The 66986-nt window shown below is 42.1% G+C and overlaps 2 protein-coding genes across 2 annotated transcripts; both read right to left on the reverse strand.

Annotated features, from left to right (window-relative positions):
- Positions 1 to 9432: 9432 nt before the first annotated feature.
- Positions 9433 to 26558, reverse strand: LOC136369355 (myosin-1B). Its single transcript, XM_066332137.1, has 38 exons — positions 26355 to 26558; positions 26124 to 26267; positions 25873 to 26029; positions 25540 to 25567; positions 25327 to 25441; positions 25155 to 25247; positions 24993 to 25056; positions 24811 to 24909; positions 24603 to 24706; positions 24378 to 24516; positions 23099 to 23217; positions 22849 to 22998; positions 22046 to 22216; positions 21323 to 21632; positions 20610 to 20686; positions 20216 to 20303; positions 20012 to 20129; positions 19085 to 19208; positions 18869 to 19005; positions 17872 to 18127; positions 16807 to 17049; positions 16529 to 16705; positions 16295 to 16440; positions 16117 to 16207; positions 15640 to 16029; positions 14813 to 14939; positions 14145 to 14263; positions 13634 to 13830; positions 13066 to 13249; positions 12814 to 12979; positions 12518 to 12642; positions 12018 to 12326; positions 11713 to 11916; positions 10717 to 10842; positions 10452 to 10622; positions 10260 to 10364; positions 9905 to 10000; positions 9433 to 9701 (listed from the first exon to the last, which is right to left on the reverse strand). Exons 1-38 carry the CDS (start codon positions 26556 to 26558, stop codon positions 9549 to 9551), a joined length of 5826 nt encoding a protein of 1941 aa, XP_066188234.1. The 3' UTR covers positions 9433 to 9548.
- Positions 26559 to 35037: 8479 nt separating this feature from the next.
- LOC136369349 (myosin-1B-like) lies at positions 35038 to 49257 on the reverse strand. The gene is made up of 38 exons (XM_066332131.1): positions 49039 to 49257; positions 48808 to 48951; positions 48557 to 48713; positions 48224 to 48251; positions 48011 to 48125; positions 47839 to 47931; positions 47677 to 47740; positions 47495 to 47593; positions 47286 to 47389; positions 47061 to 47199; positions 46591 to 46709; positions 46353 to 46502; positions 45562 to 45732; positions 45019 to 45325; positions 44761 to 44843; positions 44130 to 44217; positions 43918 to 44035; positions 43105 to 43228; positions 42889 to 43025; positions 42532 to 42787; positions 41376 to 41618; positions 41093 to 41269; positions 40862 to 41007; positions 40684 to 40774; positions 40206 to 40595; positions 39963 to 40089; positions 39606 to 39724; positions 39171 to 39367; positions 38610 to 38793; positions 38358 to 38523; positions 38061 to 38185; positions 37603 to 37911; positions 37267 to 37470; positions 36495 to 36620; positions 36230 to 36400; positions 36038 to 36142; positions 35802 to 35897; positions 35038 to 35311 (listed from the first exon to the last, which is right to left on the reverse strand). Exons 1-38 carry the CDS (start codon positions 49240 to 49242, stop codon positions 35159 to 35161), a joined length of 5829 nt encoding a protein of 1942 aa, XP_066188228.1. The 5' UTR covers positions 49243 to 49257; the 3' UTR covers positions 35038 to 35158.
- Between the last annotated feature and the right edge of the window lie 17729 nt (positions 49258 to 66986).

A 66986-nucleotide genomic window follows, 5' to 3' on the forward strand; every position in this document is an offset into this window, starting at 1 on the left:
AATTAACACTTGAATATAACTTTGAGCCTCCTCTCCTCACACAACCTCAGGCTTCCAGCAGCTGTGCAGATGGCAGGGGATGCATTTTAATAATCTATAAATCCCAGAAATCAATGTTACACCACAAAAAGCCCTTACTGTTCTCTGTCTATCATGCCCTCTTGACAAGGTTTGAGCATCTCTAACTTTTCTTTCCTGATACATAAAGTATTCCTGTCAAGAACTGTAACTATTGCTCATGTTGATTAAAATACCATATATCCTTTCCAGTCATCCTGGTTCTACTGTATTTACACCTGCCCTTTCCATTGTCTGGGTGAGCTTTACTTATTGCTCAGGATCAATTAGCAAAGGCATGTGTTATTTTTTAAACCCCTACCTTCAGAGATCCCACGAGGAAATCTGTTTTCAGAACCTGTATGGAATGGTTAAAGAAAGAATAGAGAAAGTTACATCAAAACCAATCTGTTGTCCTGAGCATATGCCGTATCAAACATTCCCACACCCTCTGTAGCCTCTGCAGAGAGCTGAACTGCACACAGTGCCGTAAAACTCCTGACCTAGAGCAGAATTCCACAGTCTTGTGTTCTTTCCCACGTTACTGTGAGCTGCTTGAAACAAATCTAATGTCCAGGAAAAGAATTAGCTACTTTACATATATAATCCCAGTCAATTTCAACTGCATTCAGTTAGTCTTGTTGTGCCTTCCACAGGGCTTGGAGGTACCAAAGTTGGTAGAAGGCCCTTCCAAGGAATGGCATGCCATGACTCTCCAGCTTCTGCTTGTGCACCACATTGGAGTGGTTTTGGTGGTATAACCTTGACTTTGCATGTAAAGCATGACCTGGAATGTTAGAGGTGGGGAATGAGAAGAAAACATCCCTTCATATTCCACCTTTTAGAGGAGCTGTGGAGATGCCATGGTCAGAGCCTGAAGCAAGCAGGTGGCACTTACCGTGAGATGCTGAGGTAACAAATCACAAAGTTGCCTTCAGCTGCAGCTCTTTATACCTTACCTCCTGCCCACACAGCACTCGAGGGCTCTATTTTTGGTCAATAGTAATTTACTCTTTAGTTGTAAACGTGTTGTAGCTCTGATCTCTCTGCTAATTAATCAGAGACAGGATTGGTTTAAGGCTGTATGGAGTCAGCTGCACTGACCTGTCCTTTTCACATTGATCTGTGCCAGGATGGAGGATGGAGGAACCCAAAGACAGCTCTGATAAAGCCAAATAAGGCAACACTTGGCTCTGGACTGCAAGGGTTTGCCTTATTCAGCAGGATTGGGATTTTCCTAATTGTGCACAATCACTTCTTGAAGGATATGATATTAATGGATGCCCTCCTATCTTCCCTGTTTGTCTACACATGCTGCTAGATAAGAATATTTATTGGGGCAAAATCTTTTATACCATTGTGTGGGGTGGTGGCAAGCCTGAAGCCAGCCTCAGTCTTGGGACAGAGTGAGACAACTGCCAGCTAATGGACCACAAGAGAGACTTGCATTCCTTCCAGTGGGTTTGCAAGGCATGCTCAAGGTCTCAGCCTGCAGAAAAGTGACTTTTGTGCCACTCCACTATCATGCAGGGGTTGTCATGGAGAAGGCTGGATGTCAAACCAGAATCACTGTAAGTTGCTCTGTAAAGGAAGGTGGGAGGAGAGTGTCTGGTCCTTTAAGATTAGCTACTGAAGGGCTGGTTTTGGCACTGCAAGGGACAGTAAGAAAGAGAGGAATAATTGAGAACATACTGGGACACAAACCTGCCTGAAAAATGGTAAGGAAGGAGGTGGTGTGAAGCAAACGTGGTCAGCCACATTGCTTGGTGACCTGTGCGAAAAGAAGCAAAGGCATCTGTATTGGATTCTGCAAAAGAAAACTGATTCCCTCACTGTTGAGAGGAATCCTACTTAGACCTTTTCTCTTGTTTTTTGAGTCCTTTCTAGAATATTTTTCAATGCTTTTATTACTCTTTTTTTTATATCAGAGTCATTGACTGTTTTTTCCAGTCTGACTTGAAGTGTGAGCACAGACTCTCTCTGAAATGACAATGACACCACTCAGATGTGGAGATAATATTATTATTGTTGTGTTTTTCATCTGCAAATTGCTGTGTATTCAACATTTAAATTAGCTTTTAAATTTGGTTGCAACAGCAGATTTGCACTTTTTTACATTTTAACAGCCTCAAGACGTGGTTTGGGACCCCCACATCTGTATTACAGACTATGTTCTTCATTATTTGCTGTGTGTGCTTCTATTTGTGTTTTAATTATGTGCACCTTTAGCTTAAGCATAACTATACTGGAACCATGATTACTTTTTGAGACTATGTGGTTTTTTTATATTTGACTCACCTAATTCCTTTGCAGTTAAAGTGATTTGACATTTTCTCCTAGGTAAAAAAAAAAAACAAAAACAAAACAAAAAAAACCAACAAACAAACAAACAAAAAACAACAGTAAAACAATATGTAGTGAAGAACTAATCCTTTACAAGGGCATACCCAGCCACTGGTGACCCTACATATTCAGAATCATTTTTACATGTATCAGTTCAGAAAATTGTCGTTGTGAGGGACTATGTGGCTGGTTTGCAGAGCATAGGCAGGGTTTCCCAGCATCTCTTGTGGCCCAGGGTCACAGTCATTCAGGTCCTTCAGAAACTAATCTGGTGATACTGAGAGGATGTGGGAAGTTGTTCTTTGAGGTACCCTCCTTACACAGAATATTATGGAGTAATGGACAAATTCAGGAGCAATCTGAGGAGGAACATTTTCTAGATAAGACAGATCCCTGTTTTCTTCTTCTCTTTGGTTTCTAGAGCATATAGTTGTCTTTTAAGATGGTTTCCAAGTTCCAGGATAAGTGGACATCAGTTGTTGCTCCCAAAGGAGAGTGTCCCCTCTTGGTAATCATCCAATTGGCCCTTATCTTGTAGGAACAAGTCCAAAGACAGGGAAAATATATTGGTGTGGCCTTGAGATATCTCTTTTGGGCGCATCCCAGTAAGGCACTGAGGAGCTAAAAACTCAGGGGTCTCAATATCTGCCTTATTTCACATTGTATGAATGGGGGAAGAACGTCTCCTTTGGGCAAATAAAAATATAAAAGACTTCTCTTGCAGCCAAGTAAAAACTTTCTCTTCTAGTTAGACAAACTGAACCTGTGAAGTTTATTTAAGTTGAAAAAACAATTAACCAAACGTTGCATGTAAAGACTCAGAAAACATCATGTAATTGGGAGATTTGTGGAAAGTACATTTTAAATCAATTCAGATAAACACACCAGGTAGGTGCCAGGTAAGTTTTAGAGGTAGTGGATATGCAGATATAGATAAAATATTGATGTGATTGGCCTATTGTCTATCTTGATTATTGTTTTGTTGCTCACAATACTTAATGCATATATATATGTATATGTGTGTGTGTATGTAGATGTGAATTTATCAAAAGCATAAGCATGGAGGTTTTACAGCAATTTATCTGCCAAGGAAAGGACCATACATTTATTATATCAGTCTCTAAACATGTGTTGTATCAGCAGATTCATCTGCATGGTTTCTGTAAATTGTTATTCCTGCAATTCTATGAATTCTCCTATTTGCTAGTGTTGGTCAATCACAAATGTCTAGGAGTTCTCATAATTCTGGCTTTATCAAATTATATAATACATAAAATCAGCCTGTCTTGGGAGCTGAAAGGTTAGGTAGCATGCCAAGCACAACCTGACAGATTGGTTCTTTTGGTTATCTAATTAATTCTTAGCTCTTTATGGATGGCAGGGCATTGGTTTCTCTATTCTGTGCTTCTGGCAAGACTCAGGGTGCACACCACACCTGTTCTAGCACTAAATAGCTTTGATCCTATGACAGTTACCCAGTAGCTTTTCCAGTGGATGCTGGAAAAGATAATTTGACGAGATAATTTTCCCACTATGAGTCGTCAGGGAAGTAAGATTTCCATATGAGATGCCCAAACCATGGACAGATAAGCTGCTGTATCTGTAGTATCTGACACTTTGGGGACAGATGGACATTTTGGTCTAAACTAGTATAGCTATTCTCATATTTTATACCCAGCCCCCTTTCCCTGGGCCTTCAGGCACATATTTGTTCCTGGTACCATCACCTTTCAGACTTTTCATCATTCCATTAGAAAGCTATTGTGCTGCCCTTCTTACAGGACAACAGGAAGACTGAAAGGAGAAAAGGGGCAACTATCTTCTTGTTGTCCCCTATCAATTCAAAAACATTCTGAAAATGTAATATTTTTTGTGGATTTAGCCTCCATGTAGGAGCCTTCCATTACATCTGATGCAAAGTTGCCTGGCCTTTAAGGTCATTATTCTGCATTAACAACTCTGTAAGTTTTTATCCTTCACTGTTCATGCAGCTTGCTGAAAACCACAAAGATACTCCATGAGAAACATTATTAGTGCTCATTCACAGGATAAAGCCTGTTCTCTCTGATTTAAATTATGTTCTAGGGGGCTGGTTCTAGAAGAAAGCTCTAGGGGGCTGGATTTGGAGAAAAGGAGAAGAGATACTGTTCTCAAGGTGCCTAACTGTCACATGAGTCACTGAGATTTATTGTCATGGTAACACCACAGTTTAATTTGATGGTGTCCTGTTTTATTGAAAGCTTTTTGGTGTTCAATCTCCTCTTCCATGAACAAAGAGCAAGAGTTCCTCCACAGCTCTTCTCAAGCTAGACATGATGACTTTTAGGCTCAAATGATCAGTGTTGCCAGAAAAACTGCATATACATAGAGAGATGTAAACCTTCAAACAAACTTTTGTTCTCAGCAAATGTTCCTGAATTTAATAGAAACAGTTGTATTGACATTTGAAAATATGTACTTTGATCTTTTGAGCCTGTCTTTAAATGATACTTTTTTCTAATGAAAGTACAAAATTAATTTATGTAAAGGGAACAGAAAAATAGCCTAAACTTGTCAAAAGTGAATGATATTTCATGCTGATTTCTGCATCGCTGAACATGAATTGGACACTACACTGAGGCCAAATAGAATTAAGGACAATCTTTGAGGGATTCCTTTCTAAAAATATATTTGCAAGCTTTTTTTTTTTTTCACAGCTGTCACTTAACCCCAGCTTAGAAAACTCCTGCTATAATACTGGGACACGGGCACTGAAGATATCTTTCAGCTAACTACTGAACACTGCAAAATAGTCAATTATATTCACTGTATATTTTAGGGGGAAGGGGATGTCTGTCCTAAATTTATTCTTTTTTCTTCCCCTGGCATAAACCAGTGGCATGATCACATCTTCAGGTTGTTTCAGCAGTTGCAAAGTTGGCAGCAATCCATATTCTGTACAAATTACTGACAAGAACTATTTATTACTCTGTGAACTCTGCAACTATTTCACCTTAAATGACAGATCTTCTTCTTTATGCTCTTTTGGAGGCAACCAAACTGAAAACAATTCATTGCCAGGCTATTATTTGTAACTTGACATTGCGAAGCCAACAAAACACTTTTCCTTTTTAATTAAAACCATTCTGGTAGCAAAAACAGAAGTAGAGGCAGAAGCAATTGAAATAATACATATTTCTTGCTCTCACTTACAGCTGATCTTATATCTGTACTGTCTCCTTGCACAAGAGCAAATTATACTGCATATTTGGGATTTTATCTAGTAGCAGATAAAAATGCCTTGACTTCCAAGCCAGAAATTTTCAGCTTATTAAATGATGAGGATTGTATATCCTGCCAGTTGCCAAAGAGACAGCACAAATAGTCAGTTACAAGTGACCAAGATCACAGAGGGTACTTACCCAAGATTTCCCTAAAAGTATGGAGATGTAACATCTGGACTATTGGCTGTAGTGTGTGAGCACTTACTAAAGCTGCCTTGCTTTTGGAGATCTGGAAGTTGTCTAGTAAAATGCTAATTTCTGAGAAGTGTTTCAGGGAATGGTGGCCCAGTAGACCTAGTGCCAGTACTAGGAGAAAGTAAAAGCTAATAATGATTAGAATTTTAGGACACAGTGATGAATAAACATATTGAGCAAAACAGCATTTGTAAAGGGAAGTAGTATTCCACAAACCTAGTGGAGAATCAAAGATATGTGGATAGGTGGGAGAACCAGATGATACTGTCTTAATATCTATAAGCCATGTGAGAAGATATATCACCTTTCTTAAAGAAGCTAAGTCTGTGATGTTATTTAAGATAGTTTGAGAAGTGATCCTGGACAAGGACAGGCTGATAATCCTGCTGCAGATGCAAAAGTGTCCCTGGGGATGATGTCTGAGTGTCCAAAATGGCTTGATCTGAAGCAAATGATAGGAGCAGCTTGGGAGAAAGCTCAGTCCAGCAGCTCTATTTATGTGTATGTTACATTAGGGCCCTCCTGGGATCGTCTTTGTCCTTGATGAACCTCCCAGCCCTACTCAGTAACGTCCCCCATACCCTTGCAGTCCTTCTGCATAGAGCCTGCCAGCAGGTTATGAAACAGCCCTCGTTGTGTACTCAGTAGGGATTACCAGGGCATCAGGAGGACCCTGCCTGCTGCTAAGGACTCCTCTGTTTTTGTAAAATATATTCTGTATCTGGGACATCAGCACTGTGCTTTGCTGAGCTGTTTCAAAGCAGGCAGAAAATGCAGTGTGGAGGAGTAAGCTTCTGTCACAGCAAGACTGCTTCTCCCTGTTGCCTTCTGACTGCCCACATCAACCTCACCCTTCACCTGCAGTCCTGCCAGCAGCCAGGTGCAGAGCTGGGTCACTGGGCTTGTGTCAGGGCTCTGCTCTTGGCATGGCCACTTACCACTGCTTCAAGAGTCATCCAGCCCAGAGCTGGTCTCCAGGGCAGCTTTGTGGAGCCAAGCTAAAGCCAGCTGCTGCAAGGATTGCTACTTTCCTTGCTATGAAAATATCTGGCAGGACGGGTACAGGAAAGAGTGACGTTTGTGAAATGTGCTATACTTCTCTAGTTTCCAAAACAAGGAGAAAACTCCACACTATCGTTTTCTTCCACATTTAACAGGAAAGACTCTGCACTTACTCTTTTTAGCTACCTTCCCTGCCTTCCCAACTAAGGTACTCTGAAGGAACTCCTGGATAATTTTGTGACAGCAATTCAGCAAGTTCAGGATTTTGGGGGACAATATAACATGCCAGATCAGTTAACCTGACAGTGACATGACTGCTGCAGCTCCACACCGTCGGGTCCAGCCAAGAGTGCAGATGTGTTCCCAGACAGATATTTACACAGAACCTGTGTACATCCTGTGGGGGAATTGCACAGCTGTGCTCTGGTTAGAAGTCCACACACTTCCAGAAAGAGAAAGATTATCTGCTTGACTCAGAGGCAGGAAAAAATCATCATAAAAAGTAGGAAGTGGGATCCCAAAAACCTGAACAGTTCCTTGGTAGATAAGAGGGTGTCTGAGCAAGTAGACATACATTAAAACAGGACTATCTGTGTGGTAAAAATGTTGCATGCTGATTTGTCAACTTTTTCTTTTTCTGAAAGGAACTCAGTAGCAATCCCTTTCACAGGTGGCAATCAATCCCACAGACATCTTTCCTCAGGTGTCTGATGTGTGACTCTGGGAACATTTTTGGAGATGTCATGACACTCCAGCTAGGAATCCAATCAGGGCAAGCTGTCCTGTAAAGCTGCAAAGTATTTATCACAGCCTCAAAATTGAATGCTAAAGAGTCACCACTTTTGACCTTGATTATGTATCAGTGATGAAAGAATAACACAAATTTTCATGTAACTAGATCTCTGCTTGAAAAAAATAGCTTTGGAAATTATATGAGTGAGAGTACGTATGCATATAAATATAGATATAGATATAGATATACATATAGAGAGATATAGATACATGCATGTGTGCTTGTGTATATCCATATAAATATGTATATATGTTTGTATATATACACACATATATCTGTATGTATGCATAAACAGCCTTCCCAGGCACATCTACAGGCTGGATGAGGAATGAATCAGCCACAGCCCTGAGGAGAAGGATTTGGGTGTATTGGTTGACAAGAAGCCAAACATTCCTTGGCTGTGTGTACTGAACCCAGAAACCCCCTGTGCCCTGGGCTGAACACCCAGCAAGGGCAGCTGGTTAAGGGGTGGATTCTGCCCCTCTGCCCCTGTGCTCAGGTGAGAGCCCACCTGCAGAGCTGCCCCAGCCCTGGGGCCCAGCATAGGAAGGAGCTGGAGCTGCTGGAGAGAGCCCAGAGGAGGCCGTGGAGGCGCTCCAAGGGCTGGAGCCCTTCTGGAGCCAGGCTGGGGGAGCTGAGGGTGCTCACCTGGAGATGAGAAGGCTTCAGAAAGAGCTCAAAGCCCTTTCCAGGGCCTAAAGGGGCTCCAGGAGAGCTGGAGAGAGACTGGGATAAGAGATGGAGGGACAGAACACAGGGAATGGCTTCCCACTCAAAGAGAGTAGGTTTGGATCAGTTATTAGGAAGCACCTGTGAGGGTGATGAGGCCCTGGCACAGGGTGCCCAGAGCAGCTGTGGCTGTCCCATCCCTGGCTGTGTTCAAACCCAGGATGGATGAGTCTTAGAGCAACCCGGGATAGTGGAAGGTGCCCCTGATGGTACAACCCATCCCAGGGGATGACAGTAACCCAGGATCTTGTTAATAGATGCTTGGGGTACATTAGCTTGGAACAACACTGAATGATCAATGTGAGTTTTAAAAGGTGACCACAGATTTCTCTCATGTTTGCTGATAATCACAAAGAAAGAAAACCCACATTTTGAGTGAGGCCACGTTGGGCAAAGTTATCAGGATTATGCTGGAGACTTCATAGGAGGTAAGTGTCTGCCTGACCAGCTCAGAAAATTCAGGGTAGTTTTGGAAACAGAATATAGACAATGACCAACTGACTAAATGGAGTTGCTGGTTATGCTGCACATCACTTTTAAGAAGAAAAGTTGAAAATAGATCTCATTTTAGGTTTAAATATCCTCCAAATTATGTTCCAAAGTGGCTTGAAGGATTGAAGAAATTTAACTTGAAGTAAGATCTTGCAAAGAAAACAGAAGAATTAAAAGAATAATCAAAAATTAAGTGGGAGTAGGAAGGAAGGTGTAATAAGTTCTTATTGTTTGGACAGAACATTTGAGATAATATCTATTATATTCCTAAAGCAACAGTTATAAGGGGTAATTACATACTGTTTCAGAGAGAAAAATATTTTCTCAGCTAAGGAAGTATTAGATGACATTTCCTGGTAAGAACAAAGCAGAATGTCCGATTAGACCACTTTGAAAGTGGCTGAAACACTTTGAAAATACCTGAAGCAAGATTTTTAATTTAATAAATAGTTTTAAAATAAGCAAGGAAAAATGTACACCTTAGAAGATTTCAGGGTGATGATTAAAATACAACACTCAACTTCTCATTATTTACATGGCATAAGCTCTAGAATTTTTATTATGTAGGCATTACTCATCTACAGATTAATGAAGGACAAAGCAGTGACTACAAAGTAAAAGCGACAGAATGTCACATTTTGTGCAATTCTCTCACTTTACAGCACTGGAAGCATTTACTCTTCACCTTCTGCCTTCTTGCCAATTTCCCTGCTCTTGGCTCGGAGCTTGTTGACCTGTGACTCTGCAATGTCAGCCCGCTCCTCGGCTTCCTCCAGCTCGTGCTGGATCTTGCGGAACTTAGACAGGTTGACATTGGACAGCTCCTCCTGGAGATAGGAAGAAATATAAAGCAGGTTTTAAAATGATTCCACTGTAACAATGCTAGGTGGAAATATGAAATAAGGAAAGGCAAATGAAAAAGAGAGCTACTACCACAGTGTTGACTTGGGTTCAAACAGAGCTACACAGGGGAAGACATCAACATAGAATTCCACCTGGATAAAGACTGACTGAACACAGTGATACTCACAGCCTCCTCAGCTTGCCTCTTGTAAGCTTTCACCTTAGTTTGCAGTTTGTCCACTAGATCCTGCAGCCTGAGGACGTTTTTCCTGTCTTCCTCAGACTAAAGAGAATGACAGAAGAGAAGCATCTCTTTTACCCTCCTCTACATGAAATAGAGAGTAACATTTCTATTTGACATTGCTGCCCAGTAGGAGAAGTGATAAGCTGGATATTGCTAACACGACTAGAAAGACAGTAATCTTCTGGTGCTTTCATTGTTCTTTTTGTATGTGTGACTCAGGACAGAGAGAAATCCTCAAGGCTGCACTTTGGGTTCCGGGAATAAGAGTGTATCAACATGAATAAGATTCCTGCCTTACCTGGTAGGTCAGTTCCTTCACCCTCCGCTCGTACTTGCGCACACCCTTCACGGCTTCAGCGCTGCGCTTCTGCTCAGCATCAACCTCCCCTTCCAGCTCCCGCACCTGCAAGGACAAGCCCAGCCCTGCAGCTTCCCTGACAATGTCTCTGCAAGGACACGCTCACTCACACCCAACCCCAGCCCTACACACCCTGGCCTCCAGCTTCTGGATCTGCTTCTTCCCTCCCTTCAGTGCCAGCTGCTCAGCCTCATCCAGCCGATGCTGCAGGTCCTTCACTGTCTGGTCCAGGTTCTTCTTCATCCTCTCCAGGTGGGCACTGGTGTCCTGCTCCTTCTTCAGCTCTTCTGCCATCATGGCCGCCTGATCAGAGCAAAAGGTCAAAGCCATTTTGGGGCTGGACATATTTTGAGAAGAGTACATTCACCATCAGCAATGCCAGGAGTGTCCAACTCACATCTGTGATGGCCTTCTTGGCCTTCTCCTCAGCATTGCGGGCTTCCTGGATGGTATCCTCCATTTCACCCTGGATCTGGGCAATGTCTGTTTCCAGCTTCTTCTTGGTGTTGATCAGGCTGGTGTTCTGTTGAGCAGCATCACAGGTTTGTTTTTGTAAATTGATTATTTGAAATCAAGAACATTACAGCATTTTCAAAAATTTAAGACATAATTATGGGAATAATCAATACCAGAGGTTTTTCTAATTACTTTTTTTCTCACTGGGGAAAAAATACTTTGTTTTGTTTTCCCCAACAATTAATTTTAATCATTTGAGAAAGTGCTCAGAAATATAATCTCTGCCACATCTCATCTACCAAAGGTTGGCACAGGAAAATAACAAAAATAGAGTTAGGGAAAAGGCAGTGAGGTGTTTCCTCTTCAGCATTAGGAAAGAGTAATCTACTCTCAACAACTGAAAACAGGAAAAAAATTTAATGTAGATAGTATGAATCCCCTCCAGAATAGTTTCCTCACTTGAAATTGGTCACTTTCCATAGATTTCAGCACTTTACTGCTTGATGGCTGTTATGACACATAGCTCATGTCAAACTCTCCTTGATAAATACTAAAGCAGGCAGGAGTTCACCCCCAATTTCTTGCAAGTAAAAAAGTACATGAGGATTCCTCAGTGCTACGTTTCAGTTTACAAGGAATGAAAGTAGCTGTGGTCTCAGAGTTCCATTCCCTGACTACTCAGAGAACTTGGCATGTCCCTGTGAATAAAGTGTCTGAGAATGCAAATGAGGTGGAAGCATGGGTGTCATTGTATGCAGCCTGGGAAAACCACCAGTGCATACATTTTTTTCAGCAAAGATCTCTTTTAGTAACATGATGAATACTCCAGGAAGGAGAACTGTCTTCCTCCAAGCTGTGCATCCAGCGGTGACTGGAATAAAGCATGAAAGTGTCCTCCCAGTTACCGAGAATACTGTTCCTCACGAAATGACCTCACCTGGCTGTGAAGGAGCTGCACACGCTCACTGGCATCCATTAACTCCTGCTCAGCCACTTTCCTTGACCGTTCTGTCTGCTCCAGGGCTGCCCGAAGCTCCTCAACTTCAGCCTGCAGCAGGTTTGCCCTGCGCTCCACCATGGCCACCTGCTCCTTCAGGTCCTCCTGTGACCTGAGAGCGTCATCCAAATGGATCTGGGTGTCCTGTAGAGACATTGAAGGAAATCATAAGCAGGTTAAGAGCTCCTGTGGACAGAAAGTATTAGCTAAGATATTTCTCTGTAGGCAATTTCTGTTCAACAGACCTTGAGCACTCCCTGCGTATTTCTCAGGTTCTTCTGTGCCTCTGCAGCCTGGCGGTTGGCATGGCTCAGCTGGATTTCTATTTCATTGAGGTCTCCTTCCATCTTCTTCTTCAGCCTCAGGGCTTCATTCCTGCTCCTGATCTCAGCATCCAGAGTGCTCTGCATGGAGTCCACAACTCGCTGGTGGTTTCTCTTCATCTGTTCGATTTCCTCATCTTTCTCTGCTATCTTCCTGTCAATCTCGGACTTCACTTGGTTGAGCTCAAGCTGCAGGCGCAGGATCTTCCCCTCCTCATGTTCCAGGGAGGCCTGAACAAGAAAAAATAAGAATACTTTTCATGTGATAAATGTTGAATCTGAAGCTCCGAGTTTAAAAAAAAAAAAGGCTATATTTAAATAATATCTCTACTTTTATAAGACCTCTTCTCTTTTCTCTGGGAACAAGATAAACAAGATAGAGATCCAAAACATGTAAGAGAGAAAGAAATTATGCTGTGTACCTCAGCTTCCTCCAGAGCAGCCTGGATTTCAGATTTCTCCTGCTCAATCTGCTTCTTGACTTTCTCCAGCTCATGAATTGCCTTCCCTCCCTCTGCAATCTGCTCCGTCAGGTCAGAAATCTCCTCTGTGGGAACAATGATCAGTAACATGGTCAGGCACAGAGCAGAATGGGAAGGGTCCTGTCCCACCAAGGTGACAGGCATCTCTGCAGACCTGCAGGCACAGACCCATGAAGAATGGGGATAATGGCTGATAGTGAGCAAGGCCAGCGAGGAGCAGAGGGCCAGGGACTTACGCTGCAAGTTCTTGTTCTCCCGCTTCATTGTTTCCAGGTGGTCCAGGGACTCCTCATAGGCATTCTTCATCTTGAACAGCTCCGTGCTGAGAGAGCGCGACTCCTTCTGCGAGGCCTCCAGCTCAGCCTGTGTTTCCTCATACTTCTGCTTCCATTCTGCCAGGATCTGGAGAGAAACGGGGTGTGAGTCAGGCTGTGGCCATCACGGGGCCATGCTCTGGCCAGGAGTGCTGGTGCTGGAGGCCCAAAGACCTTGTCAAAGTTCTTCTGCTTCTTATCCAGAGCAGCACAGGCAGCATTGGATCTCTCCACATCAATCATCAGGTCCTCCACTTCATTCTGAAGCCTCTGCTTTGTCTTTTCCAGGGAGGCACATTTGGCATTGACAGCCTCAACATGTTCCTCTGCATCCTGCAGGCGCTGGGCCAGCTTCTTTCTGGAAGGAGAGAAGCACAGTGCCTCATTTGAATGTGCAAGGGCATTGGTTCTTTACTGTCATGAGTTCATCACTTCAGAGGATTTGATCCAAATGCTTTCCACAACGTTTTTTATTATCCATGAGTGCATGCAGCTAACAAGATCTATAACTTCTGTGATCACTTATAGAAGATTAGGCCTGTCTTAGCCCTTCTAGCCCTGAAGTCTATGTTTTTCCTTCCAATCTCTCTTTTTCTCTCCATCCCTCTCTTCCTTTTTTATTCATTGACAGTATATCCTTGCCTTCATCCCATTCTTGCCTTAACCCTCTCTCATAGACTCCAGCTTCCCTCAACCACCCTCTGTCTTCTCCCATCACTTTCCATCCTGCCTCCCCACATACTTGGCCTCCTCGAGCTCCTCGGTGCGCTGAATCGCGTCCGTCTCATATTTGGTTCTCCACTGGGCCACTTCACTGTTGGCCTTGGACAGGGCTCGCTGCAGCTCCCCCTTGGCCTCCTGCTCCTCCTCATATTGTTCCCGGAGCAAGTCACAGTCATGGCGAGCAGACTGCAGGGCGTGGGCCAGAGCATTCTTGGCCTGGTGGAAGAACAGCACTGTGACAATGAATGGAAATATCCTGGGAAATCTCCTGTCTAAAATGCTGATGGGCACTGATTCTGCTATGAGTAATGGCAAGCTGCTGAATTAAAGTGGAAGGTCTGGGAAGCTGCTAAACAATTAGTATATAGACTGCAAGGAAGGAGGAACAAAACTATTATGGGAAGGCTTGCATTACCTAAGTGTTTTTTCCTCCCTTATGTCTTGTTGATACTGAATTTCATACATACCTACAGCTCCTCCTAGACAGAAGGAATCCAAAGGACAACTCAGAATTTGGAGAGCCTTCTTACCTTTATCTCCTCCTCTAGATGCCTTTTGAGTTCCTCAATCTGTTGGGTGAAAGCCTGTTTGCCTCTTGACAGCTGAGAAATCAGAGCATCCTTCTCATCTACCTGGCGTGAATATTCACCTGGGAGTGTTCAGATGAGTAAAAAGAACTTGTTATGACTACATGAAAGTATTAATCTTGATAATAAATTCCCATATAAAAATATTTTGAGTTAAACAACATTTTACTTCTTTCATGGATTCCTAATCACTGATACCTACCCCTATTTCTTTGAGGCTAGAAATGACCTGTTGTGTAAAATCCAACCAGATAAATTCTGTTTGCATTAAGCCTGGAGTTTACAGAATGAGTACTACAGTACCATCCAGAGGGATTATGGTCCATGAGAATCTCAGGAGGTTTAACAAGGCCAAGCAATCCAGAAAAGGCCTCATGTGTGCTGAGTAGGGGGAATGGAATGATCACTCTCTACTAACCTGTTGGCAATGCTCCTCCTAATGTAACTCAGGATTCCCTCAGGGTTCTGTTCATCTTCACCACAAAAACACAATTATGGCTGAGGTTCAACTTAATTCATGTTCAATCCTCCAAGACTCCAGGTGATTTTTACTTGTTTTTTAAAGGACCCGGGTAATATACAGTATTCTCTTAAAACCACAAATGTCTTACCGGATTCTGTTTGTAGCCGAGCTCTTTGGGCACTAATGTCATTAATTATGCGCTGCTGTTCCTCCTCCTTTGTTTTAATCTCACTGAGTTGATCTTCTAGGGAACGACACATCTTCTCCAGATTTGCCTGTTTGCATGAGGAACGGAGGGAAAGATGCTTAGTGGTTTAACTCATGATTTGTGAGACTCTGAAGTCTTATGAAAGAAGAAAGAATGATTCAGAAGCCAGAATTTCTCAGCTAACTTATATATATTTCTATGAAGTTTGTGTCACCAGTTCCAACAGCTGTATATTCCCTGCCCATTGCAGGGTGTATGAAAGGAGATGATCTCTATACTTCCTTCAAGTGCATACCATTCTTTGATTCTATAGTGTATTAATTTCCACTGATCTATTTTCAGCAGATAAAAAGAATGTTGGAACTCTGTAAGATGAATAATTAATTTAAAATTCTGTTTGTCTCTCAGAGATTATTTTATTGAAAGAAAAGAAAAAGAGGAAAAAAAGGAAAGGGCAATTTCTGTTCTAGGAAGAAACAAAGGGCATTTCTGTTTCAGAAGAAACTAAAAAGCAATATGGTCAGTGCATTTCCTTTTGTAATTTTGTGAACCAATCAATGAGACTTTAGTGTTCCTTAGGTTAGGAGACAATTTTAACTCTCACCCAAAAGACACAAAAATCATTTACATAATACTGCAGTGTTTAAACAAACATTAAAATTGCAAAGTACAATAATTTATTCTAAAATATGACTAACTAAAATTTCTATGTTACAATGTAAATAACCTGATTATGTTTGAATTAATGAGAAGAAATATTTATGTACCTTGGCTTTGGAGACAGACTCCATGTTGCTGGCCAAGTCATCAATCTCCATCTTCAGCTCGCTCTTCTCCTTCTCCAGCTTCTGCTTCACGCGTTGCAGGTTGTCGATCTGCTCCCCCAGCTCAGCTGTGCTGTCCGCGTGCTTCTTGCGCAGGGCGGCAGCTGTGGCTTCGTGCTGCAGCGTGGCCTCTTCCAGGTCACGCCGCATCTTCTGGAATTCTGCCTCACGCTTCTTGTTCATCTCAACCTGAGCTGCTGTGGCCCCTCCTGCCTCTTCCAGGCGCTCGCTGATCTCCTCCAGCTCCCTGGACAGGTCAGCCCGATGCTTCTCTGCTTTAGCGCGAGAGGTTCGCTCGGCCTCAATTTCCTCCTCCAGCTCCTCAATGCGGGCCTGCACAACACCAGGGACCCTTCACACCCGTGCCCTCCTCCTGCCTGAGCTGAGCCTGAGCATGGGAGGGACAGGACAGAGACTTGCCTGCAGCTCCTTGATTTTCTTCTGAAGTTGCATGCCCAGGGCTTGTTCATCCTCAGTTTTGCTCTGGATCTGGCTGATTTCAAAGTCTTTCCTTTGGACCAAGTGAACCGTGTTAGAGATCAAAGAGAAAAGACAAGTGCTGCAACCCAGCACTCAGGTAGCCCAGAGTCACACTTACTTCTTCAGTTTCTCATCCAGCTGCTGCTTGTCATTCTCCAAATCCATGATGCTGTCCTGGGCCAGCTTCAGGTCTCCTTCCAGTTTCCTCTTAGCTCTCTCCAGGTCCATGCGCAGTTTCTTCTCTTGCTCCAGGGACCCTTCCAGCTAAACACAACAAGACCCTCAGGGCTCTGCCAGCCAGGTCAGGCTCCATCATACCTGTCCTGTTCCTGCTCTATGTATGTGTGCTTACATCATCCACTTGCTGTTCCAGCTTGGTCTTGGCTTTGGTCAGAGTATTGACTTTGTCCTCCTCTGCCTGCAGGTCATCCAGGGTCTGCTGATGGGCCTCTTGGAGGGCTTTCTTCTCTTTTGTCAGCTTGGCAATGGTTTCGTCCAGAGCTGCCATCTCCTCAGTCAGGTTTTTCACCTTTGAGAAGAAAGGAGCATGCACAGGCAGAAAATGATGCTTAAAAACTTTGTAACAAGACAAGTCTTTCCAGAGGGCAAGTGACAGGTTCTGCCTCCTACCTTGTTTTCAGTGGCATGTTTTTCCTTCTCCACCTTGGCTAGTGTCAGCTCAAGGTCATCAATATCTTTCTTCAGCTCTGAACATTCATCCTCCAGCTTCCTCTTCTTGGCGGTCAGTTCAGCATTCATCTCTTCTTCTTCTTCTGCTCTCTCTGTCAGCTCCTTAATTTTGGCTTCCAGTTGTATTTTCGTTTTGATGAGCTGGTCACATCTTTCCTCAGCATCAGCCAAACCATCAGCTTCCTACATGATTCATTTAAATAAAACAGTTTCTAACCTGAGGTTACTTGCTCTGATGTACTTTTAGGCTACAGACATCTAAATGCCATCAGATTAATCCAAATACTTGCTTGTAAATACAGTTTTAAGGAGCTTATTGTTGCTGCATTCTTATTTCCAGGGAAAAAGGGAAGCAGTGAATTTCATCATCATCATTTTTCTTGAAGAGGCAGGGACCATAAATGCCAGAGAAACACGCAACACTCTCAGCTGTTCCTACTCCACCTGAATTCACTTGTGATTCTCCAAACAAAATGTGTTAATGGGACCTCTTGACAACCTTAATTGGTCAGGTGGTAAGATATCAAAATTGTAAACTATATAAAGTTCTATAAAGATGTGATAGGGACTCTGAGATCACCTCCATTGGTCAGAGCATGGTGCTAATAACACCAAGGTTTTGTGTTCAATCCTGATATGGGCCATTCTTTTAAGAGCTGGACATTATGATCCTTCTGAGACCCTTCCAACTCAGGCTATTCTGTAATTCGAATTGTTTCTGTGAGTTACTGTGTAGGATTAAAATTACATGCTGTAATCTGCACTATTTGCTCACTGGAAATCAATCATTTCTCTCCTGATTTAAAAGTATAAGGAACCATCTGCAATAATTACTTGTATATGTATCAATGTTTCTTACCTATGCTATGTGATTTTTCTTCCTATTTTATAAAATATGTTCATGTTTTTAAAATAATTGCTATTTTGGGATAATATATCTTCACAAAGACATTTGGGATGACTTTATACAGGATGTTACAAGTCAAAAATTTTAGCAATACTCACAGCCTGCACTTGGAGCTGCAGGTCATTTTTCTCCTGCACCAGGGCCACCATTTTCTCCTCCAGCTCCTTCCGCTTTGCCTCAGACTTCGCAAGCTCTTCCTTGGTTTTCTCAAACTCTTCCTTCATGTTGGCCATTTCCTTCTCAGACTCTGCACTCTTCAGCAAGGGCTTGATCTTGAAGAACAGCTTCATCCATGGCCAGTGTTTGACATTCATGAATGAACGAACATTGTACTGAATACAGAAGATGGATTCCCTGAAAGGTAGTAATAAAATAACACATATTTTTGTACATATTTTAAAATCTATAAAACATATTTACCAGAATATATTAATATGTATAATATGAAGCTTGACACACAATACTTTTTAGTTGTATATTTATACAATCTATATAGAGTTTATATGTATACATGTATAGTTCTGTATATCTCTATGTGTAAAATATTTATCATGTATAATTCCATATACATTTCCTAATATTTAGATCACATTTTATATATTATATATATACTTCCACAGAAACCTTCTAGTGTTATGTAGAGTATCAACCTTTATGGACAGTTTTGGAGTCTAGGTGTTTGGCTTGCTTTCATGGCCAGTGAAAAGGAACACTTCTGTAAGTTGACTCGGTCACTTTTATGAAAGTTATCAAAGAGAAAAGGATGTTTCTCTTGTGACAGAAATATGTAATTCTCTCTTTTTATTTAGCAGTGACCTAAATTAATTAGCTTAGACTAGATATCAAATTTCTGGACATATATATAATATAGCCATTTAATGAATTCAGCAATTATTAGTACAAAAGTATTGAAAAAATTATTTGTTTCCTTAAGTTGGGTATTTCATACTACTTCATCTATTTCTGAGATATATTTCCACATTTATGAACAGAATTAATGAGAAATAAATGAGATTTTTTGTGAAGCAGCTTATTTTCAGTTTTGTTCATTAGTGTCTGACAAAGATTGGCCCAGAAAGCCAAGTAAATATCTACCTCCTCTCCATCATTTTCTTGAACTCCACCCTCATAAGGTAACCTCTACACATGGCCTGGGTGCGGGTGATGAGCTGTGCCAGCTTCTCATCCCTCATCTCCTCCAGGAGTCCCAGCAGCCCAGCCTTGAAGAACACCTGGAGAGAAGGAATGTTGCAATACATCACTGTCAGGTAGGGCAAAGCCCAGGCAGACAGTGAATGGAGGGGTTTGTACCTTGGTGTGTCCAAATTTGTACTGGGTGTGGTCCACATCGATTGAGCCAAGGAGCTTCTCAGAAGCCTTCTTGCTATCGATGAACTGTCCCTCGGGGATGGCACTGGCATTAAGCACCTTGTATCTGTGGCAGGAAACAGAATACGGAAAAGGTCAGATTCTTGAAAGCTCAACCAAACCTGTATCAATTGATGCCATTGTTAAGATTTTCTGAAGGGGAATCAAGAGTGGAAGGCAGGTGAATAAATATGAACTCTTCCATTGCATAGAAATTGTACTCTCATGGCTAAATATGTTTTTAGGAAAAACTATGTATTTCCCTGAGTCCAAAGATTTTTGACACAGAATGGGTACTGATTTCTGTGGGAAACTGCTGACATATTTCACGTACCATGTTATCCAAATGCCATATTTCTAAATGAGAACTTTATGTGCAAGAACAAAATATGTGGCAGGGAGAAGCAAATCTCAGTGCTAAATAGCGGAAGTACGTACTTTCTCAGTATTTTCCAGCTGATGTAGAACAAGCAAGATACTTTCATTGTATTTGGTTTTTGTAAGTTAGTCTAGAATGTCTTGTAGTGTCCTTATTCACATATCTGTCCTGACAGGTGAAAGTCATCTTGCTTGGTTCTCCAGGTAGTAGGTAGTCAGCTTCCCTTTTGGATACTTAGTTAAAAAATACTTTATCTTATACCAGAATATCAATACAGAACAAGAATAACAGTAGCCTTTTGAAAATGTCTTTTTTTTCCGCAATAGCTATAGAAAGAACCTGGATGACTCACATAGACAACTGACTTTTGTACACCTGAAGGCAGATGCAGTGAACCTCTCCCATAACTTCCGCAGTACTTAAAACAATTAGGAAATGCAAATTATTCATCATTTGTGGATGTGGTGGAGGATGATGACATGTGATCTGACCTCTGTTTGAAGTCAGCATAGAGGATTCTGCTGGGGAACCCCTTCCTGCAAATCCTGATCCCTTCCAGCACGCCGTTACAGCGCAGCTGGTGCAGCACCAGCTCGTGCTCCATGGCACCTAATAAATCACAGAACGAAATTGTGTATCATTTTACTGCACAGAGAAGATCAGATATATTACACCTCTGAACTTTAACAACTTACCAGGTGTTTTTGTTTCATTAGGAATAAGGCACCGCACAAAATGGGGATGTGTGCTTCTCAAATTGCTCATCAGCTTGTTTAGATTTTCCTTAGGAGCAAGAACAAAGCCTTAGGTTTAAAAGTGTCACTTACACAATCTCAATACTAGGTGGAGATAAAAACATTGCAATAAAACCATGATCAGTAATTGTCTTTCCAGAACTTTTGGGCTGAAAGTTCTGAAAGAATACTTCCCAAGATTCAGTAAGAATTTCTGTTTACTAAAAGCAAATTATTTTGGTTTTTTTCTGGACACAAAGATATGTTACATAAATCTAAGGCTTTTCTGAACTGAATTTTTCTTTTGTTTTTCTTTTAATAATGTGATAAGTTTAGATTGATTATTCTACAGTACCCGGAAGAGAGCCGAGACGGTCTGGAAAGAAGAACCCTTCTTCTTGGCGCCCTTCTTGCCACCGCCACCACTGCTCTCTAAAATGAAATAAATTTTATATAAAGAAGTGAACAACAAAAGCACACAGAATCTGAAAAACCTTATGTTCATCTTTTAAAAATCTATCAAAAAATAATAGTATGATCAAAAATTGCAAATGCAGACAGTGGTTAAAGTTGCAAAAAGAGATCTGAATTTTTCAGATCACAGTAGAAGGAAATCTAATGGCTTCAAGCTGAAATTTAGAAAATGCAGTAGGGAAATAAAGCATGGTATTTTGCATAGAAGATATTTGAGGAACTAAACTAATATCTAGTAAATACACCAAATGGAGTGTTTATATATCCTTACATCTAAGGGTGTGCATAAATTTAACAGCATGTTGATACATTTGATTGTATTTCCCAAAGTATTTGAGAATGGCATATATTGCAGAAATCTGGTTTCTCAGCTAGACTGGGCTAATGCTCTAGTACAGCTGTCCTGTCCTAAAACCTACAGCTCTATTAAGGTCTCTAGGGAGTTGTAGTATCCTTTATTAGACTGAGATCCAAAAAGTAGATGAGGTTTTGGGTTTTCAATTTTAGAAATGTAAATATCATTGCAAAATATTATTAAAAGATTTTAATTTCTTTTCCTTTAAATCATAGTGGAACTGATTTCAAAGAAATCACCTGCTTCTGCCCCACCAGCAGATGCAAAGAGCAAGGCCAAAGTCTTCAGGGATGATTTCTGATACAGCCCCACAACAGTTTCATTCAGAGGGTCCTTGTTCTTCTCCAGCCAGCCAGTGATGTTGTAGTCCACTGTGCCAGCATAGTGCACCAGGGAGAAGTGGGCCTCAGCTTTGCCTTTGCCAGGCTTGGGCTTCTGGAAGTTGTTGGACTTGCCCAGGTGCTGGTCATAGAGCTTGTTCTTGAAAGAGGTGTCAGTTGCCTTGGGGAACATGCACTCCTCTTCCAGGATGGAGAAGATGCCCATGGGCTGGGAGAAATACCAACATATGAAGAAAGTGTGGAAGGAAGAAACAGTGGCAATGTACGTAAGAAAGACGAATGGAAGATAAAGTTATACCAAAAAGTCCTCCTAAGTATGTGAAATCTTATGTTTCTCCAGAAAAGCATTTTGTTAGTGAATATTCCATCAGTTATACAAGAACAATCTCCCCCATTACATTCAGGGCTTTGATGTAATAAAGATCTACCATGTAGAAATTAATTTTGTACATGATTGGTGAAAGTGGAAAGCAAAATGAAAGTAGTAGCATTCAGATACAAGGAAGAGTTTAAAATTCCTATATGTTTTTTCCTTAAAACAAGACAGAAAATTTCTTAAGAAAAATATTAAAATAGAGATTTTATAAATGAAAAACTTTTAAGTATAAGGGGGACAATAACCTTCTCAATGAGCTCAATGCAGGCAGCCAGGTCCATGCCAAAGTCAATGAACTCCCATTCAATGCCCTCCTTCTTGTACTCCTCCTGCTCCAGCACGAACATGTGGTGGTTGAAGAACTGTTGCAGTTTCTCATTGGTGAAGTTGATGCACAGCTGCTCCAGGCTGTTGAACTGCAGAAGGCAAAGATTTACTTACTTGCGAATTTCAGTTCCAAGAGCACCTTCCAACTTCCAATAGGCTTTATTCTTATCGCACTAAGCTCTCCATGACTAGAATCTTGAATTTCTAGTGCTGAAACTGGACAGGTGACTGGCATATTCCATCCTCTAATATATCCAACCTTTTTAGGCTCTGGCACTGTCTTAACATGTTTCTGAGTTCTGAACAGACCTTCAGAGCATAGTCCAAGTCCAGCTTTTCGTTTGTTTGAACTTTGTACACTACCTGTCAATTCCCAAGCATTCATAGGAAATCTGGCTTCAGCTAGATTAACAAAATATTCTTTTAAAAAGGCATATTTTAACTTCCTCAAAGTCACTCTCTGCTATTATTTATCAGTTGTGCCACAGTTTTCAATGCAATTTTCACTTCTGCATGCAACAACAAACATCCACAAATAAATACAGTGCTGCGGGATACTATATGCAATGAGAATCAGAAGGGTACCATTCCTAGAGGAAAGGCAGGATTATCCAATAAATAGAAATAACCAATATTTGAAATAAAGCAAACCCCCACCCCCACATTATTCCAATTTCCTAATGACTCTTGCAGGAAAGCTTTATGGAGATCCTCCTCTTACATCAAAGATCTCGAAGCCAGCAATGTCCAGGACACCAATGAAGTACTGCCTTGGCTGCTTCGTGTCCAGCTGTTGGTTGATGCGAACAACCATCCACAGGAACATCTTCTCAAACACTGACTTAGCCAGGGCACCCACGGAATTGTATACCTAAGAAAAGGTTAAAGGAAAGCTACCATCTGCAGCAGGAGAGGAAGTTCAAAATTTTTAATTCAAGTCATTTTGTTTTCTATTATCACTTGTCCCTTACCTGCTGCACAGTTTGGCCCTTGGTCACATATTCATTCCCCACTTTGACTCGGGGGTAGCAGAGGGCCTTGAGCAGGTCTGCTGAATTCAGACCCATCAGGTAGGCAGCCTTGTCAGCAACTAAGGAAACAAGCACAGAGCAAGATTAGATATCAGGTCTCCAGTGAAAGGATCTTGCAGTATTTCAGATTTCTACAGAAGCCACATATAAGTTACCATGTCCTTTAAAATAGTGTAGTTTTTCTTGACTTTCTTATTTTTTCTGATTTAGTCTATATGATTATTAAAGGTAAATATTATTCCAATATTTTTACAGTGAACATGCAAGAGACTAGACAGAAAAAAGGACCAAGGGCTATGAAAATGGCAGATCAAACAGTAACAATTTATGAATAAACAGAATAGGTAGATGGCTGGTATTCAACTGCACTGAAAATTGTAGTCTGCGAAACTCTCCTGTCACTGGAGAGGGAGAGGTAGATTAGTGAGGTATAATGCCAAAAAGTATGAATAGGATATCTTGTACAACTTTCACGGATGGACTATATTGTCCCCAAGGATAAACATCAAACACATTCTTTCCCAGCCCTCATTTTATCTGCAGCTAGGTTAACAAATACAAGCACTACAGCACTGCATATGCTCTGTCATCACTTGTCATCACTTTCCAGTTTGCTGCCTGTCTTGTCTCACAATGAAGCAGAGAGCAAGCACCAATACTATTTACTGAGTTCTTCAATGTGACAAGGCCAAACCTCATTATATAGGATTTATACAAAGATGCTAATTTTGAGCTGCTTTAATTTTATGGGTTAATTCCAACAAGACATTTAAGGCACATTTATAACCAGAAAGATAAAATAAGAAGAAAATTTCAGGTTTGTGTGTATATATATATATATATGGACACTGTGGTTGCATATAGGCTACTCTACTATAATTATATAATTATTCCTTAGTACTTGAGAGTCGTTCCTGGTTCTGTGTCAAGTCTGGGAAGCTTCCATTCAGACAGTAGCAAAGCCTGCTTTACTTTTGCCTGACTCTCACTCTGAAAGAAAACAGAAGCATGCTTACAGAGTCACTGGATTTAGGGTTTTGTATTGTTCAAAATAATCTACAGAGTTATGTTCCTCCTCTGGCTAGGACCCATTGATATTCTACAATACTGACATGGGGGAAATGCACAGTCTGGGTCAATCATTCCAACCCTGACATGCTGCCTTTAACTGAGAGAGTGTTCACTGTCTCCCGTGCTCTGGGATGGATTGTGCTGGTACCTTCTGTGCCATCAGGCTCTGCCTGCTCCTCTCGTTGTTTCTGCTTGAACTTCAGGTTCCCATAGTGCATGACAGCCCCTGTCAGCTTGTAGATGGCTGTTTTCTCATCAGCACTGAAGCCCAGGATGTCAATGGCACTCTAACAAAAGAGTTGTAAAGGTGAATGCTCCAGCTCTTAAAAGTCAGACAAAGGAAACTTCACCTAAGAGAAATTCTGCTACTTACATCAGTGGCCATCAGCTCTTCCTGGTCGTTAATGCTGGGAACTGTGATCTCACCTTGACTCACGTACAGATAGTCATAGGGGTTGGTGGTGATCAGTAACATCTCTGAAAAGAAGACAAAACCCACCCAGGTCAAATGGGATCAGCACTGGAAGGAATTCAATGTTGTTCCATGACCTTTGCCTGAAGGAGTCCGTGATTTTCCCTACCAATGAGCTCTGGCTTCCTGTTGGACATGATCTGATAAAAGATGTGGTAGCTCCTTTCCGCCTTCAGCTGGAAAGTGACTCTGGACTTCTCCAGTAGATCTGGCAAGGATGGTAGGAGAGAGTCAAGCACAAGGAGTGGGGAAGGCTGGAGAGAAGGGGATCAGGCCAGAAGGGTGTCTTACATGTTTCAATGTCAGCAGAAGCCAGTTTGCCTGTGGCACCAAAGTGGATTCTGATGAATTTACCCTGAAAGCAGCAGGAAAGTCAATTGAGACTTATTTAACCAATCTGGACAGCAGGAATAATCAAACTGGTGTTGACAGTTGTCCCAAGTAACAACTCACAAAGCGTGAGGAGTTGTCGTTCCTCACAGTCTTGGCATTTCCAAAGGCCTCCAGCAGTGGGTTGGCACTGATGATTTGATCCTCAAGTGTCCCCTAAAACAGAAGTCTTCTTGTCATGATTGAGCTCATCAAGAAATTGAATAGTTGCAGGTTCCTGGCCCTGAGACCTCACCTGCATTTTGCCTGAGGTCTGCTCCTCCTTCTTCTTGTCTCCACTGGCTGCAATTGTTGCAAAGTACTGGATGACACGCTTTGTGTTGACAGTCTTCCCGGCCCCGGATTCTCCGCTGCCAAAGCCAAGGGAGAAGCAGAGGGTGTGTGGTCAGGCAGGAGGTCCCCTGGCCCCGGGCAGCCCCGCAGGGACCCGCGCAGGGGGTGTACGTACGTGATCAGGATGGACTGGTTCTCCCGATCTGTGAACAAGGCAGAAATACAGAAATCAAAACTCAATGGGCAAGAGAGGAAGAATGAAACATAGTCATGTAAGTTTGTTTGGCCTGATGTCAGCTTGACTTAAACAAGAAAACCTCCAAAGCACCTGAGTGCAGAGGTGTCTTTCATTTAAAACAATAGAAACAATAGTATGAAGATAGTAAACCCCACAACAGATGTGTGTGTCAGAAGCAAGAAAGCTTTGAAGAAGTCACTTTGCTGAGACAGAGTAGCTCTTCAGAGAAATGAATGATTCAATGCCTGTGAGACAGACAAAGCCACTCACCAGTCAGCATGAACTGATAGGCATTGTCAGAGATGGAGAAGATGTGTGGAGGGGCCTCCTGGCGCTTCTTGCCTCGGTAGGCCAACACCACCTCGGGGTTGTACACCGGCAGCCACTTGTAGGGGTTGACAGTGACGCAGAAGAGACCCGAGTAGGTCTGTGAGGAAGGGACACAGCATGTTGGCTTCCCCTGAGCCTGGCCCAGCAGCTCCTCAGGCTGCCCAAAGGAAGCTGCTGCTGCTGCCACTTACGTAGATCATCCAGGCTGCGTAACGCTCTTTGAGGTTGTACAGCACAGCGGGTTCGTGCAGGTGGGTCATCATGGCCATGTCCTCGATTTTGTCATACTTGGGAGGGTTCATGGAGAAGATTTGATCTTCCTTCACTGTCAGGGTCTGTCAGAAGGCAGGAAGATACATGCATTTCAGCTAAGAGCCAGAGTGGGAATGAACTGCTGTATGTAAATCTTGCACTTTACCCACCTCTCCCCCTTCAGTCTTGACAGTGATTTTTCCTGATTCCCTGCTCTGGATTGTGCTCTTCACATAGGACTCCTTTGCATGTACCACAAAGACAGATGACTTGGCATCAAAAGGCTTGTTCTGGGCCTCAATTCTCTCCTTCTCTGACTTTCGGAGGTAAGGAGCAGCCTCCCCAAATATGGCCATCTCAGCGTCCGTAGACATGGCTGCTGCTGCTTACCACACGTAATGCAGCAAGTATCTGTGACGGTAGAGAATATATTCAAGTAATGTGTGATGGAAGAAACACTCCTACACCACAATCGATTGCTCTTCTTTAGGTATCAACTAAATTGCCTTTTCTTTTTCTGCTGCTTCAGAGTGCTGTTCTGTAATTTTTTCTATTACTATTATTATTATTATTATTATTATTATTATTATTATTATTATTATTATTATTATTTTGTGTGGTCTGATATTTAGTCCTACTGGACAACTGCATTTACAGAAGAATACTTTTTCTGTTTTTGTATTTGGGGTCCCAGCAGAGGAAGAACATGGAGCTGTTTTTTGTGAGTCCAGAGGACGCCATGGAGATACTCCCAGAGATATAGCCCCTCTGCTCTGGAAACAGGCTGGGGGAGCTCAGGTAGTTCAGTCTGGAGAAGAGAAGACTGCAAGGAGCCCTTCTAGCAAACTTTCATTACTTAAAGGAGTTCCAAGAGACTTGAAGGGGAACTTTAGACAAGGACCTGGAGCAACAGAACAAAGGGGAATAGCTCACAACTGAAATAGGATGAGTTTAGATTAGTTATTAGGAGGAATACTCTTTACAACAACAACAACAAACCTTTGCCTTCTTAGACAAAGACAAACTTCACGACACAAATTGGTGTTATCAATTCAAACAAATGGGGTCAATTTCCTCACTGGTTTTGTCTCTAAAACATATTTTTCCACTTGATTAATATGTTATAACTCAGATGAGACAATTCCAGAAAAGAATAAGATTGAAAAATGGCTCCAGTTTTTCACCAGCAATTTTAACACTGCTTGTATTATCTCACATTTTTTTACAAGATTTCTAATAGGAATCGTACTAACTACGCTATGTCAGTATATATATTATGTTGTTATATACTATAGTATATCAGTTTATATTTGTACATTATATCTATATTGTACATTGTGTGTTTTTATAGATACTGGAAGCTTTTCTCACAATATATCCTCATGATAATGTCAAAACCTATAATATATATATAGGTTATTATACATTAATATATGTAAGTAATGTGTCAGTAGATTGACTTTTTAAAATATTAAACTATTTTCTTTTGATTGTTTTGTTTGACATTTCTTGAAATCAATGCTATGCTAACTGTCCTTCAATCATTCAAAGCATGCTGGTTATATTCCTTACAGAAATCCTTGTTGACATGTTATAATTTTAAGGGGTATATTCTAGTGACAATATTTGATAAAATTAATATAAGTTACTGTAGAAAGTAAATGCGAAGAGTGTATTTTCCTCAGTGCAAATATTTAACATTGAATTTAGTTGCAATTCCATCTCTCTTCTTCCAGTTATTCAAGTAGGTATCATCCTTTATTCAGTTCCTTATGATTACAAATATTTGCTTATATGATTTTCTCACACTTATGCAATATTTTCAAAGACAGAAACAAGCCTATAAGGAAGCTCAGACTAAAATGTTTGCTTTTAGCACTTTGATGTTTTGATACACCAAATTCTAACCACATTCCTCAATCTGTTTTTTTATGAAAAAAGAACATATTAACATTATTTAAATATATATTTCCTTTCCTGTTGCTTCACGGTCAATGCCAGTGACCCTTGATTTTCAAGACAAATGCAAAAAACCCACCTCAAAACACTGAAATGTACTTTCTGGTGGTTTTTTCCCCCTCAGGACAGTTTCTCCAGCAACTGGTGTCTACTGGAGATTCCTGGGGATAGTGTAGGCAATGCTGCAGTGATCAGTACTTAAAAGATCACACTCTTTAAGAATCTTGTGACAAAAAATATCAACAATCCAGACCAATTCTCATACTGCATTTATACAAATATAATTACTGCCAAGATATCCAGCATACCTGCATAGAAGCCCTGCCTTACAGCAACTCTACCTGTCCCTAAAAAGTGAATAAATCAAGATCTTACCTTTTGTGAGACAAAGGGTTGCAGATTAGAAGATGGACAGTATTAAAAACCAGAATTAGTAACTTAACTTCTTACTGCTGCATCCCAGGCAACATTTATAGACTGAAAACATATGGATGATTGAAAAGCAGACTGAAAATCCCAGCTGACACTGGCAGACCCCCATTGAATGAGTGTGAGCATCTGCAGGAATGCACTGGAACTTGTGGAATGCAGGGCCAGTTTCCCTTCATTCCCGAACTCCCTAGTCCCAAGCCCTGAAACTCTTACCTTACAGATTTCTGAGAAAGGACAAGACACACAGATCCCAGGGTACTTTTATAGGATCTGATCTGCATATGAAGCCACCACCTCCTCTTTCTTAGGTCAAAACATTTTTGGCAATCTTAACTCCTAACAGAATTGCGATTCACATTAGAAGTGAATGGATATAATTAGACATAACAGGTCTGTGAATCAATGTCCTATAAATAATTTGACAAGAAAGCATGAGAAGGGGGGGAAGTGGGAGGGTGTGCTAAAGGAGATGAAAGGGGCAACATTGGTTCTGTAATCCATCGGATGCTGACTCACACAGAAAAAGTGAAGAGTAAGAGTCAGTGTGTCTCGTAGGAAACATGTAGGGATGGAGAGAAGGCACAAGCTCCTGCCTGCTGCAAGCACTCTGAGTCCTTAGCGTGGAAAAGCAGGAGGGGGCCTACTGAGAGGCAGAGTTATTGCTAGAGGAAAAAAATCACAGTGCAAGAGGAAGCATCTGAAAAGGAACAGAAGTTGCAGAAGTGAGAATCTGGAAATTATAAGAATGACCAAGGACTAGAATGGACCAAAGCCAAAGCAAGTAAAGGGGGGGAAGAATGAGTCTGAATGTAGTGATAAGGAAGGATATGTCAATAAAGAAGAGGAAGTCCCTGGAAGTGTTTAAGAAAAGACTGGATGTGGCACTCAGTGCCATGGTAAAGTTGATAAGGTGGTGTTAGGTCAGGTTGGACTTGACGATCTCAAAGGTCTTTCCCAGCCTAGTTGATTCTGTAATTCTGTGCAATAAATAGGGATGTGATTCCAGTGGGATAACAGCAAGTCACCATGGACAAAAGAAGCAATAAAAGAGCAGAACAAGTTCAGGCTAAAGATAAAAACTTCAAAGCTTGAGGTCATCAAGTTAAGTCCAGACAAAAGGCAAAGGAATCAAATTCTTGTTTTTGGAGCTGAAGGCTTTCAAAGATCATATGAACAGCACTATGGAAGTGTTATAGTGAACTTAAGAAATATATCCCATTGGAATCAGGAGAGACAGCTGCTGTCTCAACATAGGGTAGTCATTCAGCATTACTTTTGCAAAACAAGCGTGCTAGGAAAGATTTAATAAATTTACATCCTCTAAAATAGAGTCAGTTATAACCTATGCTGTTCTGGAAAATAGGCAACTATTTTTAGAGGGATCTGAATCTCATGATATTTTGTATAAAAAGCCAATCTACTGTTGCGATCTCTGGGATATTCCTCTCCCACATTAAGGAGGTGACAAGTTCTACATTGACAAGGATCAGAGTGGTGAAGAGAGCAGTGGAACCATTCACTTTACTGAGAAGCAATTTCCTCCCCATGCAATAGAACTGGATTTGTTCAGGGTTTGGAGGTGCTTGGTTTTGGGTAGTTCTTTTTCTTTTTTTAGTGTGGTGCTTTTGGTTTTTTGGTTTTCTGGGATTTTTTGTTTGTGTTTCTGTTTTTTGTTTCATTGTTTGTTTGGGGTTTTTTTCATGTGTTTGTCATCATTTTCCATCCTACAGTTCCTACCATAAACAAGGAAATCTGAAGTGAGTCAAATCTCAGCAGCTTCACTTGGTCCCACAGTATATTGCCTCCCCAACAGTACCAGTTGTGCTCCTGTCTCTCTTAGCATCTCCTACTCAGAGGTCTGGATAAGAAAGTGAGGTAATTCCTTCCTCCTCTTCTTTCAGCTGTCTGCATCTCTGTGATGGCAGTATAATCCTGGGTGTGGGAAGGAGATTGACAGCCATCAGTTTCATGTTTGGAGTAAATTCACACAGAAGATAAGACTGAGGCCTTTGCTTTAGCCCTAACAGCTAAACCCTCACCAGAAAATAAGGCAGCATTTCTTTCATGTCTTTGATGCAATTATATTGTGTGAGAATTGGAACTCAGGGTTTGTTTCAGGTATTTCAAGGACTCTGTACGTTGTCTTATTTTGCTGGTGCATGCAGTTTTTGACCTGGATTAAAACCGGCTACAAAGAAAAAAACTCATGGTTTTCCCACAGTCATCTGTAATACTGGCATAAAGCTAATAGCTGCCTAAAAGCCTTGATTTGCAAGATTTTTTTCAAATAGGTAAATAATCCATAAAGCTTTGAAGACTCAAAAGGAAGTAGTTTTTGAAAGGATTTTTCAAAATCACATGAAATTGAAAACATCCACAACCTGTAATGTATTGCTTGATCTATTTTCACTTCTATTTTCCCTTTCCTTTATTTGCCTTTCTTTTCCAAATCAATGTCCTACCAGTGTGAGAGCTTGAGCTCATAGGGACTGGAAAATGAATCAGTTGTACCGATGTAGTTGTCTACCCTAGACTGAGCTGAGATATATTCTTGACTCTAATAGAATTATCTACAATGGCAGCTCAGACATTCAGCTCACTCACCTACAGATTCACTTGGGCATGAAGATGACTAAAAGTAGGTATTTGAGTTTGGAATTGAATCTCATTTACATATGTAACAAACCTAGTATCGAACCTCTACTCTTCACTGAAATTTCTCTCTCCTTGAGTGCAGTTTGTGCTGATTTTTCCTCTTCATTCATTCTGACTGTGTTCACACTGGCAACAGTTACTGAAGCCAGAATTGCTTGTATTGCTACTTAAGAAAGGGGAGACAGCAGTTGTCTGAGCAGAGGAATCTCTAAATCCTTCTAGTGAGGCTGCAGTGAAGTGGGAGCCCTGAGCAGCCTTTTCTGCCAGCTCACAGACCTGTTAAAAGGCTTCTTCAAAAAGAAAATGTTTAAGGCACTTAAAAGGGGCAAATTTGCTTATTGAGCATAATGGCAAAAACTACCCCAATAAAATTTTCTCCTTTTTAATATATCCTGTTCATACTTCACCTTTACAGTGTGTTCAGTTTGGGCTAAGGACACAGCTTTCCAAGCAGCCAACAATGATAAAATGTGATCCCTCATAAACACTGCTGGGAAGCAACTGCAACTGATTGCTGTGGATGATCACTAAACAAATTACTGCAACCTGAAGGGGCATAAAGACTAACTTAGGATACATTCCTGAAAAAAAAAGCATATAGAGAACAAAATAATTTATTTCCCATTTTAGCTATATTGTAGAAGTTGTTGGGGTCTCTGTGAATTCCCTAATACTTTCTTATCTGCCATCATCGGTGATAGAAGAAAGGACTAAATAAGCTTCATGCCACAGTATTTTTCTTCATTGCCTATCTCTGACAGGCTCACCCCCTGCTCCCCTCCCTCATCCTTGTGCCTGGACAAAAATGTTGCAGCCAATCTGGGAAGGTGCTGGCTGGGAGATGTTGGGGCAAAGCACAGGGTGACTGAGGCAGAAAAAATAGTGAAAAGAGAAAGGGAACTATTGAAATTGCTAGAAAAGATGGATAAACCATTGGAAGAGCTTTAAAACCAGCTCATGGCTGGCATTTATGGGTGTGTCTTTCTGTACTGCCTCTGGCAGAGCCCAACACAGCACAGGAGAGGGTGGTTCAACGTTGAGGATAAACAAAACTTTACAAAATGAAGGTCTCGTTGTCCTTGTAAACTCATGGGTCTGCTGCTATTTTGGCTAAGTAGAAAAGGACTCTGGGAATGACTCAGCTGAATTAGAGGTAGAAAACCAAGTTATATAACCACTGTGTGTTCACATTGTGGTGGATGGTGGTCGGTTGAGTTATGTTTGTTGTGCTTAAATTGAGTGTAACTGATAAAAGCCTAATTGCTTGAAAAAGAGTGGGGTTTGCAATGATCAGATCCCATTTTGTACCTGCCTGGAGGGTCCAACTGCATCGTAACAGTTCGAGGCCCTGGCGGAGGCTTCCCATCTCTCCTGTTGTGCCCAACCAGTGTCTTGCTCCCACTGCTCCCCTCCCTGCCTCCCACAGCTCCCTTCCCACACCCTTTTCCAGAAGAAGGAGCTGGATGCAGGTAAGCAGCTGCATGGGGAAATAAAAATGTGTTAGTGTTAGCAGAACGAAGTTCTCCTGCAGAGAGTGGTTTCCCCAGGGAGGAGGGAAGCCCCTGCTCCGTGCCCTGGGAAACCCCTTTCTATGTGCCCTCAGCTCAAATACACAAATCGTGCTCAGTGTCCCCTCAGCTCAAATAGGCAAATTGTTGCTAGAGAATTGTTGCAAAAAGTTCCTAGTTCTTTGTGTTACTGTAGGTTGATTTTTGCTGCAGGAATTTTAACATTCCTAATCGTTCTCCTCTGTTGGAGGCTTCCCTCAGACCCCACATTAACTCCTCCCCACACGGGGATGTTTAAGTCCCCCTCTCTGACCCTGGCCCCTGCCTTTGGCCTCTTGTTTCTGCCTTGTTCCAGTTTGCTCCGATATAGTGTACGACTTGTTGGTTGTTATTTTTGCATTATTAAATTTCCTTCTCAGACAACTGGATCAAAGCTGCCTCTCTTTATTGAGTCGCCATTGGGGCAGAGTCCTGAGGAAACTCAAAGAGTTTGGGCCCTTTGATCATTGGGGCTCGGACCCCTCGAAATTTCATTCTCCCTCTTCTGCCTCCTTGGCAGAGCCCCGCTTTGGTTACTGTAGCTCCTGAAGCTAGCTCCAGGAGCATTTCCACCTGTATTGTGGCCTTTGTGGTGGGCAGAGTGTTGTGGGGCCTCATCTCCAGCCAGAATCTGTCCACACAAGGGTTCAGGCACAACACAAAACCTATGGATGGAGGAGAAACGCAACGTGCTAGAAGAGCAAAAAAAGAGCTTTTTGCTGCTCATCTCAAGTGCAGTTCCCTTGTTCACCCTGCCAACCTTTCTAAAATGCAGCTTGTACAAAACCAGTGATGTGTTAGTGGAGGTCTCTGATGAGCCCTTAGAAGAGCAGGACGTTTAGAAGCATGCTGACACATCCTGTGATGGGCCATGCAGCTGGGCTCTGTTTGACATCACAAGGAGTCATAGGGAAGACAGGTACTGCTCACACAAAGTGTGCTGCAAGGGCCCAAAGAGTTCAAGGGAGCACCAAAAAATCCCAGAGATGCTCAGCTGTGATGGATCCTAAACTATCATTTCTACAATGGATGGTGTCCCTTCCCAGCTCCAGCTGTCATCTGCTGCTCAAATGTTATTTTTATATTTAACAAGAAATGTCTATAATTTTAAAGCAGGGGTTGTACAGCACTAGTAAACTGGCTGAAGGATTAGACAGAGGAGACATATGAAGGTCAGTTAGGGACTGACAGTTCTGGTGGGATGGCCTAGATGTTTAGGACTTGCAACCAGCAAGTTTGAGGGAGCTGGTAAAGCTTGGCAAAAATTTCCAACGGAGTCAGTATCCCACTCTGTGTCTTGGCAAAAACAAGTTTATCAGCAGCAAGAGAACCTATCTAGCTTTGCTTCTAATTTACCAGGCTATTAGGCACATTGAATGTATTCCCAAACCATCTAATTTACTTACCCATCTGTAAAGTGTGATCAATATTTAGATACCTTATCCAACCAATGTTGTACTTTACCTTACATTTCAAATCAACATATAAATGTTGGCTGTCTAGTTCAGCTTAATGCAAAATACAACTGATTTCCTAAGAACTGATTGTTCTTAGGAAAATGAACAGGCACAATATGTTGAGAATGACAATAAACAGACAGGCCAGTCAGGTTGTGGACAGAACAGAAAGGTTGAACCTAGAAAGGCAGTGGAAGGTTTGACTGAAATTAAAAATAGAGTCCTTAGTCTTAGCTATTCTTTCTTCCATAGTCTTTTAAATGGAGATTCTACTCAGTCATCCTACATGTGAATGGACATAATTTTGTGCCATGCATGAAATAAAATTACTTCAGAGAAAGAGAGTGAGGATATCTCTTCATGCCACTTCTTCACAGTATTGGATTGAATGCTTGTCACTGCTTGGAATGAAATTTGAGTTTCCTATACTTTTAATCTTAACCAAAAGAGCAAAATTTTTCAATTATTAAAAATAATATTTTATAGTTATATACGTATTTTTATATGTGTATGTGTATGCTAAATGCTTCAAGAATCTTTTCTCCTATTATTTTTTTTCCTAAGAAGATGAAAATCACTTGAAAGACTGTAGTTTTACTCCATCAAAGAAATGTATACTTCTCACTGAAAGAGGAATAATAAATCCATATAAATATTACTGTTCTTCATGCATTTTTAAAAATGAAAATGGAAAAATGTTTTGCTGTCAGCTATACTTTTAAATGTGAAGATAAACTGTGAACATGTACTTCAAAAATAATGAAGGCTAGAATAAATAAATAAATAAAACATGATAGTCGCTGTTCATATGCAAGGGTCTCTACTGTCTTTATTACCTAAACATAAATGATAATTACTGAAGAAAGCAACACAGAGGTTTACATTTTATGCATGCCTCAGGTCACTTTTTTAGTCTTGGGAACCTCATTCCTCTTCTTCTATCTTCTTATGAATCTCCCTGCTCTTGGCTCGGAGCTTGTTGACCTGTGACTCTGCAATGTCAGCCCGCTCCTCGGCTTCCTCCAGCTCGTGCTGGATCTTGCGGAACTTGGACAGGTTGACATTGGACAGCTCCTCCTGTGAGGGATGAGGGAGTTGTGAAAACAACAGGCAGCATGTGGACATTTATTATCAAAAAACAGGGCAAACAAAAATTCAAATGCCACAGATGGTCTAGCGGAGGAGATTCAAAACCAAGCTGTTGAAAGGGTTTATGTGTGTCAGAAGAGAAAAGAATACTGGAATGTGAAAAAAGACATTATACAAAACATGGTCTAGGCTTCATGTCATAGTCCTGAATATACAGACAGGTGCTTCTGACATCTAGGCCAGAGTATAAGCAAAGAAACAGTGTGGGAAATGAGGCTTATAGCAAAACAAATACGTTTGGGGAAATATATTTCGTCCCAAACCCAGCAAGTCTTACTGTCACATTCCCCATTGTATCAAAATATCATCATATTGCATCAAAACAGTCAAGGTTTCAAAAAGGTGTATGGAGGAAAACATGAATACAGAATTTCACCTCCACAAGAAAAAAGTCTGGTTTGGACAAACTGGTACTTACAGCCTCCTCAGCTTGTCTCTTGTAGGATTTCACTTTCATTTGCAGCTTGTCCACCAGATCCTGCAGCCTGAGGACATTCTTCCTGTCTTCCTCAGACTAAAGTAGTAGGCAAACAGGAAAGAGAGTCAATTCTTGCTTCTATATCACTCAGGGTGAACAATTCCCCTTGGAGATGTGTGTGCAAAATGTGCCTGGCTGTGAGCAGACGGTGTCAGGCCGGTCTCCTCCTGCCTTACCTGGTAGGTCAGTTCCTTCACCCTCCGCTCGTACTTGCGCACACCCTTCACGGCTTCAGCGCTGCGCTTCTGCTCAGCATCAACCTCCCCTTCCAGCTCCCGCACCTGCAAGGACAAGCCCAGCCCTGCAGCTTCCCTGACAATGTCTCTGCAAGGACACGCTCACTCACACCCAACCCCAGCCCTACACACCCTGGCCTCCAGCTTCTGGATCTGCTTCTTCCCTCCCTTCAGTGCCAGCTGTTCAGCCTCTTCCAGCCGATGCTGCAAGTCCTTCACTGTCTGGTCCAGGTTCTTCTTCATCCTCTCCAGGTGGGCACTGGTGTCCTGCTCCTTCTTCAGCTCTTCTGCCATCATGGCCGCCTGATCAGAGCAAAAGGTCAAAGCCATTTTGAGACTGGACATATTTTGGAGAGAGTATATTCCCCATCAGCAATGCTAGGAGTGTCCAACTCACATCTGTGATGGCCTTCTTGGCCTTCTCCTCAGCATTGCGGGCTTCCTGGATGGTATCCTCCATTTCACTCTGGATCTGGGAAATGTCCGTTTCCAGCTTCTTCTTGGTGTTGATCAAGCTAGTGTTCTGTTGAAAAGAATGAACAAGGTTTTGGTTTTGTTAGCTTAGAATATCGTATTGAATACAGCAAGTTGTGCCATCAGGTCCCATTGGATTCTAAAGAGAACTACTGTTGTAGCTATTATTTTCTCAGATATGATGTGCTTTGGTATTTTGTGAGCATCCTCCATGATGAGTTTTCTCACAGTTTCTCAGACAACAAAGGAATTTAGACCGAAAAATGAAAAAAATACTTTCCTGAACTTTTTCAGTCTAGTGACCATAAAAATTTGGAAGAGGTCTATAGAATACTTATAAAGACATTGTTAAATTGCATTAATGACAGAGTTAGCATGGTCCTGTTTTGTTCATGGTCAGCCTGCATTTGCCTTTCAAGTCTCAAATAGAAATGTGAAAAGTGTTGAACTCAAGTAAAAGTGTAAGAACCTCACACACTTCTCTGAATTTCTTAATATTAAGGTATCTATACTGTTGTCTACTGGAATTCAAATTGTATCTACATCTGAAAGGGAAGTCATAATATTATCTATTACTTCTTATTAACTGTGAAAGCCACTGCATTTAACAAAATACTGTTACAGCTCAGCCAGTCTTAAATTCATTTACACGTTTGGAGCAATACTATAAATAGTAACTACATTTATAGACCGACCTGGCTATGGAGGAGCTGCACACGCTCACTGGCATCCATTAATTCCTGCTCAGCCAGTTTTCTGGATCTCTCTGTCTGCTCCAGGGCTGCCCGGAGCTCCTCAACTTCAGCCTGCAGCAGGTTTGCCCTGCGCTCCACCATGGCCACCTGCTCCTTCAAGTCATCCTGTGCTCTGACAGCATCATCCAAGTGCAGCTGAGTGTCCTGGAAAGAGAGATATGACAGATTGGGAGGTGTGTGTTTTCTATTTTCCCATCAATTTAGAACTGAAAGAATTGTAATGTGGAAAAAAATATAGCAGTGTCAGAAATCAGCACATCTTTAATTGTGCCATACCTTGAGCACTGCCTGAGTGTTTCTCAGGTTCTTCTGTGCCTCTGCAGCCTGGCGGTTGGCGTGGCTCAGCTGGATCTCCATTTCATTCAGGTCTCCCTCCATCTTCTTCTTCAGCCTCAGGGCTTCATTCCTGCTCCTGATCTCAGCATCCAGAGTGCTCTGCATGGAGTCCACAATTCTGAGGTGGTTTCTCTTCATCTGGTCAATCTCCTCATCTTTCTCTGCTATCTTCCTGTCAATCTCAGACTTCACTTGGTTGAGCTCAAGCTGCAGGCGCAGGATCTTCCCCTCCTCATGTTCCAGGGAAGCCTGGATAAGGGGACACAAACATTGATAAAATCAAAAATATTTTCAGAAATCTCAGCTGCACTCTGCAGCCAGAACAGAGAGGACCCAGGCCTTTTCAGACCAGTTTCCTCATTTATTTAGTGCAGACACCAGTGATTATGGTTATGTACCTCAGCTTCCTCCAGGGAGGCTTGCAGTTCAGATTTCTCCTGCTCAATCTGCTTCTTGACTTTCTCCAGCTCATGAATTGCCTTCCCTCCCTCTGCAATCTGCTCCGTCAGGTCAGAAATCTCCTCTGCAAGGAAGGGTGAAAAGCAGCATGGTCAGGCACAGAGCAGAATGGGAAGGCCTCTGGTGCATCAAGGGGCCAGGCATGTTCTTATCCCTGCAGGCCCAGAGCTGCTAAGTGTGGCAGAAAGAAAAGCTTCTGAGCATGGCCAGCGAGAAGCAGAGGGCCAGGGACTTACGCTGCAAGTTCTTGTTCTCCCGCTTCATTGTTTCCAGGTGGTCCAGGGACTCCTCATAGGCATTCTTCATCTTGAACAGCTCCGTGCTGAGAGAGCGCGACTCCTTCTGCGAGGCCTCCAGCTCAGCCTGCGTTTCCTCATACTTCTGCTTCCATTCTGCCAGGATCTGGAGAGAAACGGGGTGTGAGTCAGGCTGTGGCCATCACGGGGCCATGCTGTGGCCAGGAGTGCTGGTGCTGGAGGCCCAAAGACCTTGTCAAAGTTCTTCTGCTTCTTATCCAGAGCAGCACAGGCAGCATTGGATCTCTCCACATCAATCATCAGGTCCTCCACTTCATTCTGCAGCCTCTGCTTTGTCTTTTCCAGGGAGGCACATTTGGCATTGACAGCCTCAACATGTTCCTCTGCATCCTGCAGGCGCTGGGCCAGCTTCTTCCTTTAAAGTGATAAGCATAAGTAAGCAAATGGGTTGCCTGTGGTATGAAGCACCATGTTTTTCACAACAACAAACTTGGCCTCTTGGTACTGTGTGACCCGCATTCATAGATACGCATAAGACTTCTCGCAGACAGCCTCTCTATTTCCCTTATTCTTAATTCTAGAAAAATACTGGAGCTGTTTCCGCTGTCCTGGTCTCTCTCTGCTACTCTGGACCTTTCTGCTTTTCCCTAATGCGTAACTGCTTTCTGTCATATTTTGTCTCTTTGTGACCCCACCTAAAGGAGGACATTGACTTCTTCCTGACAGTGTTACAGTTGGTTCCTCAATTTCCATTCTTAATCTCAGCCGATGTTCTCCACATTCCCCACGTACTTGGCCTCCTCGAGCTCCTCAGTGCGCTGAATCGCGTCCGTCTCGTATTTGGTTCTCCATTGGGCCACTTCACTGTTGGCCTTGGACATGGCTCTCTGAAGCTCTGCCTTGGCCTCCTGCTCCTCCTCATATTGTTCCCGGAGCAAGTCACAGTCGTGGCGAGCAGACTGCAGGGCGTGGGCCAGGGCATTCTTGGCCTTGGGAAAAGAAAAAAGCAGTGCGATAATGAATGGAAATATCCTGGGAAATTTCCTTAATGAGACCACCTTGGAAAGACTGGTGATAAAAAAGATGAGAATTTACTAAAGAATTGACTGCAGGATAAGAGAAGCAATGCCTCTATGGGATAATTTGCACTCCATTATCTAACTGGTTCTTGTTATCACTTTCATCTTGATTAACTGATTTCATATGTTTTGGAAAAAGCCTTCTCACTTTTATCTCTTCATCTAAATGCCTCTTGAGTTCCTCAATCTGTTGGGTGAAAGCCTGTTTGCCTCTTGACAGCTGAGAAACCAAAGCATCCTTCTCCTCCACCTGGCGTGAATATTCACCTGAGAAAATATGCAGATATACAACAGTGTTAATGCCATTGATGGTGACACTGCTAACATTTGAAGATGTAAAATCAGATAGTTTGCATACCATGCTGAAATTTATGATCCCATTACAAGCCTTTCACAGTAGATGTGACACAAAGTGTGTTGGAAAGACCATAGGCCAAAAGAAGAGTAATTTTTGCAATAACTCTAAGACATTATTGATCTGCACATGTAGATATGGGTGTGTCACCTGACTCTGTCTGCAGACGAGCTCTTTGAGCATTGAGGTCATTGATCATGCGCTGATGTTCTTCTTCCTTGGTCTTAAGCTCACTCAGCTGATCTTCCAGAGTGCGGCACATCTTCTCCAGGTTGGCCTGTGTTTCAGAATATGGAAAGTGATGAGTTAACCATCCACACTCTAAACAAGGCCAGGTGCAAGAATGGTGTTGTATTCTATTGGGTCATTGAAACCTATAAAATATTTGTGTACCTTGGCTTTGGAGACAGACTCCATGTTGCTGGCCAAGTCATCAATCTCCATCTTCATCTCACTTTTCTCCTTCTCCAGCTTCTGCTTCACGCGTTGCAGGTTGTCGATCTGCTCCCCCAGCTCAGCTGTGCTGTCCGCGTGCTTCTTGCGCAGGGCGGCAGCCGTGGCTTCGTGCTGCAGCGTGGCCTCTTCCAGGTCACGCCGCATCTTCTGGAATTCTGCCTCACGCTTCTTGTTCATATCAATCTGGGCTGCTGTGGCCCCTCCTGCCTCTTCCAGGCGCTCGCTGATCTCCTCCAGCTCCCTGGACAGGTCAGCCCGATGCTTCTCTGCTTTAGCGCGAGAGGTTCGCTCGGCCTCAATTTCCTCCTCCAGCTCCTCAATGCGGGCCTGCACAACACCAGGGACCCTTCACACCCGTGCCCTCCTCCTGCCTGAGCTGAGCCTGAGCATGGGAGGGGAAGGAACAGAGACTTGCCTGCAGCTCCTTGATTTTCTTCTGAAGTTGCATGCCCAGGGCTTGTTCATCCTCAGTTTTGCTCTGGATCTGGCTGATTTCAAAGTCTTTCCTTTGGACCAAGTGAACCGTGTTAGAGATCAAAGAGAAAAGACAAGTGCTGCAACCCAGCACTCAGGTAGCCCAGAGTCACACTTACTTCTTCAGTTTCTCATCCAGCTGCTGCTTGTCATTCTCCAAATCCATGATGCTGTCCTGGGCCAGCTTCAGGTCTCCTTCCAGTTTCCTCTTAGCTCTCTCCAGGTCCATGCGCAGTTTCTTCTCTTGCTCTAGGGACCCTTCCAGCTAAACACAACAAGACCATCAGGGCTCTGCCAGCCAGGTCAGGCTCCATACCTGTCCTGTTCCTGCTCTATGTCTGTGTGCTTACATCATCCACTTGCTGTTCCAGCTTGGTCTTGGCTTTGGTCAGAGTATTGACTTTGTCCTCCTCTGCCTGCAGGTCATCCAGGGTCTGCTGATGGGCCTCTTGGAGGGCTTTCTTCTCTTTTGTCAGCTTGGCAATGGTCTCGTCCAGAGCTGCCATCTCCTCAGTCAAGTTTTTCACCTTCATGAAGAAAGGAGCAAATGTAAATAAAGGAAGTAGATACAGAAGTTCTGTGATAGCACACAGCCCATTTTCTGGAGTGGAAGTGACAGGTTCTGCCTCCTACCTTGTTTTCAGTGGCATGTTTTTCTTTCTCCACCTTGGCTAGTGTTAGCTCAAGGTCATCAATATCTTTCTTCAGCTCTGAACATTCATCTTCCAGCTTCCTCTTCTTGGCTGTCAACTCTGCATTAATTTCTTCTTCATCCTCAGCCCTTTCAGTCACCTCCTTAATTTTGGCTTCCAGCTGTATTTTTGTTTTGATGAGCTGGTCACACCTTTCCTCAGCATCGGCCAAAGCATCAGCTTCCTATTGGCGAAAAATGGATTTGTTTGCTAATCACAACTATTTTCAAAAGCTGAAGAGAGAGATGGTACTTCTGACTGAGGAAAAAAACTATTTAATTTTTTTTTTTCTTTTAAGAAGTCTTTTATTGCCCAGTCTCTTTTAAATCAGAGTAGGTTTTTATTCTATTTCATTTTTTTACTCTCATCAATTTATTTTTTTTGGATAATAATATCCAGTTATACTTCTATTCTCAAGAATTTTGAATACTTGATCTGAAAATTAATACTTCATTTAAATATATTGAGATTTCCTTCTTTATCTGTTTAGGAGCTTTTCTTGCCAAGACTTACATTGAATTAATTTTCTTTGAATGAGAAAAATTGAATATTGTCTAGGTGCAATCAGAAGTTTCAATTTGAATCTGAATTTTGAATCTGTGGAGCAAATATCTAAAGACACAAGGTAAGATTTCCATATTGACCATTCCCTTGATCTCCCAATGGACTTAGGAGGTACATATAGGGCTGTGACAGAATGTAGAGGGTTTTTGTGTGTCCTTGGAAAAGTGCTTGCAGAAAGACAGGTGGCATAACATGTATCATATAAAATGGTATAGAGGTATTTCATCTGGGCAGCTGATTGAAACCAGAGTAAGTTGTCTAATAAATTGCTCCACAGACTTTGCTAGCTGTACATACTAAATCTCCAGTGACTACAATGGATGTTACATTGTGAGCCTGGAGAAACAGACTTACATGCATACCTGCTTCAAAAGTCATTCCCAAGCTAGAACCTCATATTATAATGGTTCACTGAGTGGTCTGAATTTTACCTTCTATTGCTCATATTAAATATTTTCTCAGGCAATTTATTGTGTAACATGAGAGTTATGTGCTCTGAGGGTACATGGAAGAAATACACTAATGATACTTACAGATTGCACTTGGAGCTGCAGGTCATTTTTCTCCTGCATTAGAGATGCCATTTTCTCCTCCAGCTCCTTCCGCTTTGCTTCAGACTTCGCAAGCTCTTCCTTGGTTTTCTCAAACTCCCCCTTCATGTTGGCCATTTCCTTCTCAGACTCTGCACTCTTCAGCAAAGGCTTGATCTTGAAGAACAGCTTCATCCATGGCCAGTGTTTGACATTCATGAATGCACGAACGTTGTACTGGATGCAGAAGATGGATTCCCTGAGGCATAATTAAAATGTATAATGAATGTTCACAGTCTGACGAGTGTCAACACTTTCCCATGAGCAAAGTGACTTTGACTGAAGAAGAGGAAGCTGTACCTCCGTTCTACCATTCTCCGGTACTCCACTCTCATCAGGAAGCCCCTGCATCTAGCCTGGGTGCGGGTGATGAGCTCTGCAAGCTTCTCATCTCTCATCTCCTCCAGGAGCCCCAGCAGCCCAGCTTTGAAGAACACCTGGAGAGAAGGAATGTTGCAGCACATCACTGTCAGGTATAGCAAAGCCCAGGCAGACAGTGAATGGAGGGGTTTGTACCTTGGTGTGTCCAAATTTGTACTGGGTGTGGTCCACATCGATCGAGCCGAGGAGCTTCTCAGAAGCCTTCTTGCTATCGATGAACTGTCCCTCGGGGATGGCACTGGCATTAAGCACCTTGTATCTGTGGAATCAGGGAAAACAGAAATGAAGACAATGTCAAGTCAAGAATATTCAGTTTACTGAAACAAAGAACAGTGTTTGCACAGAATCAGGCTGAGGAAGTTGGGATTTCATCCCTGGTTTAGAGTTATTTTTCTGATGAAGTCTTAACCTGGTAACAAATTTAAGGAAACTTTTCCAGTCTTTAGCAGGCCGGCCATGATGAAGAGGACATTGGTTTCCAGACAGTTCAATCCATATCCTTTTACTGAAATTATGCTATAGAAAATTACTTGAGAGCAACATTGCTACTTTCCTAAACTCTGTATTGGAGAAAAGCCTCTTCCCCTGAAACTTGCAGCTGATGCAATGGCCAATGAACTCTTAGTTTGTAATTTTTACCTGAGAACCTGCTTCCACCAATCCCAGACTGCATTTATTAATCTTGTATTCACTGGCTTCTGAAGCTCTACTGAGCTTCCATACTCAAATGCCCCAGCAGTCAGTGAGGACACCTGACACTCTTCATTTCTCAACAATTTTTCTTTTGCTAGCCATGTATGTTGCCTTTTGCTATGCACCCCAGCATTCCCTTTTATTCTAGTTATAACCAGAATGAGCTAGTGTTGAAAAATATCCCCAAGTGATAAAATAGTTAAGACATAATATATCAATAGGAAAGACAGAATGGAAATCAGAAAGGAAACTGACCTCTGTTTGAAGTCAGCATAGAGGATTCTGCTGGGGAACCCCTTCCTGCAAATCCTGATCCCTTCCAGCACGCCGTTACAGCGCAGCTGGTGCAGCACCAGCTCGTGCTCCATGGCACCTAAGCAATAAGACAATTATTTGTTAATTCATGATAAAACGTGGAGAGTAATGGCTGCATCACACTATTTTTTATCTCTGCTTGGAGTTCTTACCAGGTGTTTTAGACTCATTGGGGATGATACAGCGCACAAAATGGGGATGAGTGCTCCGCAGATTGGTCATCAGCTTGTTGAGGTTTTCCTGTGGGTTCATGAGTAACAATTTTTAATTAACAAATAATACCTCCTCACTTACACTTTCAGATCTGAGAAAAGTCTTGTAAAGCATTAACAGATTGTAATTCCCAGCCTTTCACTCTTGACTAATGAACAAAATTTTAGAATGTGTTTTTACAAGACTAGGGGATATATCCACTCAGCCAGAACTGCTATGTATATGATGACCAGTTGTTCATAACAAAATGCATATTTTTGAGTAAAAGAAGTTTCTTTGTAATAACAATATTCTTATGGTTTGTACCTTGGCGTGTAGCCTGACCTAAGTGCTTTTTCTAGCATTTAAAGAAAGGTGAGATCGAGATATACCTTCCTCAGCTTGCCTCAGCCATCTTGCTGTCAGCTCATATATGAATAACCAAAGAATTATTTTTGATAATGAAAAATGTTAAGAGCTGCTGTTAAATGGCCTTATAGCAGCTAGAGTGAGGTTTTACAGTCTTCAACTCAAAACAAACAAAATAAAACAACCCAGGGAGGAAGTAGAGGGAATGACTTCTTTACTCACCCTGAAAAGAGCTGAGACGGTCTGGAAGGAAGAACCCTTCTTCTTGCCTCCCTTCTTGCCACCACCACCACCACCACTAGCCTCTGAAGAACACCAAAAATAATAAAAAAAAGATGGTTTTGCAACTTGCAAAGACTAAGATTTTTCATAAATGCCAGTCATGATAAGAATGGAACCTAGAAAGAAACAATAGCTCACAATTATGGCTCTGGTAGAGTCATTAAAGAAAAATGGAAATCCAAATTTCAGAGAACTGACCTGCCTCTCCTCCAGCAGAGGCAAAGAGTAAGGCCAAGGTCTTCAGGGATGACTTTTGATACAGCCCCACAACAGTTTCATTCAGAGGGTCTTTGTTCTTGTCAAGCCAGCCAGAGATGTTGTAGTCCACTGTGCCAGCATAGTGCACCAGGGAGAAGTGGGCCTCAGCCTTGCCTTTGCCAGGCTTGGGCTTCTGGAAATTGTTGGACTTGCCCAGGTGCTGGTCATAGAGCTTGTTCTTGAAAGAGGTGTCAGTTGCCTTGGGGAACATGCACTCCTCTTCCAGGATGGAGAAGATGCCCATGGGCTGGGAGAAGCACAAGGAAGGAGGGAGGACAAGATGAAAAGGCAGAAAGACTCAGAGATTAATTAACTTCCTGAGTGGGACAATATTACTGCTCTCAGGGATCGTTCTGTTCAGCAAATCATAAATAATACAAATTGATCTCCAGTATCATATTTACCATTTCAAGCTGCATTTAGAAATATATATACAATTAATGCATTTCTGAAAATACCTCACATTGTGAATTACAGAAATACCTTCTCAATGAGCTCAATGCAGGCAGCCAGGTCCATGCCAAAGTCAATGAACTCCCATTCAATGCCCTCCTTCTTGTACTCCTCCTGCTCCAGCACGAACATGTGGTGGTTGAAGAACTGTTGCAGTTTCTCATTGGTGAAGTTGATGCACAGCTGCTCCAGGCTGTTGAACTGCACAATTACAAATCAGGATTATTATTAATGTAAGTTAAATAAGAAAAGGGTAAATAACAGTGCTGCCTATTTGTACCACACAGAGGAGGATTTTTAAATGCTCCATCTTTATTGATCAAACAGTTTGGAACTCCTCTTAGTATGTCTCCTTGTCAACCTGCACTTTATCCATATATTTATGACTCTAGAAGCTTAGATATTTTTAATAACTCAGGCTTTGTCAGCTTTGATATCTACTAGACTGCACTAATTCACTTACAGGAGAGTAAGACACAGCACAATACTATATCCAACATTCACAAATGTTGATTTCAAATCACGTGCCAAGCCTTCAGCAAAAAAATCTGCACTTACGCTTTTCATTTGCATATGAAAAAATCTATTTCCAACTAAAACCCTATGGGAATCAGAATGGTCTAGATACATCATAAAGGATCAAACCAATAAAAATAAATAAATATTTGTTTTAAAAAAAGAAAAAAACCCAACCAACCAACCAAACAAAAAAAAACCCAAAAAAAAAAAAAAAAAAAAAAACCAGCAACATTACTTCTGAAGTATTTTGTCATGTAACAGTGTGACTTTAACAAGCAGGCTAATAAAAACCTGTTCCTTACATCAAAGATTTCAAAGCCAGCAATGTCCAGGACACCAATGAAGTACTGCCTGGGTTGCTTCGTGTCCAGCTGTTGGTTGATGCGAACAACCATCCACAGGAACATCTTCTCAAACACTGCCTTTGCCAGGGCACCAACTGAATTGTATACCTGAAATGTAAAACAAAATGCATGTTGTTATCATGCAGGACAAAAGAGAAAGTCCAGAGAACCTGTCCACAAAACGGGGTGTTATTACCTGCTGCACAGTTTGGCCCTTGGTCACGTATTCATTCCCCACTTTTACTCGGGGGTAGCAGAGAGCCTTGAGCAGGTCTGCTGAGTTCAGACCCATCAGGTAGGCAGCCTTGTCAGCAACTAAACACCAAAACAATCAGTTGTTAAGGTACCAGGAAACACTACTGTCCTTTTAAAAAATATAATAAAGAGCGATTCCAGTAAAAATCAAAATAGTAGTAAAAATTAAAAAGGTATACATATTAATGGCAGCATTCTTTGGGAGACACTGGACCTTACAATTTGCATTATTTAAAATAATCTGAAATGTGTTGCAGAAGAAAAGTCCTCTGGCTAGGACCCACTGATATTCTACAATACTGACATGGGGGAAATGCACAGTCTGGGTCAATCATTCCGACTCTGACATGCTGCCTTTAACTGAGAGAATGTTCACTGTCTCCAGTGCTCTGGGATGGATTGTGCTGGTACCTTCTGTGCCATCAGGCTCTGCCTGCTCCTCTCGTTGTTTCTGCTTGAACTTCAGGTTCCCATAGTGCATGACAGCCCCTGTCAGCTTGTAGATGGCTGTTTTCTCATCAGCACTGAAGCCCAGGATGTCAATGGCACTCTAACAAAAGAGTTGTAAAGGTGAATGCTCCAGCTGTTAAAAGTCAGACAAAGGAAACTTCACCTAGGAGAAATTCTGCTACTTACATCAGTGGCCATCAGCTCTTCCTGGTCGTTAATGCTGGGAACTGTGATCTCACCTTGACTCACATACAGATAGTCATAGGGGTTGGTGGTGATCAGTAACATCTCTGAAAAGAAAGACAAAACCCACTCAGGTCAAATGGGATCAGCACTGGAAGGAATTCAATGTTGTTCCATGACCTTTGCCTGAAGGAGTCCGTGATTTTCCCTACCAATGAGCTCTGGCTTCCTGTTGGACATGATCTGATAAAAGATGTGGTAGCTCCTTTCCGCCTTCAGCTGGAAAGTGACTCTGGACTTCTCCAGTAGATCTGGCAAGGATGGTAGGACAGAGTCAAGCACAAGGAGTGGGGAAGGCTGGAGAGAAGGGGATCAGGCCACAAGGGTGTCTTACATGTTTCAATGTCAGCAGAAGCCAGTTTGCCTGTGGCACCAAAGTGGATTCTGATGAATTTACCCTGAAAGCAGCAGGAAAGTCAATTGAGACTTATTTAACCAATCTGGACAGCAGGAATAATCAAACTGGTGTTGACAGTTGTCCCAAGTAACAACTCACAAAGCGTGAGGAGTTGTCATTCCTCACGGTCTTGGCATTTCCAAAGGCCTCCAGCAGTGGGTTGGCACTGATGATTTGATCCTCAAGTGTCCCCTAAAACAGAAGTCTTCTTGTCATGATCGAGCTCATCAAGAAATTGAATAGTTGCAGGTTCCTGGCCCTGAGACCTCACCTGCATTTTGCCTGAGGTCTGCTCCTCCTTCTTCTTGTCTCCACTGGCTGCAATTGTTGCAAAGTACTGGATGACACGCTTTGTGTTGACAGTCTTCCCGGCCCCGGATTCTCCGCTGCCAAAGCCAAGGGAGAAGCAGAGGGTGTGTGGTCAGGCAGGAGGTCCCCTGGCCCCGGGCAGCCCCGCAGGGACCCGCGCAGGGGGTGTACGTACGTGATCAGGATGGACTGGTTCTCCCGATCTGTGAACAAGGCAGAAATACAGAAATCAAAACTCAATGGGCAAGAGAGGAAGAATGAAACATAGTCATGTAAGTTTGTTTGGCCTGATGTCAGCTTGACTTAAACAAGAAAACCTCCAAAGCACCTGAGTGCAGAGGTGTCTTTCATTTAAAACAATAGAAACAATAGTATGAAGATAGTAAACCTCACAACACATGTGTGTCTCAGAAGCAAGAAAGCTTTGAAGAAGTCACTTTGCTGAGACAGAGTAGCTCTTCAGAGAAATGAATGATTCAATGCCTGTGAGACAGACAGAGCCACTCACCAGTCAGCATGAACTGATAGGCGTTGTCAGAGATGGAGAAGATGTGTGGAGGGGCCTCCTGGCGCTTCTTGCCTCGGTAGGCCAACACCACCTCGGGGTTGTACACCGGCAGCCACTTGTAGGGGTTGACAGTGACGCAGAAGAGACCCGAGTAGGTCTGTGAGGAAGGGACACAGCACGTTGGCTTCCCCTGAGCCTGGCCCAGCCGCTCCTCAGGCTGCCCAAAGGAAGCTGCTGCTGCTGCCACTTACGTAGATCATCCAGGCTGCGTAACGCTCTTTGAGGTTGTACAGCACAGCGGGTTCGTGCAGGTGGGTCATCATGGCCATGTCCTCGATTTTGTCATACTTGGGAGGGTTCATGGAGAAGATTTGATCTTCCTTCACCGTCAGGGTCTGTCAGAAGGCAGGAAGATACATGCATTTCAGCTAAGAGCCAGAGTGGGAATGAACTGCTGTATGTAAATCTTGCACTTTACCCACCTCTCCCCCTTCCGTCTTGACAGTGACTTTGCCTGATTCCCTGCTCGTGATTGTGCTCTTCACATAGGACTCCTTTGCATGTACCACGAAGACAGATGACTTGGCATCAAAAGGTTTGTTCTGGGCCTCAATTCTCTCCTTCTCTGACTTTCGGAGGTAAGGAGCAGCCTCCCCAAAGATGGCCATCTCAGCGTCCGTAGACATGGCTGCTGTTTACCATGTGCAGCAAGGCACAGCGCTGAAATGAAGAAGCAGTTCTGAGTGAAGGGGAAAATTTCTTATTAGCAGCCACCTTGGGCTTGGTAGTGTTCTGCTCTGCCTATTATTATGGTCTTCCTTTATGGTTTATCTGCCTTTTCACCTTGATGTCTTTTTATTTACTTTAATCTTAAAGAAGATTGGTTTCTTTTATTAAGGTGAAGTTTTTTCTCTTTTTCCAGTTTACAAATTCAGTTCCTAAGATCTTACTATGTTTTAGTAGCCTATGTAGAATATTAGATGGATTGGCAGATTAATTGGTAATCAAAGATGCAGCGGAAATACCAAGCAGAAACAGGAGAGATACCAAGAGATGTCATATTATCAAAATTATGAAAACCCACTTATATTCTTTCTCTCTCTCCCATTTCCGTCCATGTAATTTGTGCCAACTATGGAGGTGGGGTATCAGCGAAAAGATGTGGAGTAAGCAAAAGCAGAGGTCTGAGTTGTTTATGCAAATCTTTTTCTGCTGTAGAGAAATCAGAGTTTTGTCTTCTCCAGTTTTTCTGCCTTTTCCTTTTCAAACTCACCCTTTAATATTTATTTGTATAGAAAAAGGAAAAGTTCTCAATAAAAAACATTTTGAGAGATTTTACGAAATCCTAGCTATACATGTGCTGTTCATTCACCTTTTCTTTTCTGGATTTTTGTTTCTAGTCAATCTCCTTTTAAGAGCTCTGTGTAAGAGGTCAATTATTTCCCAGCAGGTACCAAACAAATGTGTCCAACACAGTTATGAAAGGAAATTTGCGCTTTTAGACAGGACAGCTCAGGTATAATGGCACTGCTTTAGTGTGCACAGATGGAAAGGGATATGGAAAATGGCCTTAGAAATGCATTAAAAAAGCAAACCTGGAGTCTGTTCTTATGGAATAACTAAATCAGCCTTACCTCTTGTGTCACCAGTTGACTCTTAGCCTGGAAACTGGCCAATACTGAAAAAGAGAAGTGACAATTTCTTTCTTATCTTTGCACAGACTCCCAAGCATAAGTCATAGGGCAAAAACATGCTAGTGACTTCAACAGAGAGAGAACATGTCTATTGAGACAGACAGGCTTTCTTTGAGGAAAGCAGTTCCACATGCAGCAGGAATGCTGTGGGATTCTGCCAGCACCCAACCGTCCCTATTCTTACCTTTAATCCTTCCACAGAGACAGAACAGGCTTGTCCTACCAGCACTTTTATAGGTTCTGGTTTGCACATTCAATTCCCTCCTCCTCTTTCTTAGGTCAAAAAATTTTTGGCAAAGCATTGTTTGGCAAACTTGCCTGAGTGCATGATTCCCATTCGAGCTTGTGGATATATTTAGAAATATTTGAGGTCTTCCTAGCTATGTGAATAAATCTCCTATAAATATTGTGACTAGGAATCTAGGAAGGAGGAAGTGCTGTCCAGCAAAAAGCATGACACTGGATCTTGGAATTGTTGGCTTCTCTTCTCCTGTTAATTGCTGTTTGACATATAAGATTTGTGTGTCTCAGGACTCAGCAGTAGTCAGAAGGATTACTATTACAAGAGCTTTGGAGAGAACCTATTTTGAAATATTCTGGAAATAAAGAATAGGAAAAATCTAATATAGTCTAATTCCAAGACTGGATGAGGATATCATGCTTCTGATACTGCACCTGTTCACAACTCCTTAGCTTTTTGGTGGGTACTTTCAAAAGATCAGATAAAACAAATTATCCCCCTTGATTCATACATTTAATTACATCTTTTACGTCCTTCTGAAGTATTACTGATGGGATGTAATTTGAAATTCAATTTTAAAGGTGTTATTTTGCCATTCTCCTTATCTGGCTCTTCTGGTTTGCTCTGTTGTATGTCCAGCAGAAATTTCAGTGAGGTCACACTAGCAGGAAAAAGGATGCATTTTGCATCTTTCATCTTTTAGGTTTATTGGCTGTTTTTTAGTCGACAACCTCCTGCTATTTTAGAAACTTTGGACAGTGGCTGTGGTTACCAAATGGAAGAATGGGATTTAGATCCCAAGCTGTTCTCCTCCAGCATACCCAAGCACAAACACAAATGTCACTGAAATATAAAGAATTCTTGGAAGGCTTTGCATTTCCTTTGCAAAGAATTAGGAAGGATTTGCTGTTCAAAGTTTTTCCATGGAGCTGGGATATGGTATATTTCTTTACCATATTCTGAAGACTCATATTTTCTCTCAAACATCAGGAAGTTGAAACAATGTGATAAGGGTCAGAGAGGATGACCAGCCTTCTCAACTCACTTTAAAGAATATTTGTGTGCTTATAACACTGCATATATGACTGAAACATCTGAGATCACATATTCTTTTAAGAGATTGCCAATGTCTTTCTGGAAAATAAAGGTAGAGATGATTTCTGTTTGAAAACTAATATTGTGTATTTGTAAAATTGTCAGTGAAGAAAACATCATCCTCTGGCTTACAAAAGAGGGTAATGGGACAGAAAGAAAGGAGAGATGCTCCCCCTCTTCTTCTAATACATTACATAATAACCTAACAAATAATATACTGTTCTTTCTGTGTCAGATGAAATTAACTCCAAGATGAATTTGCAGTTATTTGATAAATTTGTCTCTTACTGCTGACATGACTTCTGAGTTGTGTGGGAACTTAAAGCTTCCCAGCTGAGAGCCATATAGCCCTAAGAAAGCTCCGATCCAATATTCCTTTTTACAGTTATTACTGTATTTAGGTGTCTTATTGTGGCTGCAAAAAAATGATTCTTCATAATTGATTTTCCCTCATGGGTTCTCTGCGCATGTTAGTTAAGGAAGATGACATGGATTCCAGTGCACTGGTTCAAAGATCACACTTGTAGTATATCATCCTCTCTGTCAGTTTGATATCTTGCATTTTGTTTCACCTCCTAGAGTAATGGGAATAATCTGAGAGGGCAACAGATTCAAGAAGGAATGACAGATGACTTGTTTTTCTGTTTCTTCCTAACCTAGAAGCCTGACAATAAAGGACCACTTTCTACAGCCTGATTTTAATCTGCCTTGTTCAGGAAATAGCACCTCATATATTTTTTTTTCCAGCAGTGAATACAACCTCAGGTCCAAAAGCCATTCTAGGGCTCTGAGGTTCTTGTAGATTGCCTTGCCTCTTCATGTTCTGTGAATTTTCTGAATATTTTTCCATCTTTGTGACATCTCATGAGTGCATTATATTTCAGCCTTTTTACAGATTTTTTTTAACTAGGATGAGATTATGTCTACTTGTGCTTAAGCTATTTTCTGCTTTTTTCAAATTTTGGAAAGGATTGCATAAAGGTTTTTCACTTGTGGATAGAAAAATGATTAAAAAATACGAAGAAGTGAAGGTTCTACCTCTCCTGGGATTGTAGAGATAGACTTCACACTACAAGTTATTGACCTCAGTCTTCAACTCATCTTTCTCCTTTGCCATCTGCTAGATGCTTTTCAGGTTTTTACTCACTAATTTATCTGTCTACAGTAGAAAAAGAACAATAACTTTATAAGACCATAGAAGAGTTGGTGATATGGGATTTCTATGGATCCCTAGTCATGTTTCCCAGTAATAAAATAATTTCACATCCCTTAAATATTTGTTGCCATGGTATGCTCTCCACTTACTCAAAAACAATATGAAGCTTGAAGCTTCCAAGCTGCTCCTTGTGCTTTATTAGGTAATACTACCAAGAGTTTGTCTTCCTCACTTCCTTGATGGGCTGCTGAGAAGTCACAGGCTGTAACCACTCCCCAGGCTCTTTGCCACACTAAAATCCTTATAGGCCATGTGTGCTGACCAATTTGATAGCCATAAAACAGGCAAGCCATAACTGAAAATTATGGCAATTATTAGGCAAGAAGTCCCTAGCTTAAATTTTCTTGCAGATGCAACTACAGGTTATGGTGTTGCCTGAAGTAAGTAGGAATATGAATTTTGTACCAGGTTTGTCCTATCTCATCAATCTGTTCGAACACTTAAATATCCTCACAGTTAAATTTTTTCTTCTATTTAAATGGGATTTCCAATGTTTCAGTTTGCACCTCTTGCCCCTTGTCACAGCATACCACAGAGAAAGGTCATGATGATAGGAAGTTAACCTCAGAATCCCCTCCTTGACAGGAGGTAGGGTGACAGTAGGATGGAAATACTTATGGCTCAAGATGAAGAAAGGAAGGCTGCTTACCACTTACTGTCATGTGCAAAACAGATTCCACTTGGGAGGAAAATTTATTTAATTTTTGCCAATTAAAATAAACACAGTAAGTTTGTGAAACAAAAATTAAAACAAGACCTTTTCCCCAAGACTTCCCAGACCCAGCTTCGCTTCTTCATTCCTGATTCCTCTTCCTCCATCTCCTAGCAGTCCAGTTAGGTAGAAAATGGGAAGTAGAATTGATTTAATAAAAATTTCTCTGCTGCATATTCCTCTTCATACTTCTCCCTTACTCCAACATGGAGTCTCCACGGGCTGCAATTCCTCCAGGAAATTTCCACCTCCTCTGGTGCTGAGTCCTTGAGCTGCATGTGGGTGTCTTCTCTACAGTGGTCTGCAGTGGTCCTCTCCACGGGCTGAAAGGAAATCTATGCCCCAGTGCCTAGAGCACCTTCTTCTGCTCATTCTTCTTTGACAAGATGGAACAGAGGTTCAAAAGAAACAAAACACTCACTAAGGTCAAACTCATCAACGGACACTGCTCTTTTCCTATTCACTAAAATGGTAATTTCATCACAGAAAGCTTGATCAGATACTATTTCTTCTGCTGAGGACTCTCAATGATCTTCTTGTCATTCAGTGTAGCTGAAATAAGTTTTCATGGAGATTTTAATCTCTGAATAACAGTCTGGCAAGTTAATTCAGAAACTTGAGTAATATACCACAAAACCAGATAATGAGCATACAGCAGAAGGTGGACATTTTTCATTTCTTGAGAGATCTAAGGATAATGGAATTAGAAACTGGGACAACGGATGTTGTAAACTGGATGAGGCCTTCTGCAGCTTGTGGAGATATGACCACCCATCCTATGTACTGATGTATTTTGCTAAGGACATGCCTTTTTTTTTTTTTTTTTTTTTTTTTTATCTCCAGGCTTACTGGCTTCTTCCCAGAGCTGGATGTGCTGTTTCTGTGGGTTTTTTTGTTCTTACACACTATCCCTCACATTAATATTAGGCTTAGGGATATAATCGTGTTGATTTTATCACATTACAAAAATGATTTATGCTGCAAAGATGTGTGAATTTGTTGATTTTCCTATTCCTCAGTTGCAGTTAATTTTCATCTTAGACCTGTGCCAGGGATTTGGATGGAAAAATTACTCCTATTAGAGACCATTTGTCTTTGGAGTCTTGTGTAAGACAAACGTATTCAAGAAGTCGGTGATACCTACTCGGTTGGTGCTTGTATTGTGGATTTTAGAATTCCGTATGTTATAAACATAAGCTTAAACTTAAAATATCTATAGGAAAGGTGAATTGTGTTTGTATCAAGGGGCAGAATGTCTCAATCCTGTCCAAGAGACCACTGTACATGGACAAGTCAACGATATGCATTGCAGTTAACCTCAGTGTGCCCAGGCCCACACTGAGCTGTGCTGCCCATTCTGCACCACCTTAGGGCTGTGCTGTGCATCACAAATCTCTTAGCTGTAGGGCACACTCAGCCAGATCATCCCTGAAGGCATCTCCCTCTCTGTAATGTGTTTTCATCACCTGCATAGTCTCGCCTGTATCTAAAAGTGCATAAAGGATGTCCAATGTGGACATCCTTTGTGAATAGTGCTGTGTTTTTAAAGATAGTTGGAGTAGCATTAATGACTTGAATACAGGAAACCTCTCCACAAATTGGATCTGTGTGGTGCATCATGAGAAAACTGATCCTGGGCCCATCTGGAGCTGGAGTTCCCATCATCTGAAGATATTTACTCAGAATCTGGTTTTTCTGTACCACCTCACATCATTGCCAGGGGTGGGGCAAGGGAGTTACATCTGAGGAGAAGGGTCCCTTCCACTGAAGGTGGCTGAGGGAGCCATTGGTATTTTCAGGTGTTTTTTTGTGTGTGAGTCATATCTTTTTTTGGACTCTCTGTCATTAGTATCCTTGTTGTTACTGTTGGTTTTCTTATCTCAATGCTATTTCCAGTAAATTGTCTTTATCTCAATCTCTGATCTTTGCCTTTTGTTTGTCCAATCTCTTGCCTGTGTTCTGCAGGGGTTGGAGAGGGAGGAAGGGCACACGGTTTTAGAGGGAGTGCTAAACTGGAGAATACCATTCACAACATTATCTTATTCAACTGTCTGTTTTATTACTCCAGACTTTGTTGGACCTTTCTTATTGAGATCCACAAAAAAACCTGCATTGTCCATCTCCTCCTCCCTGCCTGCTCCCATCAGCCTGCAAATCTGCAGCTTGTTCACACCTTCTCACTTCAAGCCATGATTTCATCTTGAGTTACTGTGAAAATCCTTCTTTGCGGGCTAATTGGAAAGAGCACGACTTTCTCAAAGACAAAAATAACTGTCTAACTAGGTGTGCTAGGACAATTGGACAATTTACTTGACTGCCTTCCCTACTTCTCCTGTGAGCAAGATAGTATATTAGGAAGTGGGAGCAGGATGAAATTATTTAGATTTGCCAATCTGAGTGCAGTTAAAAAAGGGGCTGTGACCTTTCTCAGCTGCCTGATGGTCTGTTGAAGATAAACTCAGATAAAATGAACGATGTGATCTTCATTTGTCATGGCATTCTTTGGAATACAGGATTTTGGAATTCTTGGCTTTCATCGAGTTCTTATTAGTTCTTTCTCACTCTTTCCTGCTGACATGAGTTTCCAGAGGAATTTGCCTCCTATACAGGTTCAGCAATGTCATTAGCTCTTTTGTAAAAGTAAGTCATGCCAGAACTTAATTCCTTTATCTGCTGTGAGAAGCAGCCTATGCCTCCCACAACAAATCCATAGGTGAGCACCTCCTTGGAAATTATGACAGGGACTAGGTTTGGTCACTTCAGACATTCTGCATGTGAAGGGGTTTTAATATTTAACAACAAATTTACTTATTTGAAAGTGTTGGATGTTGCAGGTGATTTTGACTCAGCGCAATGACACCGCAGTGTGATGGAGCCACAATACAAACACAACAGAGTGATTGCAATATCCAGTGGAATCACATATCACATATGATTCCTGTCACCCAGCTACACACACTCACCATCACTGAGGGGCTCTGAAGGTATGTCCTTCCAATGCTGCTGACTGAGTTTTCTTCCTCTATAAAGGCCATTAGGGCATGACACAAATCGGTTAAAAGCCTGTATGGGCAACCATCTCTGCACAAAAAGAGGCTTAAGCTGGATTTGGTGCATGAAAAAACCAGAAAAACAGCTTGTCTGTGAAGGGTGGTCAGTACAAAACCTGTCAGTGAAAAAAGATACACAGAAAACACTCTTCCAGTCGAAGGAAATAGTGTGCTCTAAAGAGCTGTTAAAAAAAAAAAAAAAAAAGAAAAAAAGACACGGTGAAACTGTCAGGAAAATAACATGGTCACAAACAACTCTGGGTGAGAATTTGGTTTGTGAAGACTGTTTTGTAGTCTTTTGGCCACCAAGAAGGTCAGAGGGTTGGAGCACATGATGTGTAAGGAGAAGCTAAAAGAAATGTGTTTTTTCAGTCTGATGAAGAAGAGGTTAAAGGGAGATCTTACTATTTACAGCTATCTGATACGGTGAGAAAGAGTGTATGCAAGCTAGAATGTGGTAAATTAGATATAAGGTAATCTTTTTGTATCATGACAGTGATCCAAGTCAGGAACAGGTTGTCCAAAGAGGTTTCATGTTTAGAAGTGTGAAGGATGTGGCTGGACAAATCTTGAACAACCTGAAGTAATTTGGCTCGCTTTGAATAGGATGTTGGAATAGGTGACCTTTGCACAGCTTTGAAATCTCAGATATTCTGAATGATTTCATGATCCTAGCTAGAGAGCAGGCTAAGTAGCATGGCAAGGCTCTTCTACTTAGGGATGGAGCAGCACACACCTGGTTTAGGCATTGCTGCCTGACTTTGCAGATTGTGGTACAGACATGCAATGGCTCACTAAGTTAGCTTGTGTTTCATCAGACAGCATTAACAATGAGGTTATGGACCAGGCACTGAAAAAGAAACCCAGGATCTATGATAAACTTCAGCAGCTTTGCTGAAAGCCCTGCTGCTGTGTCCCACTGCCCATAGCAGCCCTCGAGTGGGATTTGCTCAGCTGTGAGCAGGCCCAGCTGTGCTGTGGTCATACATTGGCATCTAAACCCAGTGGCCATCTGAGGCTGTGGCTCAAGCCCCATGGGAGCAAGGAACTTTTCCCCTCCCAGGTGTGTGCTATGCCCAGAGCCACGAGCAGTGGCTGTGGCACTGCCTGTGCAAACAGAGGGCTCTCCTGGCTCCAGAGCAGCAGCGCCTGGGCTCCAGGCTCTCCTTGGCCTCTTGGCAAGGGGGACATCCCTGCCCTGCTGCAGCCTGTTGGCTTCTTGTGACAGACATGTCAGGACACAAAGGCCAGCCCACAGCATTGTCCTGGCAGTGGCTCGATGATGGCTGAGGCTGGACAGTATGGGAAGTATGAAATAAGCCGATGTGCTGAAGCTTTCCCTAAACACTACCCCATTCCTCAAGTGCTCCTGGCTCAGGCATGTGCCAATCTTGTTGTCTCTGTTGTATGTGAGATCAAGAATCTGCACCTGGTTCTGTTCCCATGCATTTGTGTGGCAGATCTTTGAATTAATGAAAATGCTCAGTAGCCACCTGGTTGGTTGTGATGATCTGAGTAGGTAACAATGGCTGATTTGAAGTATCCTATCCCTCTGTGTTTGGCCACCAGCTGACTTCACCTGATGCCCCTGCTTCTGATACAGGGAAGTTCAACAATCCATCCGTTGTCTTTCATTGTCCTATCTTGATTTTACAGACCTTATATTATATCTGTTGGCTGCCTCCTCTTCAGCTTGAAGGGGCCAAGGCTGATGGAGCATTTTCAAGTGCTGACATTTCAGATGCCTGTGTCAGATGACACTGAATGCTGTTTTCAGTGGGAGGGATGGTGCAGGGTGCTTGAGAATATCCCTCATTCTGATGCATCTTGGTGTTGAAGAGTTGAAAAAGTTGTCTGTCTGTGGTGTACGTAAAACCTATGAGGTTCTCAAAACGAACTTGCCTATGCCGGGGAAACCCACTGGAGCTTGATTTGGTATGAAAATCTCTTGGCTTAGCAATTCCAATACAAACACATCTCTGATGACCCCAGCTGATGGGACTATTTTTAAGACTATTGATATCAGTGCTCTTAGGGGTCAGGTTTCAGAAGAAAGAATCTAATTTTTCGCTGACATTGTAAAATTTGAGGGGGAGGTTAGAGGTCTCTGAAGCATTTGACTCCACCAGCTGCAAAGGGAATATGATCTGGGCCAAATATAAAAACTCAGGGATTTATACATTTGTTTCAGACACTAGAATTTTATTTAAAGTGATAGTTCTTCTCACAACCATACCCACATATGCCTGTCCCACACCATTTAAAGTATTCTAATATTTCTGATCTGTATTTGCCTTGCTGTTGCTGAGCAGAGTCTAAAGCCCTCCAGGGAGTGAATCTCTGTATGACTCTGTAGGTGGATTAGTTTTACCTCAGAAAACTATGGACGCTGTTGGCCGTGGCATATTCACTACCTTTTTTTCTGTTTCATTGTCCCAGTTCTCACTTAAGTATTTGAAACAGCATTCATAGCTCTTCCTGATAAGAAAAGAGGTTCCTGTGTGTCACAGAGTAAATCTTTTCCTCTTATTAGGTGATAAAGTTGGACCAGAGAGAGCTATTTCTCCACTTCTACTTTTGCTTTGAGAGTTGAAATTATTTCTTCCTGGGGCAGTAGAAGCATGTCTGTGGAACTGCAGAAAAAGCATCCTTGTATCCTGTTGGACTAACTCCTACCTGTGTAATACTACAGGAGGGAGGTATCCTTTGTGGCATCAGATTTCCACAGGGAACCAGGATCATCATGTGTTTGTCTCATGAGTCTTTGCAGCATCACCTCTATTCTCTGAGTGTTCAATATCAGGAGACTCCAGAGGCACTAACTCAGGAAAACAAAACACAAAAACCACAACAGAGGAAAGACTGCATATCTGAATGTCATGGAAGATTTCACTTAACAACCTATTTTATGCTCAAATGAGTTCTATCCTCCTTCTGTTCAGCCAGGAATGATACATCAGTGCCAGAGAAAACAGCATGTGCTTCCTGGTCACAGAAGTATTGCAGAAAAGTGAGTTGTGTTATTAGGAACTTGACAATGTACCACAGAGACTGGACAATGTTGGGCTGTGGTTGGCAGTGACTTGAATTTAGCTACAAGGAAGGTGCTGGGCTTCACGCAGTTTGCTCTTGCCAAAGCAGCAGTTCCCTCCTGTCCTTACCTGAGATGTCCATGCAGCAATCCTGCCAGTGGCAAAGGGCAGTTAAAATGCCCAGGAAACAATCCACTTAAGCAATGGCTACTTGGGTTGTTTGGGAACAAGTTGTGGCATGGCATCTATTAATCTGCATAACAAGGAAGATCGGCTTCCACATAATGCAAAGCATTCAGGGTGCTTCCAGCACAGGCAGTGTGTTAGCAGGGAGGAATGCACAGAGCCGGGAGTTCAGAGTGAGGACAGGGCACAGGCTGGATGCTGATGCTAGCACAGCTTTGTCTTCTCAGAAAAGAAAAGGGAAATGAATGGTTTGGCCATAAGACTTGGAGGAGAAAATGCTGGAAATGTGTTCCTTGAATTGCAGTGGCCAAATTGCAGATGATGAGGGAACCATTTTTAGGCTATATAACTGTGCAGGAGAGAGTGTGTATGTGTGAGAGTTTGTCTCTGTGGAAATGAACAGGGGTTCTCACACCCCCCCCTGCATTTTCTATTGCCTTGAACCAAATGCTCTGCCATGTCCTCTACCAGGAAATGTCCCAATAAACAAGCGTGGTTTGCCTGTTGCAAAAGATTTTACTGATAGCTCTCTGAGAGCATATTGGGTTGGACACTTCCACAACAACCCCACCATTCTGGTGTTTTCTCTCCCTTTTATTTTGATCTATTTCCTCACCATCAAGCTTCCTCTCTGTCAGCACTGAGCAAGTAACACGTGTGGCCAATACAGAAAAGAAATAGGGAGGTCGGTGCCTTCCCAGCCAGGTCAGCCAGAGGAACTTGCTAAATATGTTTGTCATTCCCTTGTTGTCTCAGACACTGCCAGAATATTTGGAGCAGCAAAGGCCTCTGCAGCCCTGCTAGCTGAAGGGCATCAGCTGGCAGCTTGGCTGTCTGCTGGGAAGCACTCCTTTCCCTATCTCCCAGTGCTCAGTGCCTGCCTGTTTTCCACCTAAACAGCAGCTTCCACGCAGGATTTGCTCCCGAGGTTTTCTTGTCAGATAACAAGGCTGAGCCTGGCACTGTGACAAGAGACAAGGCTGTCACAGTTCCAAGTCCAGGTCCAACCAAGTAGTGAGGCTGAAGAAGAATTCCCAGAAGGCACAGGCACAAGAACACACATGCAACATGTATGTACATAAATACACAGCTGGCCACATGTCAGACCAGGTGAACACCCTGAGCACTCACACAAATACCAGGGGCACAAAAGACCTCACCACATTCTCCTTGGGCAGTTCAGGATGAAGTCCCAGTAGAGTCAGTGTAGATGCTCATAAGTACAAGAGGAACCTGCTGGTACCTGGGCATACACACTCCATGTGCCCAAGACCTGTCCCTGGATCCCAGTCTCCTCAGGCCACGTGGTGTGCTCCTCATGGCTTGTACAAAGGCAGCTCTGAGACGTGTTGGACATCTGAAGGAATCAGAGGACTTTCCCACTTCTTCAGGTAACCTGTGTTTGATTACCTACTGCCATTGTACAAAGCAAGTTTTATTGATATAATTTATGTATATATATATATATGTGTATATATATATATATATATATATATTTGTTCTGTTAACAAATCCTTTTTTTTTTTTTTTTTTTTTGTCTTCCCAAGCTCCTGAGTTACGCCTTGTTGAAACCTGCAGAAACCTGCAGCCCATGAGTTTTTCCAGAAGTGTTTGTACATTTGGGCTCCAGCAGCTCCAGTTCTCTGATGACAGCAATTCCTCTGCAGTTGTCACCAGATTTGCCATTGTTCTGGGCTTGCCTTCCTAGAGCAGAGGACAAGTGTGCTGCTGCTTAACTGTGCTGCATGATGGGTCAGCTGCTGTCACTCATATGGATAAAACCCTTCCACATTGTTCAGTGACTGAACAATGGCTGGATAATGAAAAGAAGGAAATGATTTGGGGTTGCATATTCCTCCCCTTGTGGTGGACTTGACTTCAGTGTATAGATTCCCGATGGAAGACCCCTTCCTGCCATTTGGAGACAGGGTTTGTTCTTGATGTGGATTGACATATGACTTGTGCCTGATCCCAAAAATACGCCATTGCTCATTTCCTCAATTTAGAAAAGTAATTGGTCCACTTTGATCCTGCTCCATTCCCACACCTGTGAGTCAGAAATCAGAATCCTGCCTATATGGGTATCCCAATAGATTTTCTTCCCCAAATCTTTTGTGATAATGTTTTCTGCTTGCAGAAATTGCATAGCAAATTCAAGGTCTGGCTGCACTGTGCCCAGTCTTGGTGTCAGAAAGTCATAAAGGCACTGCATACCTATGATTCTATTCAGCCCAGAGACTTACTACTCCCATTAATTTCTATTACATTTAATTTCATAGAGAGTCTTATTCACTATTCTTGATTATTTATATAAAATTCTTTTTTTAAATTCTTTCTTAAGGTGATGTTAATTTCCTTACTCTACTCCACAGTTTGGGACTCTGTTTTCTTTTTATTTTTCAATTTCTTTCTCTCTGGCCTACTTATACCTTCATCCTTTTTGGAGGTTGTTTTGCTGGGAACCCATTCCTGCCAATCATTCCAATAGGCTAATCAGGAAGGAATACCTGATAGTGTTAGTATCATTGATTTGAAGATATTTGAAGCTGGTCCACACCCAACATAATGATTATTTTCAATAATATCTGCCAGAGGGTTTGGTAACAATATTGGTTAAGCAAATTCTTATCTCAAACTTCTTCCCTCCTGTGTAGAGAAAGACAGATATTTCTGATACTGTACCTGAACTGAATAAAGGAACAGAAAAAGTTAAAAGTAACTATGCCAAAAATGGGGCATCTCATAATCTCTCATGTCTCTTCCACTTCAAACTTTCTTCACAAATGAACTGCCTACATTGAATCCTATTGTCCTAGGAAAGATCTTAGGCCTGGGATTAAAGTAACAGTGTTGTGGACAAATCTTTGTCATCTAAGTACAGAAATGAGGTATACCAATGGAAAATTCTGTTTTCCTTCCTTCCTTTTAGATATTTTTTTTAGCTCTAATTGAGCACAGCTCTGCACTGGAGTGGTTCTGGCCTCAACCAGAGAGCTGGCAGGAAGTTTCTTTTGCTGCCACTGAATTTCTATGCTCCAGCCTGAGCACTGAAGTACCAAGCATTGATGATGACACCTTTTTGCACACACTTTGGTTTCACTCTACAAAAGCTGTGCTGGTACTTGCAGCATCTTTTCTTTCCTATTTAGCAGAGTTTATTGATACGTAAATTACAAGTGCTGGGATATGGTCTCAGATTCACTCCTGAGTCCCTCTTAAAGCTTGATATTTCCAATTCCCTGGCATTGATTTGAGCACAGTTTATATGCACCAGAAAGTAATTCTTTAATTAATTTAGCAATATTGGATGAGTACCCTCTATTCTTGGTGCATTGCTACTCTTCTATTTATTCCAAAACCTATTGTATAAAAAAAAAAAGTGGGAACATTCTTAATCCCTCTCTCATGAAAAAAATCAGCTTTTCTGCACAGGTGTGTGCCCTGATCATCTGTTGGCTTTTTAGATGCTCTTGAAATCTTCATTGCAACCAAAAAACTCACAAGTAACTCCCATGGGATTTTTGGCAATCTAGAGCTAGCTCCAAAAACAGCTTTCATTTTTCTCTTAATCACATTGATAAAAATTATTCTTGGTGCAGCACTCAGTTGCTATTACAGCATGTCTCTGAATGGTCAACAATAGAACAATTGTGCCTTCAGGCTGCCATTGCTAATCTTATCACAGAAGCAATTTTATTCTCCTGCTATGAACAGTATTTTTTCTTCTCTATATTCAGTTGTGCCAGATGTGAATCTTGTCAGACAAAAGACTAAACTGTGGTTCACAAGTAATTACAACCATCAAGATCACCAGAAAAAGGGAAATAAAAAAAAAAAGAAAAAATGGAATAAAAGGTGGTCAGATCTTATAAATCTGTGGATTATTCAGTGCAACACTATTTAAAAACATTCCCCATGGGATTTTCAGCTTGCCTGTGCTGTTGTCAGCCACGGTCTCAGTATGACAGGGCAAGCTGCAGGCATCAGTGTGCTCTGTGGAACCCTGATGAGCCCTCTGACAGGGAATGCTCAGCTCCTGCTGCAGCAGCATTTCTGCTGCCCTCTGTGTAAAATGAGAGCTGCCAGGAATGTTAGCACCAAAGAAACAGAATTGCTGAAACACTGATCATTCAGAGCAAGGCTCCTCATCCCAGCACTTCCCAGTTTTAAGATGCAGCTGGGCACTGGACTCTGGAGATGGTAGGACACACTTTCCTTAACCTAACATCCCTTTCTCCTGTTGACTAATGAAGTGTGTAGATTTGGTGAAATGCATGCTTCCCTGCAGAAAGTGTCTAGTCCAAAGTGGTGTCATAGTGTAATGTAGTTCAAAAATTCCATATGGGGTAAGACTGGAAGGGTTAATTGATTTTTGAGTGAAACAGGTTGATGAACAGAACCCCCAGAATCTTAAAAATATTCAGGGGGAGAGGTACAGAAGAGGTACAGGGCAATTTTGGCCATGGAAAAGGTAAGCTAGTATTTCTGGGGCTAGAATTTACTTGTGAAGACTTCCCTGTCCCATACACCAAAGCATGGAGGGACTTTGAAGATCCTTCTGTCTCATAATTGTACTCTCTTGAGACTGCTTCAAGCTTAATTTTTTCAATGCATTCATGGTATAGCTTAATAGGATAGCATAATATGCCACATAAGCATGTAAAATATTTCACATTTCTGTATTTCAGAAGAGAGAGAAGGAAGAGAGAAACTGCAACCCCAAAGATATCTCAGCATCACTTAGCTGTGAAGTGGAGCAGAAGGTAAAAATATAACACCTGGGCAGGTGCTGAGTGAGTATCAAAGTTGCACAGTTACTTAGGCTCCTCCTGTATTTCCAGAGAGCATCCATGGAAGAGATCTGGAGAGTTGGTCCTGGATGAGGACATGACCTTCAGGATGCCCTTTCCATCACTCACCAAAGCAGCTGAGGAGCTCCTGTTACAGAACAGGTGTGTGGGGTGAGCTGGGTGGTGTCTGGGTGGAACAGTCAAGAAGAAAGACAACAGGTGGTAGAAGGAGTTGAAGGTGGAGAAGGATCTGAATCAAAAGGAAATCAGGGTTACTAAAATAGTGCAATTATGAAAAGGTGACTGCTCCTCCCACAAAACATCAGGGAACATGTTGAGCAGTTGAAGTCACTGACAGATAACAGGTGCCATAAAGGTGTCTGGTTTTGATAACCTTGATTTTGAATGCCATTATTTGAAGAAACATACATACTATTCGTGTCTGAGATGTGATTGTACTCTTCTTAAGAACTGTCACATGTTACTTAGGACCTAAAACCTGGTTTTAACCCCCCTTAATACCTCCTGCCACAGAGTAAAGTTCAGGCAGTTACACACAGAACTATTGTGGGTTATGTTGGATCATGTTTTTCATGCCAGTTTTCCCCTCACTTCCACAAGGGTTCATTCATAATCTCAAATCACTCCTAGGAAAACCAGATTTTTCTCCACGTTAACTCTAAGCATCTCCTTGTTTGATTTCAGTGGTTCTGTATTGCAGTGTGGAGGCATGAACATAGTCCATTCTTCATGAAGGCCAGATTTTTGGCAGGTATCATTCACAGTGGGACAAACATTAAAGAGTGTTTTGGAATACCAAAAGAAGAGGAAATTGTGAACAATTCCAAGGGCATTTAAGGATGGGAAAACTTCCTGCCTATCTTAAATTCTAATACTCTGTGCACTGAGTTATGTGTCTACCATCACATTTAGACTCTGTGTCTAAAAGTATTAGCAGCTTGCAAAGTAGTTAGATGTCATGCAGAGCCCGCAGTGTGAACCCATTCTCTCCACTCTCCAGTGAGTGTCTCACATTCTCCTCATCCTTCCCAGTCCAGAGGAGCAGTTCTGCTTTCCCAAGCTGCCCCACTTCAGGATTTTCAGCCTTCTCTTTTAACATCACTGCTCACGAGGCCTTGGGATGTGAGGAGGTGGCAGACACAACCTGCCTGCCCCTCCTGCAGTGTCAGGACAGAGCAGAGATTCAGAGAACAGATTTTTTTCTAAAGGAACTCTCTTACTTTTCTTAGCAAGGCACCCATTGTAGGGTACTGGGTGCGATATGGGTCGGTGGACAGGGGGATCACAAGAGCACTGATCAAAACTGCAGAGTTAAGTCCAGTTTCAGGTTGTCAGGTACCAACACCCAAATGATGCTAGATTGTTTGCTCTCTTCCTTTTTGTTCCTTCTTTCCACCTCTATTTTCTGTCTCTTTCTCTCCTCCTCTTCATTAATTTTCTTGCTCCCCATCTCAGTATTTTTTCTCAGTGTTGCTTTCTTTCTCATCTTTCTCAGTATCTTCCTCCCTTCCTCTCTTTTCTCTGTCATTTTCTGTGTTTCACTCTCTTTTCCACTTCTTTCTCACAGTATGCCCAACCCACTTGTCCTCTGCTCTCCCTCTCTTGCTCCGTCTGCCTCTCCCTCCTTTACTTCTCTCTTCTTTTCTGTCCTTCACACCCTGGCCCCCTTGTTTTCTGCCATTGGGGAAGAAAGCCCTTTCTGATCAAGGCAATGTTGCTGTGGGCTGAAGGCATAGGCAATGAGTACTTGGAGAACTGGAAAGCTGAATTGTTGGCAAGAAGCCTCTGTGAGGAACCTGTGTCTTCAGATACTTTCTGTCAGAGATATTTTCTCCATGTTGTAGTGCCTCTTAAAATTCTGATGCTTTTATGCCCAGGAGACACAGTTGTCCATGCCCAAGCTTTTGAAGGTCAGAGAATTCCATAGTCCACATGGGGCAGGAGCTCTTGTGGAGCTTCATCAGCTGCATCTATTTTAAACCTTCTCTGAGAGTTGTTTCTTTAGGCCTGTTATGGGCCCAAGATCAGTTACCTGTGCATCAGCACATTTTATATCACAAGCAGCCTGACTCCAGAAATAGTGTGTTGATGCAAAAGGACTCCTGTCCTCCAGCCAAGGCAGCAAATCAAAAGTGAGGAGAAATTGGGTTTCCTTACTCATCCCTTTAATATTCCACTCTGATTCCAAAGAGTCTCCAGCCATCCTTTCCAGGTGGCAAGGCCAGGTCAGCACAGTGCAGTGTGTGTGATGTCTCTCCCTCTCCCACCTGTGCACTTGGAATTCTGGCCCAAGGTTTTGTCTCTTATGGAACCTGCAATGTCATCTTTCATCAGCTGAGCATTAGTAACAAATCCTCAGGCCATAATTTCTTACAGGTGAGAGAGGAGCCCCA

Source organism: Sylvia atricapilla, chromosome 18 (assembly GCF_009819655.1).
Source record: "Sylvia atricapilla isolate bSylAtr1 chromosome 18, bSylAtr1.pri, whole genome shotgun sequence".
Taxonomy (NCBI): domain Eukaryota; kingdom Metazoa; phylum Chordata; class Aves; order Passeriformes; family Sylviidae; genus Sylvia; species Sylvia atricapilla.

Coding starts and splice junctions, on each gene's coding strand:
- LOC136369355 (XM_066332137.1), bottom strand. CDS start 26,558: ATGTCTACGGACGCTGAGATGGCCATATTTGGGGAGGCTGCTCCTTAC. Junction 24,910..24,992: donor TTCTGCTGACATTGAAACAT/GTAAGACACCCT, acceptor CATCCTTGCCAG/ATCTACTGGAGAAGTCCAGA. Junction 22,999..23,098: donor AGGGCCAAACTGTGCAGCAG/GTAAGGGACAAG, acceptor ACCTTTTCTTAG/GTATACAATTCCGTGGGTGC.
- LOC136369349 (XM_066332131.1), bottom strand. CDS start 49,242: ATGTCTACGGACGCTGAGATGGCCATCTTTGGGGAGGCTGCTCCTTAC. Junction 40,775..40,861: donor CTGGATGAGAAACTGAAGAA/GTAAGTGTGACT, acceptor CTTGGTCCAAAG/GAAAGACTTTGAAATCAGCC. Junction 35,898..36,037: donor TGAAGGAACTGACCTACCAG/GTAAGGCAGGAG, acceptor CTACTACTTTAG/TCTGAGGAAGACAGGAAGAA.